General features: G+C 44.7%; 1 protein-coding gene across 2 annotated transcripts; it reads right to left on the bottom strand.

Moving 5' to 3' along the window:
* Positions 1–20,516: 20,516 nt before the first annotated feature.
* ZBTB43 (zinc finger and BTB domain containing 43) lies at positions 20,517–43,651 on the bottom strand. 2 transcript variants are annotated; one of them, XM_080819617.1, is made up of 3 exons: positions 43,538–43,651; positions 39,446–39,569; positions 20,517–23,438 (listed from the first exon to the last, which is right to left on the bottom strand). In XM_080819617.1, the coding sequence occupies exon 3, from the start codon at positions 23,413–23,415 to the stop codon at positions 22,012–22,014; it is 1,404 nt and encodes a 467-aa protein (XP_080675743.1). In that variant the 5' UTR covers positions 23,416–23,438; positions 39,446–39,569; positions 43,538–43,651; the 3' UTR covers positions 20,517–22,011. The 2 variants fall into 2 exon arrangements, with proteins under 2 accessions (XP_080675743.1, XP_080675744.1); XM_080819618.1 differs by lacking the exon at positions 39,446–39,569.
* Between the last annotated feature and the right edge of the window lie 28,438 nt (positions 43,652–72,089).

The following is a 72,089-nucleotide window of genomic DNA, read 5'->3' as shown; positions in this document are numbered from 1 at the left end:
TATGACCTTGGGAAGATTACCTCCTCTCTGAAGCGGGAGGTAAAAATTCCGGACTTGCGGTTGTAAAACCCCTGTCGCAGAGCAGGCCTCAAAAAATGTGCGTTTCCAAATACTTGGAGACACCCCAATGTTGACACTCGGCTGCGAGTGCGAGCTTGGCCAGCATTTTCCTTTCTGCTTTAGGCGAATTTAATCCCCTTTGAACGGGTTTATCCCCTTTGCATTTTGGTGGATTCCTCCGTAGTAGTGGCAGAGGTTCATTTTCCCTTTTCTGACTTTGTAATAAAAATAAAGCCGGAATCAAGATACCAGCTCTTCTTCAAGACACAAAGCTGATTCTTCCTGATGCTACTTCATCCTTTGCAAGCAGGAACTCTTTCTCTGGGATCTATCAAAGAGTCATCTTCCAATAACAACAGCTGCCCTTTGTGCAGGGCGCTGTGCAGACACTAGAGACATGACTCCGTTTAATACTCAAACCCCCCCCCCCCAACTTGGCCCCGGGGTAGCCATCAATTACTATCTCCATTTTTTCCAGGAGGGAACTGAGGCTCAGAGAGGTTAAGTGACCTATCTAAAGTCACACAGCTAAATGGCAGACTTGGGATGAGCTCCCTATCTCTCTGACTCCAGACAGGAACTTCTTAGGGCAACAGAATATTCCAAACACAGAATTTTAGATAACCAGTTTCTAATTGCAGGCACCTGGGCAGACAGTGTCACTCTTTAATTACTATTCCTCTTGAGCTATTTCCTTGAGATCTGTCCCCAAGAGTGAGATCAGTGAACCCAAGGGCACAGGAATGCATCTTCTTGTCACGCCAGATTTCCTCAGGACCACTAGGCTGACTCATAAGCGCACACGAGTGACTTCCTGTTTCCCTTCAGAGCAGCTGTGGGCCTCATCATTTTAACTGATTGTTGCTAAATTTGTTGGTAAGAATTGGGGTCTTCTTGGCTGTATTACAGTTTTGCATGTCTTTAAGGACTATAAAGACTAACATGTTCCTCAGTGTTTCACCTTTTTGTCATGTGTCTCAAAGTTACTGGCCATCTGTCCATTGGACACTGGGTATTTCCGTCGCAGATGTATTTTTATTCCCCCACCTACTTGGGCCACTGAACTCATGTATTTTTCCAGTCCCTTACTTTTATTTCTGTCATCTGGCTGATTATGGGTCATAATCTTTACTAATTTATTTTAGTTAGAAAATCGTTGCTTCTCCACAATTGTTTTCCCATAATCTTGGTATAATTTTCAAAATGATTTTTTAGCCCATTTGAAATCAAAAAGAGGCTAGAGGGTGATGTATGGGCCTCATTTTTTAATTCATTCCACAGTTATCCAGCCTTGCCAGCAGTGTTTATGAAATGATCAAAGGCACGTCTCATCAAAGTCTGGGCTTAACCTTCAATCCAGTCAAGGAGTGGTTTTGCCATTGGAGGGGGTCAGCATTTGTGACAGTGACAGCTGGTTTTGGCTAGTATCTGTATTCCTCTGCTTGTCTGACGCACGTGGCTAAAACACCTCCCAGGCTGCCCTCCGTGTCACGTGTCAGTGGAGATAGTGTGTGAAGTGCTTGTAAGTGAATTCCATTCCCTCTCTTTCTCCCTCTCCTTTCCTAGGACAGATGCCACTGAATCTCCAGTTCTCACCTATTTCAGATTCCTGAGCACTGATAGCCGGGTTATCTGATCCCAGCCTCTCCCTCTTCTGGTTGCCACAAGGAGACCCTTTCTGCCAGAAGTCATGCTATGCTACGAGGCTCTGGCCCACTTAAAAATCCCCAGAGGGGCGCCTGGGTGGCTCAGTGGGTTAAAGCCTCTGCCTTCGGCTCAGGTCGTGATCCCGGGGTCCTGGGAGTCGGAGTCGGGCTCTCTGCTCGGCGGGGGGCCTGCTTCCTCCTCTCTCTCTGCCTGCCTCTCTGCCGACTTGTGATCTCTGTCTGTCAAATAAACAAATAAAATCTTAAAAAAAAAAAAAAAATCCCCAGAGTTTGGTGGTGCCTGGCTGGCTCAGTCAGTGGAACTTGCAACTCTTGATTTTTGGGTTGTGAGTTTGAGCCCCACGCTGGGTGTAGAGATTACTTAAAAATAAAATCTTTAAAAACAAAATTAATAAATACAACATAAAATCCCCAGAGTTTGGCAAAATCCGTCTGTGTTGGCACCTGTTAGCGTCCTCACAGGACACACAAGAGTCTGAGTATCCCTTAAACAAAAGTTGTATGAACTGTTAGGGGTTTCCTCATTTTCGCTCCCCTCACCGGGACATGGGTACGCCTCTTTCACCCGCCTCACTACCTAAGTAGTTCTCAGCCAGCAGGGGGCGTCTGTCTCTCCAAATAGTTCCAAGATGCCCACTGACTTCTAGAATATCCCAGAGGGTCAGGGTTCCTTCCACCTGACCACCTCTGCAAGGTAGTGTCAGTGTTCCACCGGGCCAGGAAGAGCCCTGCTCCTTGGAGACCCCTCTCGTCCCCCCTGCCTGTGTGGCAAGGGCCAGGTAGTTGGTTCACGCCTCCGAACCTCTCTTCATCTGTTCGTTGGTGGTTGGACCATGGGATGTGAGTCGTAGTCTCCCTTCCCACTGTCAAGACTGGGCAGCAGAGTGCTGTGGCTAAGCAGGGAGGCAGATCCGGGTCTCCGTTCCCGCTCAGCCACAGAGCACCACGATCTGATCCAGGGGCAAGGCACTCACCCCACTGAGCGCTGGCCTCTGCATCTGCGTGCGGGGCAATGGTACCTACCTCCATGGGTAAATAAGAGAATGAATGATACAGTGCTTCCAGCATGGCACGCCCAAGAATTGTTCTCGGTCAGCAAGAAAGCAAGGGAGAAAGTCTGGCTGTGAGAGTCCTTGCCCATTTCCATGAGACTTTTCTCACTTCCTGGAGAGATGATTGCTGCCTCCTCTCCTCCTGTCTCACCAGATGGGCCTGCCTTCCTGTGGACCTGAGCCCTGCGAGCCCTGCTGACACCCACTGGGCACAGGTGCTGCCGCTGGAGTCCTTTCTTGCTGTCCTTTTCTTCCTGCTCTCACGGTTTCCTGCTGAGTCTCCAACCCTGCCCCTTTAATTGCCTCTGCTGGCACTCTGTACTTCTCCTTTGTAGTAACCACAATGGTAACTAATTAATGACCTGTACAATTATGAGTTTAATATCTGTGTCCCCCACCACTAGCCTATAAACTCCACGAGGGTGAGACCTTGTCTGACTTCTTTCCTGCTGTTTCTCCAGTTCTTGGTACTCCGTTAAGTATCTGTTGCATTAATGGGTAACTATTGGTTATCTGTTTTTGTTTCTAAATCTGTGTTCCTTGAGGCCAGGGGCTATTTCACTGATCCATTTCCTCTGCATCCTTCGGAGAACCTGGTGCTGAATGAGCCGTAACAAATATTTGCTGAGACAAAGAATGAACGAATAAATGAATGAAGAGTGAACCCCTCATTCTCCTCCCCTTTTACCTGCAACACACCTTACAACCAAGTCTCCCCATCTGTGTAAATAGTCCTGACCAGCCCCTCCTTTGCAGCTCTCCCGGACCCATGAGGAGGACGGGTGAGAAAGACCTTCCACATTTGTAGGGAATTCTCATCTGAAAAATAAAGTTTTTGGGAAATCTGCGTGGGTGTTCTCGGCCCTACTTCCTGTGGGGGACACACCTATATGGTCCAAAGAGAGGGTACTCAAGAGAGGGTAATAAACACATACAGAACCACCTTTGGCCCAGAGCATTTGCCTCCCACTTACCACCAAAGCCATTAACTGCCAAATTTCATACCCACGCTCATATATACTGTGGTGGGCAGTGTTGGAGTCTGGTTAAGAAATGGGGGAGTCTTTTTTTTTTAAGTAAGTTCTAGAGCCAAGGTGGGGCTTGAACTCATGACCTGCGCTCGAGTCGCGTGCTCTCCTGGCTGAGCCAGCCAAGCACCCCAAGAATGGGGGAGTCTTTTAGAGTCGCTTTGGGTGAATTGCTTAATCTTTTTGACTTTTTGCTTTTTCTCATTTCTCTGAAAATGATGCCTAATATTACTGAATTTCCTCTTTTAAGCAAGGATGCGTTCTCGTTCACGTTTAGACATTCTTGGAATCAGAAGACATCTTACAATCCATGAGCATATTTAATGGGGTTGTGTTGTTTTGTTTTGGTCCCAAACACAGATCAATAAATCCAGAGTCTATCTCAGAATCAGTGGCATTCTGGAGAGCTCTGTCTCTCAAGACACAGCCCTGTTGTAACTCGCACATGTCTGACTAAAGTCAGTAAAGTGGAGACACCTGATCTAGCCTGGTTTAAAAGGTGACTTTGTGCTCTCGGTGTTATAAACCAGGCACAAACCCGCTGGGCACGCCTTGGATTTCAGTGAACGGAGCAAAGCACACGTGAAGAGCATTCACGCTGCCACATGTGTTTCATGTAAAGCCGACATCCTGTCCATCAAACACGAGACTAGAAACATTGCTTGCCATCGCTCAGAAGTCAGAGGGCTTTGCGGGATGACTTTGATGGCCAAGACTCTTTAAAAAGATACCTGGGGAGGCGGAACCTTTCCTGCCTAAGTAAATTTCCCTAGAGCAAATAGTTCCATTGACCTTAGACATGACTTCAGTGCTTTCCTGAGTCGAGAGCTATTTAAAAATAAAAGTCATGGCATCTGATTGTTTGAAGGCCTCACTAACGATTTCAAATATGAGGATCTGGAGAGGGGCTGTGTCTTTCATCTCTTGCTCTCTTTTTTCCTTCTGCTAGTCCTTTAGTCCTTTCCTCCTTACAATAGAATCAGAATGAAGGAGAGCCCTTTGGGAACAGAGTCCCCAGTCTGTGGGTCTGTGGGATGGTCCCAGGCATTGTGGAGGGAGGACAGTCCGTCTTTCTTTTCCTTTTAATCAACTTTAATGAGGAATGATGAGGATTGGCCAATGTAGACATTCGTTAACTGCCAGCCCGACCTTTGCTTTTTTAAGGCTTTTGCTGAGCGTGAGCAAGGTGCTCAGCCTCTGGTTTTTGATCCCACCTCCTAGAGCCCCTGTGAATCCTGGCCTTGCTTGTCCAACTGCAGAAATCAGTGGCGGAGGGAGTCCCAACAGGAGAGGTGAGATCACCATGCCCGCAGCAGAGCAGCTGGACAGTCAAGGCTTACAATGCCTGCGAGACCCTGGCATGATATCACTGTAACATATTTATTCATTCAACAAATATTTATTGAGCGCTGAGTGCCAAATATGGCTCTAGGTGCTGGGGGTATAGCAGTGGACAGGGGGAAGAAATCCCCACCTCTCAGGAAATGGCCAGGGAGAGAGAGGCATAAACTAACAAAATGTATGAAGTGTTAGATGGGGAGAAGGGCGATGGAAGAAACAAACAGGGAAGGGAAAAGCGGAGAAGACCCTACATCACTCAGTGAGAGAGTCTGGTACTAGTTTGAAGTTCTCAGCCCCTATGTCAAACAAGAAGATTCTCCCCACTGCAGGGTGAGCAGGGGCCCATGGCACCATCACCTGCCTTCCTGTACTTGATCTTCTGATCTTCTCGATCTTCTCCCTGCTGACATTGAGCTGGGGTTTGCCTGAACCCTGTGCACCTGCCCTGCTCTGATCAGTCCTCTTCTGCTGCGCCCCTCCAGGATCACTAGCTCCTATGTACCCTCTGTCCCCAAGTCTCGGCTCTGTCCATCCCTGTCCATCCCCCGAACTGGGCTGACTTTGTCTGCACATTCAGTGCTTCTTTCATCATGTTTCCAAAATTGGTCCCATGGAAAAAAACAAAAAACAAAAACCCCCAAAACAAAAAAACCCCATGAACCCTGGGCAAGGGTAATCAGACTCTACGAACCTCGGTTTTCTCATGGTGATAGTACCTGCCCTGGATGGTGATGAGAACCCCAAGAAATGAGGAAACGTGGTTCTCAGAGCCTCATACTTGGTGGGTGCTGACTCAGTAGGAGCTGTAACGTATGAGGGACTGAACCAATGGCAGCAGTGCAAGGGGGAACCCCGCACGGAGATGCGCCCTGGCTTTGTCTCCCCCACACCTCCTCCTCATCTCCCCTCCCTTCCCCCCACTGGACACTGTCATTCTCGGCTCCCCTTTCATCATGTAGCTTAGCTCCTTGGAATCTTTGCCTCTGGCCACTTAAAGAGAAAAACTCTTCAACTCATCTGCTCCCTCCCTCCCTCCCACTCTCATGCCCCCAAGAACAGTCTCTGTTCAAAGGGGATGATGCCTTTCTTGTCAGTCAAGACTCCAGAAGTTGGTGCTATCCTGGCCCTTTCTTTATTCCTGATGACCTGGTTTGTAAGACATCTTTCTCCTCTCTGAAAAGAAGTAGCCTTTCAGAACGCCCAGCAACCTTGGCGTTCACGGCCGGACTAGTCAGTGGGTTAAATTTGTCCAGGGTACTCCCTCGCCCACAGAGATTCTCAACATTTCTGCCCTGATCCTTCTCCTGGCTGGACCCAAGGCCCCTGCGCTGTTTCCCAATGTGGAAGCCGGGCTTAGCTGACAATTTAAACTGCAACACTTCCTATTTTTTTTTTTTTTAACCTGTTCTCGGTACTCACAGACACTCAAATAAGTGAGTAACCTCTGCCCATTCTCTTCTTCTTTTAAGCTTCTCGTTTTTTCCCCTTGGAATCCCAGAGTTTCGATAAAGTTGGGACGTGCTCCTCTGCTTTGGATTCTTAGGCAGGCCTTGTAGGCCTGATGTCTTGTTAGGTAGGGGTGGCTCCACTTCTGGTCAAGCAATAAATTAAGGACACAGCGCCTGTGGTTAAAACTCACTGAACGAGGGGAAAGGGCAAGCTCTCTGAACTTGTCTCCTCACCTGTAAAAGGGGGAGAATGAGTGTTCTGGCCCCAAAGGCTTGTTGGCAGCAGTACAATGAGATCACGATCGTGACGCTCGTAACAAAGTGCCTTGTGTGTGATAAACACCCAAAACCCAGTAGCTCACGTGTCCGTACTGGGGTTTGTTGGGATGCATCTTATTTTCCTGCCGAGGCTTCTCTACTCCATCTGGCTACCTGGGAGCTATCACACTGAGCCGCGAGCATCCGCTGCCTCCTCTGCTGGGCATAAGCAGCTTCACGACAGAGACTTGTCTTGCTCTCTTGCAATTCTTAGAAGTCCCCAGCGTTTCCTGTTGTCGGGGGCTTCCTGTGACTCCAGCGCAGGGACCCTGTCTTGTTTCTCACTGTAGTTCCTGCGCCTAGCACCAAGCTGAGCCCGAGGCAAGTGCTCAATAAATGTTTTAAAACAAGGAGCCAAGTTAGGACAAAAAGAGGTCGGGCTCCAGCTGGCTCCCACTAGGGTGAGATGGCTCCGAACCAGAAAGCACAGATTCTCAGAGCCCTCCTGAGTGGGCAGCGGTCCAGCCGCCCTGCCTGGAGGCAGACCGCCCCCTGCTGTGCGGGCTCTCCAGAGTCCTCATTCCAGCCTCCTCTTGGGACAGCTGCTCACCCTGCCTTTCTGCAGAAAGCTGAAAAACAGGCAATTTACCTCTGAGAAGTGAGCAGCAGCCATACCCCAGGTGCTAAGAGTGGTGGGTAGCTGATGCTTCTCCCTCTCCCTTTTGAAAGGAGGGTCCCTGGTCCCCTACAACAACCAATGATGTGTTCTAGAAACCCATCCACGGGACAACCAACCACTTCAATAAATTGCATGGAGCTTGGGGCACCTGGGTGGCTCAGTGGGTTAAAGCCTCTGCCTTCGGCTCAGGTCATGATCTCAGGGTCCTGGGATGGAGCCCCACATTGGGCTCTCTGCTCAGCGGGGAGCCTGCTTCCTCCTCTCTCTCTGCCTACTTGTGATCTCTGTCTGTCAAATAAATAAATAAAATCTTAAAAAAAAAAATTGCGTGGAGCTCTTCTTTAAGTTTTGCTACTGCCTCAACCTCTAGGTCTCTCTCCCGGTTTAGGAGGAAGGCCCTCATGAATTCTCAGCCACACTCCAAAGCCAGCCTGACCATGGCCCCCTAAACTGGGAGACCCAGAAACTCAGGAGGAAAAGTTGGAGGCAAAAGGGCAAATAGGGCCCCTTCTTTGCCCAACAGAGTTCAAGCCATATTGCTGACCCAGGAATCTCTCCAAATACCCATCATCTCCCTTGTCTGTGTCACATTCCTCTAGCTGGGAACGCGGTTTCTAGCAGATGAAGGTTATGTGTGACACACACATAGCTGAAACGCTCACTCATACTGAAACGGTCTGCTGCAGACTATGGGACTCTGATGGAGTCTGAGCTGCAATTTTCAGAGCAAATGAATGGAGTATGGAGAACTATAATCACACACAACCACATGGACAGAGCTCAGAAACACAACACCGGGCTAAAGAAACCACTAGCGTATGTACTATATGACCCCATTTATATAAAGCTCAAAAACAGGCAAAAAAATGGGGCTACTGCTAGGTCAGGATAGGTTACTCCGGAAAGAGGAATGAAGGGAATTTTGAGCCCCGGGTGTTTTGATTGGGTTACTGGCAACATGGGTACATTCATTTGGTGAAAATTCACTGAGCCATGCATTATGATCTGTGCTCCTTTATGCTCGCTCATACTTCAGTTACACAAAAAAAAGTGCATGTGGCCAGCAGGAAATCCTGAGGTCCAGGACGGAATCACACAATGATAATGCAAATAATTTGTGTAAATTTTTGTAAGTTTAAACTAGTCACGGAACCATGAAAAGACTATCATGCCCAGCCCAGCTCGTTTATGTCCGCAGGGGTCACTGAAATCTACCAGGAGAAGATGCTCCTTTCCTGGCGCAGGAGGGGAACTCATCCGGAGTCTTCCTTGATCACTGTCTGCACGCATTCTGTATCACGACCCCTAATGGGGGCCAGGGGTCAGGAGCTGCTAGAAGGCACAGCTATTGTCTGGAGAAAACATGTAACAGTTTCGTCTGGAGCTGACAGGGTCTGTCTGGGGAGGGGCTCCCATGCAGACTGAGACCGCCCGTGCACCGCGCAGAATCCCCCCAGTGCCGCTCAGATCACAGGACAAGGTGCCTCCCAGGCATTCTATGGAAGAGCACGTTGACTTTCATCCTGCTTGAGGCAGTGGGGGGGGGGTGACTTTGCTGCTGAAAGCAGCAGTTTGTGACTCTGATAAGATTACTCAAAGGACAAGGAAGAAACTGTGTGTTTAAAATGAGCCAAGCTAGTCATTTTTCTAAGTTCAAAAAGCAAATACAGCTGAATTATCGTCAGCCTCCATTTGCAGAGGGTGGAGGGATTGGGAGGCGCAGAAGCAGCTCGGCTGGGTGTGACTGTTGTACTTGACCGGGTTTGAGACCTGTGCTCGGCTCCTGATTCCAGGCACCAGGCTGTTGGCAGCTGCTCTGGAGCTGGTGGAGGTGCAGCAGGGTCCTGTCAGTGAGTCAGTACACTTCAGTCCGGAAGAGGGGAGCAACTGGACTGTGATAAAGCCGACCTTCAACACCCAGTCATTTCTGCAGTGGTTCTGGGCTTGCGGGTGGCTGCTTATAGAAAAAGCTGCATTTGCTAGGTGACTGGGGTTACAAGAGGGAATACAATCAGCGATGGTACAGTGTCATATATTTTCAGCTCTCACCAGAACAGGAACTGATGTCTTTTTTTCTGAGTATTTGGTCTCCCCAGTCTCTTACCTTGCTACTGTCCTATTCAAGCCTTCCTAAAGACACAGGAGACCGTTCTGACTTCACCTGCACAAGCTCGTTGGGAGCCAGGCCCTAGGCTGTAAGGAACATAGAAATGGCATGGACACAGGTACAAGGTGTTTATACCTGCTGGTCCTCGCAGAGCTTAGCAAGGTGCGTACAAATGATGCCTGCGTGAGTGACACAACTGGGCACAGACTGAACTGGGTAGGACTGAACTTCTTAGAGGAGGTGGCCTTCGAAATGGGCTCTATTCTGGGCAGGAGGAAAGGGAGCATTAATAATGCTCGTGGTTACAGGGAAGTTGAGGGCAAGTTTAAGGAAAATGGGATTTGGCTGGAGAGAACAGGTAGGTTGGAGGAACAGTGGAAACAAACCAGAAAGGAAGTCTAAGCCACGGTCTGGAGAGTTGAGGCCTACTTTGGTGGGAGTTGAGGGTTTTAGAACAGCTTGGGGACAAGATGGAAGACTGAGGCTGACAGGTGTGTGTAGGTTGAGGTGGAGTGAGGAGACCAGGCTGGTCCAACAACCTAGGTGAGAGATAAATAGGACAGGGGTGGTGATGGCTACCTTCCAGTCATTAAAGAACTGGATGTAACTGAGTGTGTGTGGGGATAGATTGAGATTCCCCTCATGACCTCTGCAGAGAGGACCCTGAGTGCTCCCCATTCTTAAGGACATTTCTCAATTACATTAAAGAAATTTGGCTGGCATGTATGACTGGAGGGTACATGATCAGTGCGGAGGCAAAAGTCCTGTGGAAGAAAACCAAGTTCAGAAGGAACCTCCATGGTTCTTGTTCGGATAGCCCCATCTAGGTTAACAATAGCCCTAGGCTACAAGTATAGCTTGCCCCATTCCATCCCTGACACTGAACTTGGCCTACCTGAGCTTGTGGTGGCTCCTCCCTCCAGGCACTTATTCCACACCCAGGAGACCACAATGGCAAGCCTATTATCTATCACTCAGCCCACATAGGGAATGCAGCACAAACACCATGTTCTAGGTCATTTCTCATTCCATTGGGTTAATGTTCCTGACAGCTCTGATCATTGCCTATGAAATCAAATTCACACTCCTTAGCCTGGGATTACGGCCCCTCATGACCTTGGGCACCAACATGGTATAACTGCCACGATCTTGGGCTCCAGAGTCTGATGACCTAGTCTAGAATTGCTGGGCTGTAGTAAAGATCTAAGGAGGTAGTACATGTAGAGAACATAGCACAGAGCCCGGCATACAATCAGTGTGCTGTAGTTGACATCCATTACCATAGGAACAACTTGACTGCCCAAGCTACCTTTCACACTTCACCTCCGTGCCATTCTTCATACTTTCCCCTCTGGGTGGGTTGGCCTCTTCCTCACTCCCATTCACAGCTCAGCAGATCAGAATCCCACCCATCTCTGCTCAGGGGCTGCTGGCACTAGGAAGGCTTCCCGCATGCCCCTGGTCATTCTGCCCCCCATGAGTCTGTTAGTGACACCAGTCTTATCTGCCTCTAGAATGGGAACTCTAGAACAGGGATTTTTTCTGTTTTATTTATTGCTCTATGTCCAACACCTAGTAGTATCTTTTTTTATTTAAAGTATGATTCTGGGGGCGCCTGGGTGGCTCAGTGGGTTGGGCCGCTGCCTTCGGCTCAGGTCATGATCTCAGGGTCCTGGGATCGAGTCCCGCATCGGACTCTCTGCTCAGCAGAGAGCCTGCTCCCCTCTCCCTCTCTCTGCCTGCTTCTCTGCCTACTTGTGATCTCTGTCTGTTAAATAAATAAATAAAATCTTTAAAAAAAAATAAATAAAGTATGACTCTGTCTACTAGACAATGTACTCTTGAAAGACTTGTTACTGGTTTATTCCATAGCTTCCATATTGTTCTTGTGAATTCAGTTGTGATGACCTATGGTGGGCAAATTATGAGAAAAGGATTCTGCTCAAAAGGGGGGAATAGGAAAATCCTGGGAGGCAGAAATCAGAGTCAATTGGGGAAGTTTTACTCCCTTTCTCCCTTGAGATGACAGGGAGGAGTTAACTGGAAACCCAGAAAAGCAGGTGAAATTGAGGGTAGCTATACAGCTATTATAGGAAATGGTTGTAACTTGGGTTTTGGCCCGTACATTAATTAAGTTCAGTAGCTCACCCCATATCCACAGCGGAGAGTGACCCGGTTAGGTTTCTTTGACAACTGTTCTCTTGAAGTTGATGGTTAAATCTTACGGACATGTCTGGATTCATAAGGTTTCGTCGATTATGTGACATAGACTACAAAGGACCTATTCTGATACGTCCATTTCTTTGTCTCCTGGAGTGCTTTTCACAACATCTGAAGACAAGAAAATCAGCTTCTGAAGGCCCAGGCCAGGGCCAAAGATGGTGGCCCATCAATATTTGGTAAATAAATGAGTGAGTGAACCAAAGAATAGACCCTGGAAGGATATAAAGGTCCTTTTGAGATCCCCCACACATTCGTACTGATGCCATTCAACTATGCTTTTTAAAGAATAAATATAAGGGCACCTGGGTGGCTCAGTTGGTTTAGTATCCGACCCTTGATTTCAGTTCAGGTCATGATCTCAGGGTCCTGAGATCGAACCCCACGCATATCAGGCTCCACGCTCAGTGTGGAGTCTGCTTGTCCTCTCCCTCTGCTCCTCCCTACTGCTCTCTCTTTTTTTTTTTTTTAAATTTTATTTTATTTTATTTTTTTAAAGATTTTATTTATTTATTTGACAGGCAAAGATCACAAACAGGCAGAGAGGCGGGCAGAGAGAGAGGAGGAAGCAGGCTCCCTGTTGAGCAGAGAGCCCGACGTGGGGCTCGATCCCAGGACCCTGAGATCATGACCTGAGCTGAAGGCAGAGGCTTTAACCCACTGAGCCACCCAGGCGCCCCCTCCCTACTGCTCTCTTGAGCTCTAAAATAAAATCTTTAAAAAAAGATTCTCTCTCCCTCTCCCTCTGCTGCTCCCTGCCCCTCCCCACTCCCACTCTAAAAAGAATGAAAGAAAAAATATAAATGCATTTAAGTATTACTGAAGTCATAGTAGTGTTCAAATTTTGAATTTTTCTTGATCAACTGTTATTGTGTGTGTTGGGGGGTTCTGCAAAATTTTCTAATATTCAGAAACGATCCTTCTACTTGAAAAGATTAGAGGCATTTGGCCTAAGATGCTTTTGAAAACACTTCTAGCAGAACTCTTTGACACCTTCTTGGCAGAGCTTCTGGCGAGAGTCACAAGCTCACTGCTGCCCTTTCTACTTTCAGATGGCCAGAAAAGTCTCACGCCATGCTCCCTTGGAGCCAATTCACCCGAAACAAACTGTCTTTATTGCATATAATCCCCTCGGTTGCCTAGCCCAGATTCTGTGTTTCCTGACTGTAACATTCTACTGTTCCTTAAAGCTCAGATCAGCACAATCAGAATTTGAATATTGTCCAAAAGCAACTTTTGGTACTTAATCAATTGCCACAAATTTTAGTATTAGATGAAGCACCAAATAAAATGTAACCATCTGTTTCAGATTGTGCCAAAATTTCACTGAAAATATGCCCTCTTCTAGAACAAGCTTCTCAGCAGAAATTAACAACAACAAAAATTAGTCACTTTTTCTTCACTCTGGGGCTGGTATATTTAACAAGGAGTGTGATGATTCAGTTTATTCTGCTTCCAAAGCAAGTTGTCAACTCTAAGTTCCTGACATTCTGGTTTGAGCCAGACACTGACTGTTCTCTACCAGAAATCATTGTTTGGTAAGTCCCAGTGTCCTCTTCTGCCCGACTCTACTGAAATAAACCTGTGTCCGGTATTATAGTTCAGTGGCTGCTCAGATATAAAATCTTTCCTTCGGGTTAGAAAAGAGGATCTGTACTTATCTCAGAATTCTCAGCTAACAGGCAATTTGGGGGACACTAAGGTGGCATTTATTGGAAGAGGGCACCGCAGGATTGCTGGGCGCCCGTGCTTCCTAAGAAAGGTCTCTGATGGAGCACAAAGTCCATGGCTGTAACTGGTGGATAAAGACTGACCAGTGACTCTGCATTGATAATTATCTTTTAAATTCAGCAGTATCTCTCGACCGTGCCAGGAACAGGACTGTGCCAGGAATAGCCACTCGGAGACAATTAAGACATAGTTCCTGTTTCTGAGGAGCTCATTGTTTAGCAGGGGACACGAGTGCGTGTAAAGGATGGATAGTACATAAGAAACCACAATACAGTGACAAACGCCGCAGCAGAACCAAGTTCAAAGGGACACGGAATCACTGAGTGGTGTGAACAATTTGCGGGGGTGCTCAGGGAAGGCACCACAGAGATGAGTTTTGCAGAACCTGGAAAAATCAAGTTTTCTGGGAGGACAAAGGTTAGGGAATCGTGGATGGAAAAAAGAAGGATGAGTATTCAAGGCAGGGAAAATCATCCATGCGAGGATGAAGAGAAGCCCGGGGAGAGCAGTCAGAGCCCAAATGGGGCTCGGCAGATAAGAATGGACAAGTAGGCTACTGTTAGACTGGGCCTCGGGTGCCAAGCTGAGTGAAGATGCCAGCGGGTGGATCATGGGAGGCGACAGGAATAGGTCTGCGTAGGAAGGGGGAGAGTTTGGGGGCAGACAAATGGCAGGAGACTGTTATGAGTGGAGACTGTCGTGAAGGAGTGGCTGTCCTGGAGGCTGATAAGAACAGGGTGGGGCAACTTGAGAGATAAGCAGGTGCTACCAGTGGTGAAACCCAAAATCTCCTGGAGATTAACACCAGAGCAGTGGTCAGGGAGCCCAGAGAAGCCCTTAGCCTTCAGAACCCTTCTCTAGATTATTTCTGTTCAAAATTAACACCTGGGGCTCTAGCCAGCAGAGTGGGATTTCCTCTGGATGATCGGAAATGAACCCTTGGGCAGGCAGTCATCAGCTAAGAAAGAGCACATTTAAGCTCAGTGGAGCCCAGGGCTGTAGGGCGGCCTGGGTTTGAATCCTGGCTCTGCTGTCAGCACCCTGATAGACGGGGATGGCAACAGCACCTACCTTGCAGGGTTGGTGTCAGAGTGAAGAGCGGATCCATGGAAAGTGCTTAGAACAGTGTGGAACGCAGTGGGCTCTGGGCAAATGAGAGCTCTATGGAGCGTGGAGTTGGTCGGCTTGACCACGTGAAATGAAAGTTGCTCTGGTCAGAGGGGAGTGGGGGTGGGGTCATGCTCCTTTCCCCTGTCCATTCCGTGGACTGAGCCTTGACAGAACTTTTCTACCAGCTTGGAAAGAACTGGACTCTCTCCATTCCTGGGGTTAATTTCTACCTGTACTTGCCGAGCCCAAGATACTCAGGTAGGGCTAGCTTCTGCTGCCAGACCGGGCACATTCTCTGCAGAGTGTCTGTTTCTCCAAAGACAGCAAAGTGAGAAAGCCTGAGGGGTGCTGGGAGAGTGACCCCCCACCTAAGGGCACTGGAAGGATAATCCAGCCCAGGTGCATGCTCCCCAGCATCAGAAGCCGTGCCCAGTGTCCTGCCAGTGGAGAGGGACAATTCACCGAGACTCTCTGAATGTCACCCTCGGACACAGACAGCCCGCTGTCCCGGGAGTGGGGTTTAGAAAGAGGTTTCCTTCAGGGGGAAAAAACCCACCTGTCCAACGGAATAGGAAGTGGTCATTCTTTCCTGCCACATGGAGTGGCCTGGAATAAGATTCTACCTCAACGGGACTGTTAGGAGGGATAAATGAGTTCATACGAGTTAAATACTTAGCACATATGAAGTGTGCAATGAATCTTCGCTTAGAACTATTATTTTTAGGCTGTAATCCCAATTCTTCTCACACCCATTAAAGTAGGTATGGTATTCAGTGGCTTGAGTGGACGTTCAGTGCCCAGTAAATACACAGAACCGCAATAACAACAAAAATATGTATCTCCAAGAAGATTCTCTGTATCTTTATAGTTTGAGAAGATAAACCATACTTCTCACATTATGAGACGCTAAATAAAGTAAAAATGTATTCTTTTTAGTTTGGTTCAAGGTCACTGCTGTCATTTTAAAGCCTACAGTTCCGACACAGCCAGACCCTGCAGGAATCCGAGCAGCATTTGCTGATTTGGCATCCGCCCATCACGGAGTGGAGGGTCACGCAGATGAGGGTCTTTTCAGAGAACCCTAACAAGTGAGATTTTATCACAGCATTGCCGACCCCCAAATTAAAAAGACAGGAGCAGTTCCAGAAGCACTCCTTGGCTTCCATTAATAAAGGTTAGCTGTTACATTAGGCAGACCAGTATACTCTGGGGAGTAACTAGTATCTTATTAAGTTATAAATACATTTAATGGCTTCAGTACTGGTTTCTTATTTTGGAATGAGGAAGAAAAAAATAGAACTCATAGTCATTAGAGTCTAAGCATAATGCCACTATTTTTTATAACGTATATTTACCTACAATACTGTTTATGAACTACCTTGTTTTTCTAGTGTCCACATACTCTCTCGAAGGGACACTGTGACTCTTCTGTAACTGTAGCAGGCCACAAGAAAGTGGTAGATTATAAAAGCACATTACTTGGTTTTGATTCAAACCAGTCAGACCAGTTCAGAGTTAAGACTGAGCCTTCCTTCCCCACTCTCAGTCCCCTTCTGGTTTCTCATTAAGGGGAGGGAAAAAAAAAAAAAAAAAAAAAAAAGCTGTCCCTGCCCGTCTCCAGTCACTGATCTCTGAACAAGAGGGCTGACCGAGTTTTCTTACAAAGAACGTAAGATAGAGATGGAAGGGCACAGTGAGACTTTCTGCACGGAGGAAGATCATATTTAAAATCATTTACCGAATCATATATGACTGTTACATCAAGCTGAAGCTTACCTCATCTCCTGTGGCTGACCTGCTAGCGGGTCCATTGACTGTGGGCAAGTTCTAGAGCTGTGTACCCTCCAAGATGCCCGGGCATGGAGACTGTCTCGGGGAACACGCCGGTGGTTTGGTGGGAAGCGGTCCCTGAATTGACTCTGAGGAAATCTAAATAAACTGCACAGGTGTTACATGCTCCATCTGGGTTATACCCCTCACATCCCACCCCCCTTCTGTTCCCAAATACGAACGAGCCACTTCCATCTTTTGCTTTCTCCTGATAAGGAACACAGCGCTTCTCATCTTCACACCCCAGAGGTCTCCGCCCCTGCGGGAGCCGTGTGAGGAAGCCTGCTCCCCAGGTGGGCTGGGGCTGCCGGTAGCCCGGGGCCCCAGCGGGGGTCAGGGGGGTCACCATGCCGCAGGGCCTGAGCTGTCTGCCCTTGGTCAGCCCCGACAGGCCCCACCGCGGAAAGGGCTAGAAATGGTTCTTCTGGACTTCTTCCCACACAGAGAATGGCTGAGCTAGCTGAGGCAATCTGCAGTTGGCTTTAAAATCAGCAATGGGGAGGGGAAAAGAAACCTCACAACAAACAGTGGTAACAGAAGGTTTGTGTGGGAAGACGGTTAAGTTTGGTCTAAAACAAGCAGTGTCTCTGGTAATGAGCTGTTGTTAGGAAATACGTGGGCCCCCTCAGTGCCTGCAGCACTTTTAAAGAGCACGGTTGCTGTTTCTTTAGGGTTTTTTCGGCCGGTGGGGGGGGGGGGATGAGTGCGGGAAGGCACAGTGAGGTGAGGGAGAGACCCCACTAGAGCACGGGGCATTACAGAGCAGTGAAAAGAAGCATCTCCGAGGGTCACAGCCGTGAACCCAGCTCCGCCGTGCAGCCATGTTCCGCCGTAACAGGTGCACCTCCTCTCAGGCACAACAGGCTCCTGTGCGGAGCGAGGGCACCTACAGAGTCGGCCGGGGTCCTGGTGTGAAACGGAGAGAGCACACTCCGCTGCGGTGCCCACCTTTCACACAGGGGCTGTTTATAAAGGGCGTGGGCAGGGTTAGGGAACGTCTGTGAGGACAGTGCAGCTCTCCAGGGCTGGCCGGAGAGGACAAGGAGAGGGTGTGGTCACCGAACCCTCCAGCTGTCTGACAGGAGCTGTGGCCTCAGGCAGAGCCCGGCCACCCGTCAACCCACACCTGGCAGGAAGGAGCCAGGGGAGGGAATTCGCCAACCTCTCCTCTAATCCACCAGGCTCCTTCCAGATTATCTCTGGGGTACCCTGACCAGAAGGCAGGGCAGGTCTGCAGAGGCCAACGTCCAGAGCAAAGCACAGCATGAGGGGATCTGAGGAGTCAACACAATACCTAGCACGCCTAGACCCTGGATGGAGCTGGCGGGGGGTTAAAATGGGATAATCATCATAAGTTCCTGACAGGCAAATGCTCACTCACTACTCATTTGGTCAGAATATCCATTTGGCATTTACTTATCAAAAGGCTACAATGTAACCTTTATTTTCAGGGGGCAAAAGCAGGATGAAAACAAAGACATGCGGTCATATAACCAGAGTGAAAAACAAAACTTTTACAAAGTTGACGGATAACATTTATTAAAACATGTCATACAAAAGGGCATGGTCTCTTCTATAAGAAGAAAATATTAAACAGTAACATTCAATTAAGTAAAACCATGCTGTACACTGAAGACAGCAATATATAAAGACAAAACTATTCAACTTTTGCAACACAGGCATAACATTTCACAAAATATCAATAAGATATGCACCTAATGATAATCTGTTTATCATCAAATGGTTTTGTGGCCTAAGAGTCACCTGACTTGCATAAATAATGTAATTTTCTGGAAGAAACATTGGGAACCTCATAAAAGGAAAGAAGGCAGCAGCAACTGACATTATGACACAGGCTTCAAGCAACATTTAAAAAAAAAAAAAAAAGGTCACATTTGCAAAATGTGTTCCAGCATCTTCCCATTGGGCACTATCAGTAGAGATCAGAAATAAGAAACATGTACCTTTAAATATATAAGTAGCAAAGAAAAAACCCAAACAAACAGACCCTGGTTTTACTCAACAAAGTTAGTGACCCATGAAAGCAATTAAATCACAACATTAGTGTGGCAGACGGGGTTGGGGAAGGGGGCAAATATGCTGCATGGTTTCCAGCGTCCCTAAATGAGACCTTCACAAAGACAAACACCTGTGGAGCGCCCCCCACCCTCACGCAGCGGGCTGCAGCAAATCCCCCTCCCCGGGACAAACCAGGCCGCTTCTGCTCTGCCCCCATGTCACTTCGGCAGCAGTATGGGGATGGACCTGCCTCGTGCCTCCACACGAAGAGGTCACCGAGACCAAGCAGCTCTCCCAAACAGCCAGAAGCCAGCGCCGGGTCAGTTTAGCTCAGCAAACGGCCACTAGAATGGAGAAAACCCTTTTGGGCAGACTCTTTGAAAGTCGTGGCCTGCAGAAGGGATTTGAGGAAGGTGAGATCTAGAAATCAGAATCAACAGGCTGGGGCTCGGGAGAGCCTGAGGGTAACCCTCAACACACGCGAGGAAAGGCTACACCAGTCCTTCCTTAGACAGTGATCCCTACTTGACCAAGTGGATTGCTGTAACGTGTAGATCTAAAATTAAAGGCATGGTATAAATACTCATATTAAATACCATTGGTGGTGCCTTGAAGCCCTTTCCCACTGGGATTGGAGAAGAACCACAGTTAAGACTCAAAGTAGGGGACAAATACTTGGTTGTAGGCCATTAACACGATCCCTGAAAGACTGTTTGGAAAATGTTACCCACAACTATCCAAACTCATTTGGAAGGATAAAGATTTTCTAAAGCTGTACTGAGGCTATGGAGAGAGACTATCCAACCCAGAGTGGGCAGGAGAAAAAAGGTAGTAATCCAGTACGATCTCCTAATCCTATAAAGCAAAGTTTATAAAAATTCACTTTCACTATCCAAACTAAGGCAATCTCTTTCCCCCACCTCTCTGAACATGGCCAGCATTTCAGATGCCCAACCACCTTGCAGGGTCTGGCTGACCCAATTAGCAACCCGAATTTTAAAGGAAACCCCAACTACCATAAACAACTTAAAACAGCAGATGTGAGGAACTTACACTTTAAATTCTATACTTAGCTGATGTACATCTAAGGATTTCAATAAAAGACACCTTTCTTCACAACACATGAGATAAGTCCCAGCACAACTGTCTACTTCCCAAATTGTCACCCAAGGGCTGCCCACCACTCCTGGCTGAACGAGAGTTCTTCAACATTACTCGTAACAAAGGTGCTGTGCTAATTTCAGCATAACCGAAGAACCATGATTTTTCTGGAATATTTTTATTTTACCTCTCAGACTCTTCTCCCAAAATGTCCCAATGCTCATTTGAATACAATCTTTAAGGGAAACAGCACACCAAACCTTCCAAATCATTAGAAAATGATTTGCTAACACCATGGGAGAGGGTGATCAGCTTTTGGCAGAACAAAATGGCTTCACTGTCTTGGTACTGAAATCAGTAGGAATAAAAAACCAATTTCTTCTCACACATAATGGCTAGGATCATCCCTAAAACCCACTGGCTTCTAACACGAAAAAAAAAAAAAAAGAGAAGGAGCAATTGAACTCTTCTTGCAGTCACCTCTACACACATCTGTCAGGTATGCAGAGAAAGGACTGTAACCGTGAAGTTTTGACACAAAGAGAATATTAATGTGGCAAACAACCAAGAGGTAATATCTAGTTTCTACGTTAAAAAAATCAATATATATATATTTATAATAAAGTTTTAAATACAAAGTGCTTTTTATATATCGAGAATGATACAGTGTTAATGAACAGATCCCTGTTTTGTAATGTTGATTACAAGAGTTAACTGGTAAATAAGTACTTTCTTTCCCCTTTCCAGACAACGTTCGACAAGTCAATGCCTTTGTGGTTGGTGCTTGAGGACGGGAGGCCATTGCCAGCAACGTGTATCACATTAGAGCAAAGCCAAACTTTTAAAACAAAATTTCACCTCAAATCCAGGAAAAGTTATTTTTATTTTAAGGAAAAAAGTTTCCACTTAGAAGTAAAAGACCAGTAATTTGTGGAAAAGCTGACATAATAGTAGCACCCTGTCCTGCCCTGGTGAGGCCTTCAGGTACCTGATGCAGCCTGAAAGCATCCTGAATGGAGGCTTCCTTTTTAACCTAAAACATCTGCCCAAGCTGCAGAAAAGGTTCAAGAACAGCGGCTTTTCTTGCTGGCTTCTGGTGCGTACAGCTCTGTGGACTTGTAAATTTATGCAGCTTTACCTAGAATTTGGGAACATGAATCTGGAGACTACCTTCTAAAATTCGGATTCCTTCTTTCCCCCTTTGAAAACACCTTCCGGCACTCCTAAAGAATGGCAGCACTGGCTCAGTGTGCCCCTCCAAGACTACCTCCCCCACCAGTGTATTTTCAAGACTCCTCTTGCTTGTTTTGCTCTGCCGCTCAAAAGTCTGCTACTCAGCAACTCTCGCTGACAGCTGGGAGTGTCACTGTAGCCCTCCATAAACTTCCACACACAGGGAACTCTCAGCCATGACTTCTGGCTCATTCCCACTAACTGTGGTCACTAACTGACCTCCTCAGGAAGCATCATAACCTGAGAGAGAAATGGCTCAGCAGCCAATGGTACCACGGTCAGAGTCAAAGCAGGCTAGACGCCTACTAGCCGCAGAGCAGATCCCACTGTGTGGATGCTATAATTAAACAGGATTTGGGACAGCAAACCAATTAGAAATACCTATCTCTGGCACCCTAGAGAATTACAATTAGATACAATTGTCCAAACTAAATGTTAGTACTAAAATACAAAACTTTGCCTTATCAAGAGTCTGGAACACATTGTGAGAGTGGCATCTTAACAGAAATTGAAGCTTGTACCGTACGTTGTTTCATACTTAGAACGTCACCCTCTTAGCATCTCCATAGTTAAAATACCCTTTAGAGAGAATAAAACCAGAGAAGAGGGCTCTGTTAACCACTTTTGCATCCTAGGAATCACATTATTTGTAGCTTTTACATTAAGTAGCATTTCATTCAGTGAGGCAGCTACCAAAACAAATCCACATTACCTAAGTTATCTATGGTGAGAGCTAAATAAAATTCCAACATGACCTTGTAATAAGTGATCAAAATCGGCTGCCACCTGAAACAGAACTGGTAGGCTGGAGTCCAGTTCCAAGCGCAGGTGTCTCTATCACCAAGTCCACCTGCCTCAATCACAACAACGGGCCTGAAGTTTTACCTCGCCAGCTGGGAGGTGGGTTAACTTCTCCCCGTTACCCACTCCAGGCCTGGACAGGAACATACAAATTTGAGGAATTAGATTTTTAAATTGGCCTACTTAGAGCTGGTCTTTCAGAAATATCTTCCATTTTTTTTTAAGCTTCTCTCATAATAGCAAGTAGCACGCATCATCTGTGCCCAGATTTGCATAATTACCATAGTTTATTTTTGTGCCTGCCACTCAAGGGCCAGATCCTATTTTTAGTTAGCCTCAGTCGTATTCTGCTCAGCCTTTGCAGCTTCGTAGGACTTGGTACAAGAAGTCACATGCCTGTGGAAACTGTCCCTCCACATAAATCTCTTTGCACAGATATTACACTCATACGGCTTGATGCCTGTATGAATTTTCATGTGGCCCACGAGATGATGCTTCATTTTGAATTTCTTACCACAGACACCACAGCCATAAGGCCGAAGACCGAGGTGCATGCTCATGTGTCGATCTCTCTGACTCTTGTGAGTGAAACTTTTCCCACACTGACAAGGATACAGCTTGTCGGTGGCTGAGAATCCTAAATGGGAAGCTTCTTCTTTAATCCCTGTTACCATTTCGATATTCTCACTGTAGCCTGACGCGAGGGCAGCCTCCTGTCTGTGCCCAATGAGATTCCCATCCGACCTCTCTCCGGAAAACTCTTCCATGGAAGAGCCATAGAAATCCACCTGCTCGTCGTAGTTGCTTTCATCAGCCTGCTCGTCAAACTCCGTTTCCACTTTTTTCTCCCCGATGTGAAAGTCTTCCTCTACTCCCGAAGGCTGGACCGAGTGCTCCGTCTGCATGGTATTGATGGACTCAGTGACCTGGTGCTCGTCGTAGGTTGCGTGCACATCCATGCCCTCACATGCCTGTTCAAAGCGCTCGGGCTTCACGTGGATCCAGCGTTTGTGAGCCATTATGCTGGGCTTGCTGTACATGGGCCGGGTGTAGTGGAACTCGGCACTGTCGCTGGCCCCCTCCTCCCCATCCTGGCTCGCCATTTCCGTGCTCAGCCGGTCATGCTCTGTGGACGAGTTGCTGGGAAGGTATTCCTGCTCAGTGAGCTGAGATGACAGCTCGTCTTTGGTGCTCTCCTCTTCATTCTCTCCATCCCTCAGTTCCTGGGCTTTGGGGAAATCAGCATGGCCCCCAGAGCCCAGCTCAAAACTCTCTACCAGGCCATTATAACTACTACTACTTGGGGACTGGTGGTCACTGCCATGATTTAGCTTCTGACAGAGGACTGTAGGGTTTCCCTCTAAAACCTCAGTGCATTTGTCTACCACATGCCACATCTGGAGGAAGCTTGCTGCTGTTAAGTAACTAACAATTTCTGGAGCAGGCATGACTAGACGTCCCGTATAACTAGATAAGAGAATGTTCTCGAATACTCTTGGGTTCATCACATCAGGTAAAACAATTCTCCTGCTGTTTTTCAGGAGTACCTGGTCACAAAAGTAGGGTGAACTGGCAGCAAGAACAGCTTTGTGTGCCCGGAAAATGTGGCCTTGGACAACAATGGAAACATCACATAATTGTCCTTGCTGGCGCTGCTGGTTCAGTTTCTGCAGAATTGTGCTGGAAAAATCAGGAAATTCTACTCGAAAAGAGTTTGTTCCAGGCTCCATTTCATCACAAATCTTGTTCGGTGCTACAAGAGAAAGAAAAATTAGTACTAATTCTAGCCCAAAGAGGAACTTACTGATCACTAAGAAAACTAAGACAAGTTCCATAGTTTCACCCAGTCCCCTTGCCTGTGGGCACCAGTGGGAGGAGCATTCATCCCCCAGAGCAAGGCTTGCAGGTGTGCGTATGCCAAAAACAGGAACCACCCACCACCTTCATGGTAATAACTCTCAATTTTGCCTTTGTCTGTGAATGAGAGAAGAGAATCCACAGGGATGTGATCTGTAAGCTATACAAATCTCCTAAATAAAACAGAGTAAATACTTCTACTCCAAACGAACATGGCACCTATCCAAAGGACAGAATTTTTAAGAGACCTCAGATGCAATCCACATTTGCCACACTGGGGTAAGGAAGTGAGGATGGAATTGTGAGAAGGAAAACCTATGTAACTTCTGAGACAAGAATGAACTCAGCAACTGTAAGGAACAGCAGGGCCATTAGGCTACACGCCAGCGTAGGAGTGAGGGGAGAAGGGGGTCAAGTGGCCAGGAGAATCTTTGCCTTTGGTCCTTCAGCACCACAGGGCAAACTCACCGAAGCCCCAAACAGTGTTTCTCTGGCGGCCATCAGAATTTGAGCCCTTTAGGAGCTTCTGATGTGAAGCAGAATGAAGTGGGAAGGCAAGGTATTCCTTCTTTCTGGTGGTCTCCAAGTTGTTTATAGACCAAAGAGCATTGTAAATATTGTCCCTGTTACTGAATGAACTCAATCCAAAGATAAAGCTAAAACAAAGAATAAAGGATAGCCTGTGCTGTTACTGTAAATATATTTTGTGGGGTAGTCAAGCATTAGAGAAAATTTCAAACAGCAACAATCAATAAGATAAACTTTGTTGGAGATCCTGTTCACACACCATAATTCCACAGTAAATTAAAATAAACCAGTAAACCCAAGAGATTTATTGGCGCTGTCACCTGGTTCCAATACTATACCCAAACACTGTAAAATGCCAGATTTTCTAAGTATGAGATTAAAAACAAAACAAACAAAACCCCCCCAAAGATTGAAAGTCATCTTTGAGAGATAGGGAGAAAGACCAAGAAAAGGAACTAATGTTTCTTGAGTAATTACTATATAGCAGGGGCTATACACCTTTTTTTTCCACTTAATCTTTATGACTCTGCAAATGTGGAGACTGATATTCTCAAGTTCAGCTACTTCAAGTAACTTTCCCAAGGTTAAAATAAGAGCTAATTTTTATGAAATTGGGATTTGATTGTAGGTCTCTATGACTTCAAAGCCTATGCTATTTTCCCTATAACATCATTCTGCCTCTTCTAGGAAGATGCCAAAATACCATGTTACTCATTATTAATTTTTAGCGGTAACACAGTGTTTTTAGAAAGAAATATTAATTTATGGCTACACCTCTTAAAACATTTCATGATAATTTAAAGCAAAAATAGACCAGGAAATAAACTATTCAGGTATTTGTAATTTCAAAAGAAGTTAAGTAGTACGTAAACGTAAGACTTAGAAAGTGTGGAAATTCTGAGAACTGCATCTAGGTATACAGATTCTCTGCTAGATCACATCACTGTAGAATTTGGATTTTAGCTATTTAAAAAAAAGGGGGGGATAATATACACATGTAAAGGCATTTACAGAAACTTGTTTAATAAAACAAACAAACAAAATTCTTCACCATTTGTTCCTATTCTCCCTCCCAAAGAAAATCACCATTAACAAACTCATGTATTTCCAGAAATTTTCATATGCATGTATCAGAATCAATCATATATATCCTTTAAAAATCCTTACGCAAATGGGTTCATTACCTACATTTTATTCTGCATTTAGCTTTTGTCGCTTAATAGATCTTGGGAGAACTTCTGGCATGGTATAGACTCTGTCTCCTCTAATTCATGTTGACACCTATTCTCTCAATGTGATAGCATTTGGAGGAGGGTTTTTAGGTGGTGATGAGGTCACATGGGCAGAGTCCTCATGAATGGAATTACTGCTCTTATAACAGAGACACAGGGGCACCTGTCTGGCTCAGTTGGTAGGAGCATGTGACTCAGTCTCAGCGTAGAATTGAGTTTAAGCCCCACACTGACCGTAGAGTTAAATAAAAACATTAAAAAATTAAAAGAGACACAGAGACTACTTTGCCCTTTTGGCCATGTGAAGACACATGGAAAAGATGAGTTAGCTATAGCTATAGCTAACTAGCTATAGCTAGAGTGGGTCCTCTCTACGCACAGAATCTGCAAGTGCTTTGACCCTGGACTTCTTAGCCTCCAGAATTCTGAGAAATAAATTTCTGTTGTTTATAAGCCAACCAGTCTATGGTATTTTGTTACAGTAGCCCAAATGAACTAATGTACTATATTAGCACAGAAAGAACTCATTCAGTTCTGTTTAATGACTATATAGCTCCTGCTATATGGACATATCCTAATTTAAGCAGCTCTCTTCTTATAGAATTTCAATTGTCTGGGCTTTTGAAATTAAGAGCAATGCTATTATAATATATACAATATAATTATACATCTGTGCATAACTATCTTAGCATATCTTTGGAAACATCTATAAGGTAATCTCTACCAATGGAACTGCTGGGTCAAAGGGCTGCGGATTTGACATTCTGATATATATTACGAAGCCACTTTCCAGAAAGGTTGTACCAAGACACACTCCTACCAACAAGGAACAACAAGGTCTACTCCTCCACACTCTTAACAACACCAGATATTATCAAACCAAGGAAAAAAAAGTTTCCAAATCTCCTAAGTGAATAAACCATGATTCATTGTTGTTTTGATCAACATTTCTTTAATTATGAATGAGAATGATATTCTTTGTTCATGTTTACTGGTCATTTGTTTTTCCTATAAATTATCAGTCATATCGTTTGCTCAAATAAATTGGGCAATTAATCTTACTGATTTGTAGTTTTTTGTAAATGAAATTTGTAACTTTGAAATGTATACAAATTACCCAATCTTTGCTTTTATGGCTCCAGGGTTTTGTATTAGACATAGAAAGGCATTCCCAACTCCAAGATTATTTTTAAAAAGTAAAAAGCATTCATTTTTTCCCCTGGTGCCATTTTTTAGAAAAAGCATTTAAATGTTTAATATATGAAGAGTTTGTTTCAGCATAAGGAGTAAGGTTAGGATTCCAGCCCTTTTCCCTCCAAAATGTCTAGCCTATTTTCCCAACACTACTACTGAATACTAATCTTTTCCTCAAGATTTCAAGTATCTTTTGTGGAATCTTAAGTGACTGAGAACAAGACTTTTAAAAACAATTCTACAAAAATAAAGGCCATTAAGTGATAGTAAAGGAAGTGGTGAATAGGAGGCTCCGGGGATCAGTCCCTCCACCAACACAACCAGTAAGCTGCTGAATAATCAGAATCAACTATTTCAGAACTCTGGAATCTGATCAGACACTTGTAGCAACCAAGACAATGCTGGCTGAAGGGAGAGGCTGTTGAACATCACCAAGAGAGCTGTATGCGCAAACCAACTATAAACCCCATTCCTCACCCCTGCGCCAGTCTGTGGGACAGTGGCCCACATTCCCGAAGTGGCTGGCTCATACCAGGGAGGACAAGGATTACATCTTTCAAAAGCTGGGGGTTTGCATTCTGGCCAGTATGGTGGATCCACATAGCTCTGCTTCGGCCCGCTCAAGCAGCAGTGTCCTCCCCAGCAGCATCGATCATAAACTTTTTTCTGACTGTAAGATTTTTTTTTTTAATTTTTTAAAAAAGATTTTTATTTATTTGACAGACAGAGATCACAAGTAGGCAGAGAGGCAGGCAGAGAGAGAGGAAGGGAAGCAGGCTCCCTGCTGAGCAGAGGGCCCGATGCAGGGCTCAATCCCAGGACCCTGGGATCATAACTTGAGCCAAAAGCAGAGGCTTTAACCCACTGAGCCACCCAGGTGCCCCTCAACCGTAAGATTTCTGAAAAGACAAACACACTCCCTGCCCATCCATCCCCAGGGCCTGAGTCCAAGTATTTAGGGAAGTCTGTCAGGTCACAGGCTGACCACATAATAAAGCAACAGAACTTCAGCGACTACATGCAATAAGAGATGTAGACTTTGCAAAATCATTTGGAAAACTGTCATGCAAACAAACTACTTCAGCCCTCAACAAGTAACAAAAGAAATCCCACAGGATAGGAAGAATCTGATTTCAAGAGTTAACCATACTAGAATACATAAAACGTTCAAGCTCTCAACCAAAAACTACGAAGTATACAAAGAAAAAGGAAAACAGGTGCATTCACAAGAAAAAGAATAGTAGAAACTATCCCTGAGGAATTTCAGACATTGGAATTACTAGCTTAAGTTGTTAAATCATCTGCCTTGTATGTGCTCAAATTGCTTAAAAAAAAAAAAAAAGACAAACCCCCAAACCCCACTATGGACAAAAAAAACTAAAGGAAACCAGGAGAAAAATGTCAGTAAGGAGACAGAAATGATAAAAACGAACCAAACAAATTCTGGAGCCAAGAATAATAGCTGTGTTGTGGGCTGCATTATATCCCTTCAAAACTCATGTTGAAGCCCTGACTCCCCAAGTACTCTAGAACGTGATTGCTATGAGGTGTTGAGTTGTTGTTAGGGAGGGCCCTAACCCACTCTGACTAGTATTATTTTAAGGAATGAAATTTGGACACACAGAGAAACATGTGAGGCGCACACAATGTGAAGATACGGTAAAAAGATGGCCATCTGCAAGCCGAGAATAAAGGCCTCAGGAGAAATCAAATCTACCAATACCATGATCTTGGTCATTTAGCCTCTGGAATTGTGAAAAAACAAATTCCCGTTATTTAAGCCATCCAGTTTGTTGTGTTTTGTTTGAAAGACACAGGAAACAAATACAAGTTGAAATAAAAAATTTACGAGAGGAGTTCAATGGCAAATTTAAATAGACAAAAGGAAAAAAAATCAGCAAACTCAAGGACAAAGCAATTGCAACTCACCAGCCAGAGAGAGAGAAAGAAAAATGAAGAGAAATGAGCACAATCTGAGGTACCTGTGGGACACCATCAAATGTACCAACATGCACACCACGGGGGTCTCCAAAGAAAGAAAAGGTAGAAACAGTATTAAAAGAAATATTGGTAGAAACCTTCCCCTTGTAAAAGACAAACTCATACACCCAAGAAGCTCAAAAAACTCCCAAGTAGAGTAAGGGGGTCTCCAAAGAAAGAAAAGGTAGAAACAGTATTAAAAGAAATATTGGTAGAAACCTTCCCCTTATAAAAGACAAACTCATACATCCAAGAAGCTCAAAAAACTCCCAAGTAGAGTAAAATTAAAGAGATTCACATTAGACACACCAGAAGTTAAATATCAGGAAGTCGAAGACAAGGGACTTGAGAGCAGCAAGAAAGAAGTGCCTCATCACATAAAAAAGGATCTTTAGTTAGATTTACAGCTAATTTTTCATCAAAGACCATCAGGGTCAGAAGGCAGAGGTATGACATTAAAAGCGGTAGAAGAAAAAACTGTCAACTTTTAATTTTCTATCTGGCAAAACTATCCTTTCTTGAATAAAGGAGAAATTAAGACAGTCCCAGATAAACAAAAGCTAAGGGCATTCATTACCCGTAGACCTCCTCTACCAGAAATGATAAAAAGGGATCCATCAGGCTGCTATAAAAGAACACCAGGTAGTAATTCCAAGGCACATGAAGGAATAGAGACCACTGATAAAGATTAGCAATGTAAACATAAAAGCTGTTGTTATTCTTTTGACTTTTAACTCCCTTTTTCCTGTATGCTTTAAAAGACAAATGCATAAAATACTTGTAAATCTATATCAATAGACAACATATGAAAATGTAATCCATGACAATAACATGAAGGGGGAGGGACAGATATGTAAGGAACAGAGAGTGTACTACTGAAACTAAGTTTGGGGGGTGCCTGGAAGGCTCAGTTGGTTAAGCATCCAACTTTGATTTCGGCTCAGGTCATGATCTTAGGGTGCTGGGCGTGCTTAAGAGTCTCTCTCTTCCTCTCCACATTTTCCCACCCCCACTCAAGTGGACATGTGTGCTCTCTCTTTAAAAAAAAAAAAAAAGGAACTAAGTTTGAATTAGTCAAACTAAGTTGCTGCTAAGTTTAAGAGGTTAAATGTAAACCTTAATGTAATTACTAAGAATATACATGGAAAGGAAAGAAGAGAATCAAAATGGCATACCAAAAGAAGAGTAAATAAATGTTTTTATTTTATTTTTTACATATATATATGCATATATATATATACATTTTTAAGATTTCATTTATTTACTTGACAGAGAAAGATACAGTGAGGGAGGGAACACAAGCAGGGGGAGTGGGAGAGGGAGAAGCAGGCTTCCCACGGAGCAGGGGAGCCTGATGTGGGGCTTGCTCCCAGGCCCCTGGGATCATGACCTGAGCCGAAGGGAGACGCTTAATGACTGAGCCACCCAGGCACCCCTTTTTATCGGTTTTTAAAAGGTAGTAATGGAGGAATTGTGGAACAAAAAACATACAAGATATATAGAAAACAGCTAAATGGTAGAAGTAAATCCTTCCTTATCAGTATCTAAATGTAAATGGATTACACTCCCCCATTAAAAGTTGGAGATTGGCAGAATGGATTAAAAAACATATGATTTATTTATATCTTGTCTATAAGAGACATGTAAAATGAGAGAAAAGACATTCCATGCAAAGAGTAACCAAAAAAGAGGTGGAGTGGCTATATTATTATCAGACAATATAGACTTCAGTCAAAAAGGTTACAAGAACAAAGGACATTATATACTGATAAAAGGTTCAATCTATCAAGATGATATAACAACCATAAACATATATGTATCCAACAAGAGAAATATATATGGGACAAAATATATGAAGCAAAAAATGGACAAAACTGAATACAGAAATTGACCAATCTACAACAGGTGGTGACTCCAATTCCTTTCAGTAATAGAAAAAACCAGACTTAGGATCTATAAGGAAATAGAGGACTTAACATCACTACAAATCAATGACACCTAAAAGAATACAGAATATAAAAAGTAATAAAGCTCTGATACATGCTACAATATAAACATGGAAAACATGCCAAATCATGCTAAACATTAACTTAAAGAAGCCAGACACAAAAGGACACATTTGTATAATTCCACTTATGAGAAATATCTAGAATGGGCAAATTCAGAGACAAAAAAGTAGATTAGAGGTTATCATGGGTTCAGGGGAATTAGAAATGGGAGTTATTACTTAATGGTTTCTGTTTGGTGTGATGAAAAAAATTGGGGGATTAGAAAGTGGTGCTGCTTGCATAACATTATGAGTGTAATTAATGCCACTTGAAAATGGTTAAAATGGTAAACTGAGTGATATATGTATTTTTTAACCACACATTAAAAAAAAAAACCTGGGAGAAAAAAAATCACATAACTTTATTTTCAACTATGTTAAGGTGGTAATGGTCCTTAAAATGTAAAAGTATCTGACTTCTGGGGTGCCTGGCTGGCTCAGCTGGTGGAGCATGTGAATGTGACTCCTGATCTTGGGGTTGTGAGTTCGAGCCCCATGCTGGGTGTAGAGGTTAAAAATAAAATACTTTAGAAAAATATAAATAAAATACAAGCATCTGACCTCTACCCCTTAACTTTGGGTGAGTGTGGTATTTCTACACATTCCCTGATCTTACTAACATGCAAAGCCTGAACCTCTCCTTCGGGTTTTCCTGTTATATAAACCTATTTATAAACTCACAAGCAGTTGTTATCTATATTAATAGTATAGCTGTTGTTTCAATTAAAAAAAAAAAAAAACTTTGACAGAAGTAATTAACTCACTGCAATAAACACTTAAATAAGTACACCACCATAAACTACCATATGCAAAGTACATGGGGAATTTCTAAAATGATCAAGGAATCTCACTGTCCAGAGTTTATAATCTGGTAGGGGAGATTAAGAAAAATGCATACAACCGTGTTATTCAAGGAAAAGCCTGATAAAAGCACCACAAGAGAATTATAAACTCAAGAGAAATTCAGAGGAGGGGACCTGGTATATCCTACAATCATATGTCCTTTCACAATAAATTTCAGTATCACCAGAGTAAGATGGAAGACTTGAAAACAGTATATAATTCTTCCCATCTACCATATCCTAACCAAAATAATCTAGGAAAAATGAAAAAATTGGCCTTAGTCCTGGAAACTAGTGACCAGAGTTATCTGGTTAAACTTTAATTAAGGACAGAGTTGAGTTGGGGCCAGACTGAAAAGACACATTACTCCCGCACCTCCACCTACTACGTCAGACAATCCTGGTATAGTAGCAGCAATCCTGAGAGAAGAACACTAATGCCTGTTCATTCGAAGGTCCATCCATGGCTAAAACTGCAGAGTGGACTATGGGACAGGTCCTGCAGATTAGCAACATTCATAGCTGGCTATACTGGAATACCAAAGGTTGCACAGTACCTCAGTAGAAATTTTTTTAAAAAGTTGACGTGAGAGAGTGGGGCTCAGGAGTAGCCCCAGGAAGGAGGTAGAGACATTTGCCAGCTGGGCCAAGACATGTTGAGTGTCTTGCCTTCAGCTTGGGTTGTGATCTCAGGGTCCTGGGATCCAGCCCCGTGTCTGGCTCTCTGCTCAGTAAGGAGGTCTGCTTCTCCTCCTCACTTTCCCTCTGTGCGTGTGCTCTCTCAAACAAATAAAATCTTAAACAAACAATTTCCCTAACACAGAAGAAAGTGCACAGAGCTCAAGCTCTCCTAAGAGTACCTAAGACCTAGCCTCTAGCCCAGCCATTCAAGTTAACCCCTGGTGTCAGGATGATTCAGCCTGTCTTCCAACTAAAGAGCTAAGAGATGATTCTAACAGCATTCGTGTATATGGTAAAACAAACAAACAAACAAACAAAACACAAACAACCCACCCACAATGGTGGAAATTTTTCAGACCCAAGCAGAATGTTTCCCATTAAAGAATTAAAAACTAACTGGTCAGGGTGCCTGGGTGGCTCAGTGGGTTATGCCTCTGCCTTCAGCTCAGGTCATGATCTCAGGGTCCTGGGATGGAGGCCAGCTTCAGGCTCCCTGCTTGGCGGGAAGCCTGCCTCATTGCCTACTTGTGATCTCTCTCTCTCTGTCAAATAAATAAATAAAATCCTAAACAAACAAACAAACAAACAAAATACCTGATTGGTTTCATTCTGTAAGTACATGGGGTCTGTAAATACATTCTACAATAACAAAAAAGAAAACAGTAATGGATAAACAAAGGGCACAGTTTTGTTGTTTTTTAAAGCAAGCTCTATGCCCAATGTGGGCTTGAATTTAAGACTCCAAGATCAAGAGTCACTAGCCATATTGACTGAGCCAGACTGGCACCCCTAAAGAGCACAGCTTAGATAGCATTTTTATTTTTATTTATTTAGTTTTTATTTTTAGTAGGCCCCATGCCCAGTGTGGACCCCAATGTGGAGCCTGAATTTACAACCCTGAGATCAAGACCTGAGCTGAGACCAAGAATCAGACGCTTAACCAACTGAGCCACTGAGGTGCCCCTCTAGATAGCATTTAATTTTTATTTTTTTAAAAGATTTTATTTATTTGACAGAAAGAGCAAGAGAGCACATGCACACATGCGTGCACACATACATACACGCAGGGGGATAGGCAGAGGGAGAATCAGACTCCCTGCTGATCCTGGAATCATGACCTGAGTGGAAGGCAGACACGTAACCGACTGAACCACCCAGATGCCCCTAGACAGCATTTTCAAAATGTTGTTTCCAGGGGCGCCTGGGTGGCTCAGTGGGTTAAAGCCTCTGCCTTCAGCTCAGGTCACGATCCCAGGGTCCTGGGATCGAGCCCCACATCGGTTTCTCTGCTTGGTGGGAAGCCTGCTTCCCCCCCTCTCTCTGCCTGCCTCTCTGCCTACTTGTGATCTCTGTCTGTGAAATAAATAAATAAAATCTTAAAAAAAAATTGTTTCCACAAACTTATGAAAACATGGTATTTATTAAAAAAAAAAAAAAAGAGCCGATGACTTGAAGATGCAGAGAAACTAATAACAGAGCAGAAATGTAAACAGGCAATTAGGTGCAGAACCACAACAATAGAAAATGGAATCAGTGATGTGGAAGGCACTCTAGGGGAACTTCTACCAGAATGCAGGAGGAGAATAAAATTATGAAAACAGCAAGAAAGAAGAGAATAGAACAGGAGAAAAGGGAATAGAGATCCAATGTATGGCTAGTTAGTGTCCTTGAGACAAAGAATTGAATAGAGTAGAAGGAGCAATCAAATAAAATATTTAACAAAAGAAAATTTCTGAGTGGAAAATCTTGAGTATTCAGAAGTCTTGCTTCAGTAGTGGGGGCAAATTAGCCCCAAATATAATGTAGCTCTGGTCCTGTTAAACAGATTTTGAAAATAAGCCTCAAAGGGATCAAACTATTTAGAATATCTACATAGTACAGAAATATCCAGAGCCCAAGAAAGTAAAATTCATGCCTACCACCTAATGAAAAATCACTAGACGTGCAAAGCAGCAGGAAAATATAAACCATAATAAAGAAAGAAAAAAATGTGATCAACAGAAACAGACCTAGTAATGACAAATTTATATAACAGGTAGAAAATTCTGTATTCTGTATGTTTAAGAAAATATAGCTTTCCTGTATTTAAACAGGGAAGCTATTAAAAACAAACAAACAAAAAAACCACACACCCCCAAATCGAATTTCTACGGATTAAACACAAATAAGCAGGGGTGCTTGGGTGGCTCAGTAGTTAAGTGTCTGCCTTTGGCTCAGGTGAAGATCCCAGGGTTCTGGGACTGAACCCCACATCAGGCTCCCTGCTTGGCGGGAAGCCTGCTTCTCCCTCCCCCCCTGCTTGTGTTCCCTCTCTCGCTGCCTCTGTCAAATAAATAAATAAATTCTTTAAAAAACAAAACACAGATAAGCAAACACTGAGGAATAACAACACTGCAGAAAAAAGATCAGTGAACCTGAAAACACAGCAAGAGAAACAACCTAAAATAAAATGGGGGGGATGGAGAGGACCAAAAAAAAAAAAAAACGGAGAGGGGAAGGGGAAACAAAGTATTAGTGAACCCTGAGACAACTTTAAGGCACCTAATTGGAGTCCCTGAAGGAGAAGAGGTGGAGGGTAAATTTACTTAAAGAAATAATAGTCAAAATCTTTCCAAATTTCATGAATACAACAAACACACACATCAACAAATTCCAAGCACAGGAAGCATAAAGAAAATTTCCCCAAGCTATACCATAATCAAATCACTTCAAACCAGTAATAAGAAACTCTTAAGGGGCACCTGGGTGGCTCAGTGGGTTAAGGCCTCTGCCTTCGGCTCAGGTCATGATCTCGGGGTCCTGGGATCGAGCCCCGCATCGGGCTCTCTGCTCGGTGGGGAGCCTGCTTCCTCCCCACCCCTCGCTGCCTGCTTGTGATCTCTCTCTCTCTCTGTCAAATAAATAAATAAAATCTTTAAAAAAAAAAAAAAAAGAAACTCTTAAAAGCAGCCAGAGGGGAAGAAGACCCATTCTGTACAGAGAACCAAGGAAAAGAAAGGCTGCAAACTTCCTATCAGAAACAATGTCAGTCAGGAGACAGTAGACAATGCAAGACAGTCGTCTTCGAAGTACTAAAAGTAAAAACCTGTCAACCTATATTCTATACCCAATCAAAATAGCTTTCAAAATAAAGGCAAAATACTTGTTCAGATAGAGAAAAGATAGTGGAATTCATCATCAAAAAGGTCAAAAGTCAAAAGAATGGGTTTATGAAAACAGCAGTAAGCCAGGCAACGTTGTTAATATCAAAGTAAGAGTCAATGTAAAAAGTATCAAATGGGACAAGAGCTTATTGTTCTTATTTTTTTTTTCCAAGTTTATTGTTAGTTGATGAATTCCATAATTCACAATGAGGGTTATCTTGCAAACTGTGTGTAAATGTAATATAGTCTTCAGGAAACGAGAGTGACAGAAACATAACTGTAGTAAGAAATATAATTTTCCCTCTTTTAATTCTTAAATCAGGTAGGCAAAGGATAACTGGGATGTAGAAACTTAGACAGGTATCACTGGTAATGCTAATTTAAATGAAACATACAACCTCTACAGTCTACAAATAACACATCTTTTAAAATTTTTTTAGGACATTTACCAAGAAATAAAAAAGAGAGAAAAAAGTGGGTACACACACCAGAGCATATCTGATTACATGTGATTACATATTGTAATAAATCAAGAAATATTAAAGAAAAAATCTTAAAACCCCCACCCAATAAATTAAACAAAATTCTTAATTCTAAAACAATAAAGAAACTAAAACTGGCGTGTCAAATTCACAAAATTAGGAATAAAAAATGGACTATAACAACATTATAGAAACCTTAAGACAGAAGACAATTCCACACTAAGAAATTTCAAAATCTCATGGATAAAAAGTTTTACAGAGAAGTATAAATTATCAGAACTGACCTGAGAAGAAAAAAGTCTGAACAGATTACTGTGTAGAAATTCTGAAATAGTTCAAATGATTTCCAAAGCACACCAGGCCTAGAATAATTTATGGGAAAATTTTGTAAAGCAAATTAATTCCTATGCTGTATAAACTGTTTCAGAGGGGAAAGAGGAGCAAGGGAATAACGGTGGGAGAAAACTTATTACTTTTATTTAAACTCTAGTATCTAAATTAGATATGAAAAAACTATAAGCCCACCTCACTTATTAACAAAGAAAAATTATAAATCATATGGCATTCTGGTTTGCTTTCTTTAATCTCTTGGGGGTCAAGTGCACTGTGAGTATGGCACATTGAAGAAACTGAATTCTTGCTCCCATCCCACTGAGGGCAAGGTCCTCACCTATGATAAAAATACCACCAGAAAGCCAGCTTGCAAACTCTCTCTGAGCTCTTCATTCAAGATCACTCCTATGCTTCACGTGGGAAGGATTGCTGGGATTACCCTGCTAAAGGCGCCGTCTTAACTTTAAATGTGGGCACTGGGGGCAGCACTGAAAACTTCTCAGTGATATGCAGATTGAAAGACAATCTGCTGATGCACTTAAAAGCAGGAGTAAATCAGAAGTACAGGCTTAATTATAAGATTTCAGCAAGGGCACCTGGGTGGCTTAGTCAGTTAAGTATCTGCCTTTGGCTCCGTTTATTACCCCGGAGTCCAGGGATGGAACCCCATGTAGAGCTCCCTGCTCCACGGGGAGTCTGCTTCTCCCTCTGCCCCTCACCCAGCTCTTGCTCACTCTCTCTCTCTCAAATAAATGATTAAAATCTTAAAAGAAAAGATTTCAGCAAATATAATCAAGGTTTGAGGCAATGAAAGTAACAGTGAGTATGGAGAACAGAGAGGTAGAACTGGTAGGAGTGACTGAATTGCTCAGCAGGAAGATGCAAGGGGTAGTGCAAGACACAAACAATCCCATCCAGGGAGTGGAAAGGTGACCTCCAACATGGGAGAAAATATATGCAAATCACATAATTGTTAAGTGATCTGTATCCAGGATATATGAAGAAATCTTAAAATTTAATAGTAGACAACTGAAAAATGGGCAAAGGATTTGCACAGACCTTTCTCTAAAGAAGATATACAAATGAGCACACAAAAAAATGCTCAGTATCATTATTCACTAGGAAAAGGCAAATTCAAACCACAATGAGAGATAACCATTCAGATGGCTATGATAAATAAAACAGACAAAAGCAATTATTGACATAGATGTGGAAGGATCAGAACCATTATATATTGCTCGTGCGAATATAAAGTGGTGCAGCCACTTTGGAAAACAGTTTGGCAACCCTTCAGTGAGTTAAACACAGAGCTACCATGTAACTCAACAATTCTACTCATAGGTCTATACCCAAGAGGACTGAAAACATATGATATGATATCCACACAAATATCCACAATAGCAATATCCATCATGGCCAAAAAGTGGAAATAACCCAAAGGTCCTCATCTGACGACTGAATAAATAGAAGGTGGTATATCCATACAATGAACAGTATTCCTTTTTATTATGGATTATGTAAGTATTCTTTTTTTTTTTTTAAGATTTTATTTATTTATTTGACAGAGATCACAAGTAGGCAGAGAAGCAGGCCAGGGGGTGGGAGCGGGAAGGAGGCTCCCTGCTGAGCAGAGAGCCCGATACAGGGCTTGATCCCAGGACCCTGGGATCATGACCTGAGCCGAAGGCAGAGGCTTTAACCCACTGAGCCACCCAGGTGCCCCTATGTAAGTATTCTTATATTATGCCATTCTTTTGGCAATAAAAAAGAATGAAGTGCTGACAGATGTGATAACATGGCTGAACCTTGAAAACATGATGCTAAGTGAAAGAAGTTAGATACAAAAGGCCACAATTTGTATGATTCCATTTATAAGAAATGTCCAGAATAGAAAGATTTATAGACAAAAAGTGAATCAGTGGCTGCCAGAAACTATGGGGAAAGGAAAGGGTAGTGACTGACTGCCAACTGGGGTTTTCGGGGGTGGGGGGGAATGAAAATCCTCAAATTAGATTGTGGTGATGGCTATCTGAATATACTAACCCACTAAATATACTAAAAAAATTGTAATTGCACATGAATTATACCTTAACAAAGCAGTTTGAAAAATAAAGTAATGCAAGGTAAACTAGTTACTGACTACAAAGTTTCCAAACTGGGTAACTAGGAAAAATCTAATTATAGAGATAACAACAGCATCTATTATTCATTAAATGTATGCATTGTACCAAAATCTGTACAAAAGCACTGTATATATTTTATCTTAGTCCTCAAAATAACCCACTGGAGAGGTATTTTTTATTCCTATTGTATAGAATATGAAACAGACAAAGAGGTACACCACCTGCTTAAGCTCATATAACTAGTGGGTGGCGAAGTTGGGTTCAAAACACTTGCTCAGGCCCAATATAGCCTGATGATAGTATGAAAGGTAAAGGTGAATACTATTTTCACAAATAAATGGAAATAATCTATAATATACAACACATTCCTAAACTCCAGAGCAAATTATTTACAATCCTCAGACTTAATGACGTACTAGCAATTTTATTTATCTTGCACATAGTTAAGTTTTAAAACAACGACAACAATAACCCAATAGTAACCCAACCTATCCCCACTCCCTCCCTCCATAGTTCACGGAGGCTCTCTGGGTTTTTTAAAAGCAGGGAAAAACGGGGAAATATTGAAGAATCACCGAGCTCTAGATGATCTTCAAGATCTCTTCCAACTTTGATGAGTTTAACAGTAGCCTGTATTAATTATACAGCTAAAGAATAGTATGTCAAGTTTTATACATTATTTAAACACAACTACAAGTCTGAAAAACACAGACAGCAATCTAATAGGGAAGCAGACCCATCAGTCCTGAAGCCCTCCAGAGATTTCTTAATCAGATCAGAGGGTAATTTGCATGCTTACTGTAGGGAGCACATTTAAATACAGTAAATACCACTTCAGTAAATCTAAAGACTGGCACAAATGTATAAAAATACCAATACCCCATGCCTACCAAAATTCTTTGTATTAGCCAAATGCTTTACAGTTCACAAGACAAGACTAGGGAAACCTGGGCTCTTGTAATATCCCTGAATCCTCATACTAATTTAAAAAATGAGTAAACTGAAGCTCAGGAAGGTTAAAAGACCTGTCCCACATCATATATCTCAGAAGGGGTAGGTCAGGATTCAAAACAGTTTAATTTAAATCTATTATTTTTCTAAGTTAAAAAAAGTCACTCAGCGGAGAAGTTTCTGTGAAGTTAAATAATGTAAAGCAGTGACTGGTCTTAAAATACACAAGAGCTCCTCCCCAGAATAGAAGTATAAGAAACTCTGGTCTAGAGCAATTAAATACAACTACATCATTATTTTTGCTGAAAAGAAACTATTTTAGTAAAAAATTTTAAAAACCTGTCTTTTTAGTAAGTTCATAGCTTACCTAATGCAAAGCTGTATTCCTGGGAAAAAGCCCTTTATGCCATGGCCATCAGAAAGCAGTAAGGATGAATGAGGAAGAGAAACCCATTTTTCAGTTTTGCTTCAAATTAAAATCTCACTGACTTCTGAAAGAAAAAAATCATGTTGAAAATGTAAAAGAGATGCTGGTGACATTTACCGTGTCTGTGTGCCTTCCTAATAAATACTACAGGTGTGTGAGCAGCAGAAGGAAAACTAATCAACACTGGTATTTTTGGTTATATTAACTTCAATTCTGTACCTTCTTTGCTTCTGTGTTGTATTTTTTAGTTTATTTATTCTTCTAAAAGATTTTTATTTATTTATTTGACACAGACAAAGCACAAGCAGGGGGAGCAGCAGGCAGAGGGAGAGGGAGAAGCAGGCTCCCTGTTGAGCAAGAAGCCCAGCGTGGGACTTGATCCCAGGACAGGACCATGGCTAGGCCCAAGGCAGATAGATGCCTAACCTACTGAGCCACCTAGGCAACCCCGTGTTGTATTTTTTTTTTATTTCTAATTAAAAGATTTTATTTATTTATTTGACAGAGATCACAAGTAGACAGAGGCAGGCAGAGAGATTGGGGGGGGGCGGCGCTGCATCAGAAGCAGGCTCCCTGCTGAGCAGAGAGAGCCTGATGTGGGGCTCAATCCCAACACCCTGAGATCATGACCTGAGCTGAAGGCAGAGACTTAACCCACTGAGCCACCGCGCCCCCCTGTTTTGTATTTTTAATTTAATTTTGAAAAAATCTTAGATTCACACAAAAGTTACCAAAAAACGCCAAAGGTTCTGTACACCCCTCAACCCCTCACCCAGTTTTAATAACATCTTACATCACCATGGCACATTGGTTAAAAATAGAAAACCAACACTGATCGATGTCTATGTAAGTTTACAGAATTAAACTATCTTTTGGAAAAGTCGTTTCAGTCTCCAGACCATGCCAATCAGCATCCCTACAAATTCTACTTGGAAGACTTCGGGTAAAGAACTTGGTAAAACCTGTTTTAGCATTAAAAAAAAAAAAAAAGCTACCTACTTGATAAGGCTTGATTCTTGTCTCCCTTTAATTTTAAGCCACTGCTGAATGTTTTACTTAAAACTCAGGGCAAACATTCCATTGTGGTAAACTCTGAGATTCAAAAGCGAAGGTATTGTTCTAACCACTAACTCCCCACTTATCAGTCATCCTGCCATTACAGTACAGTATAGCTAAGGAAATGGTTTTAAATGCCCTCTCATATTCATTAGTATTTGGGGTAAGAATCTCAACACAAGGAAGGCAGAAGGCAGAAACAGCATTCAGTTTCAGGAAAATGATTAGCTACAGAAGACCAACAAAATAAAGGAAAATTTTTGTTCTCAACACGTCACAAATAAGACAAAAATCCTTCTATTGCAACTGTACATATAAATAAGGTAAAAAGGAAAAGTTCATGAAAATGATACACAGTATATTTAACTGATTTTAAGGGGCATATTTCAAAATTTCTGCAATTAGGATGTGATGGCCATGTGGAAATTTTAATGTTTGTCACTGCCTGAGACAAAGATAGAGCATTTCTGAGAGCCTCATCAGTATTTCTGAACACACAAAGGACACTGTAGGAAACTAAGGACCGAACTCTGAACTGAAAAGTATTTGACGGTAGGAATGTTAAAAGTTTGTAACAAACACTTTAACCAATTTATTTCACTTCTTTTTCTTTTTTATTTAGGCTTTAGAATGATGTCATTTAAAAATATCTAAATAAGTCTAAAAATGTTTTCTCAATAAGAATTTTATAAGCCTAGGGTGCCTGGGTGGCTCAGTCAGTTAAGCAGCTGCCTTCAGCTCAAGGTCATCATCTCAGGGTGGTGGGACAGAGCCTAGAATTGGAGTCCCTGCTCAGTGGGGAACCTGCTTCTCCCTCTTCCTCTGGCCCTCCCCTGCTTGTGCTCTCTCTCAAATAAATAAAATCTTTAAAAAATAATTTTTTGAGAAGCCTAAATGATTAAAAAGCACATGTCATAGCTTAATTGGCAGTGTTTTCTCCTTCTTTGGTGGTAGAGAAAACAATCTATGGTATTTAGGATTCAATACAGCAGTAATTCAGCTTGATAAACTACAACACCCGCAACCTGAGAGCTTCAGAGAACATAACACAAAGGCCTCCCCCATCAGAAAACACACAGGAAATGACACATAAGTTTGCATTATCATAATAACAGGGTTATTTTTCCAACCCTAAGAGCTTTTTTCATGTAAAAAGTAAAATCTCCCTCAAATTTCCCATGGGTATGCAGCAGATTTCCGCATTATATCCAAGGAACACGGAGGGAGAAGAGCTAGGGCAGGAATCTCCCACAAGTAGAAAACTTGAGGGAAGATTTTAACAAACTTTTTTTTTTTTTTTTAAACCAAACTCCTTTCTAAGAACATTAGCTGTGATGAGAGCAGGCATCAACAAACAGTACGTTCAACTAAATATTCTAACATCCAAAAATAAATTTTTAAAATCACATTTCCGAAGAGCTGATTAATTCCAAGCTTCTCCAATAAGCAGTTTTTTCCTGTACTGTGGTAAAATATACTTAACATAAAATTTACCATTTTAAAGTGTACAATTAGTGGCATTAAGCACATTCACAATGTTGTGCAACCATCACCACTACCCATTTCCAGAACTTTTTCATCATCCCGAACTAAACCTCTGTATCCGTTAAACAATAACGCTCCATCCCCTACTCTGCCAGCCCCTGGTAATCTATATTCTACTGTCTCTGAATTTTCCTATTTTAGATACCTCACATAAATGGACCCATAAGATAACTGTTCTTTTGTGTCTGGCTTACTTCTTCAGTGAGTATTTTAGTAAAGCAAAGAATGAAATCCCAAATTATGAGGTTTCTTAATAATTTAGCTGCACAGTGACACAATCTCTTAACTAAGCAAACAGGCTTCCCAGAAATCTTCCTGTTCCATGAGCCCCAAGGGGCACAGAATCTTAGACTGACCCTTCCTTTGCCTGTAGACAGGCCTAGTTAAGCAGCTGGAACTCAAGGAGCTGGCTCCTGAGAGCCCTGGAGGCTATCCTGGGGTAAGTGTATGGAGCAAAGGGAAGTAAGGAGCTGTGCAGGCTTAAAAACCATGGGTAAGAAAAGGCGTGATTTATCAAGCTACTTTGGCCTTGAGATGGTCTCCGGTTTGCCTGCTAGAAGGAGCTCCTGCACCCGGACACTTAGGTTGGGTGACACCTGTCAGAGTTGAGGCCAGACTGCAGTCTAGTGGCTGAGAATGTCACCAGTGCAGGAAGCTTCACGGGGTCATGAGTCACTGCATGGCTCAGAGGTCCGGGCAAGCCTGCCCTGCCCCGCCCAGACAAACCCGGTTAGGAGACCACAAACAAGACACAAAACTGGCAGAAACACAGATGGCCAAAGCGCAGGGCTGACAGGCAGGCGGTGAATGAAAGTAAAGACTGAGAAGGAAACAAAGGGTCAAGAAACACAAGCAAAGTAGAGAGAGAAACAAAAACAAGGTCCAGATGGAGATGCGCTCAAGAGAGAGAAACCGGAGAGAAATACAAAGTTGACAGGGTCAGAGTTGAGAGGCAGAAAGGGCAGGTGACAACAGGTGACAGAGACCGCAATAGACGTGAGACACGACTTAGAAGTAAACAGAGGCAGATACCAGCAAAGTCCGGGTGCAGCCCTTCTCCGGGCCTTGGCTCGAACCCGAGGCCGCCACGCCGCACCCACACGACGCCCCCGAAAGGCCGGCGGACGTACCGGGGCGGGATCTCTAAGCGCTCTGGCCCGCCGAGGTCCGCCGCCACGGGGTGACCTTGGGCGAGACGCTGCCTCGGGGGCCCTGGGGTCGCGGTTCGCGTACCGGGCTGGCTGGAAACCACAGGAGTCGGACCGGGCTGCCCGGACTCCAACCGCCAGAGCACGGCTGAAGCATCCCGGTCTGCGGAACGGGCCTGCCGGGCCAGCGGCGCGCGCGCGCCGGGACCTGCAGAGAAGCCCTTAAACCTCTCCGGCTTCCCTCCCTGCCATCTCGCTACCTGTTGTCCCGACTCCGCAGTACCTGCTAACGGCTCCGCGCTCACATAACCCGGTCGCCGGACACTTTCCGCCACCGGCGTCAGGCCCGTTCAAGCCGTCGCCGCCGCGACCGCCTCAGCCTGCGCCTCCCGCCCCCGGAAACGCTTCCCGGTTCCGCCCCCGAAACGCCAGTGCTTCCGGGGGTGCGTCAGAGAGAAAGCTGTGTGCGCATGCGGGACTCGGTTTCGGGGCGGGGCGGCCAGAGAGCGCGCGGAGGCAGCCAGCTACTACGCAGTGTAACCTGGCGCAGGTCAATTAGCTTTAAGGGCTGTTAGTGAGGCCACTGCTGGGAATTAGGGAGCTAATACGAAGTCCTAACCCCGTTTCAAACTTTATCTCTTTCTTGCTGCGTAGCAGAGATCGTGTCAAATCCGTTTTTGCCTCCACAGTGCCTTTGGCACCTAGTGGATACTCAGTCAATGTACAACGAAAGAAACAGTTTCCTCTGTGTGGCAGGCGCTGTGCTGGGTCCCCATTTTGTTCAGGTACTAGTGGAGATTCTTTGATCTCAGGGGAGGTAGATCTTCACTGCTGCTAGAAGGAATGACTCATAATTAGTCCAAGCTATTCATGGTAATCTCATTAGCCAGTGGTTACACAAGGCAGTCAGGTGACCAACGTTTGTGTGTGTGTGGGTGGGTGGGTGGGTGTGGGTGTGGGTTTAGCAAAGTCCACTCGGACTTTAGTTGAGTATCCTCAAGTGCTTTGTCATTTTTATTTGATACCTGCTTCTAAGCAGACCTGAAGGTTGGAAGTTCAGTCCCAATCATGTACTTATGATGTGACAAGCAAATGCTAAAGCGGGCAAAATGGAAAGACTGAAAGAGCCTAGGTCTCATATGACATTAAGCTACGGTGCTAGCTTGCTTCTGGATATTTTGTTGCATGAGCCTAATACATTTCTACTTGGACTTTATTTCTAGCAATATTGTAGATAATATTTTAGACTCTTCAAATATAACAGCAACAAAATATGTTAAAATGCTAGGAGAAATATTGAAAGCACCCTTTTCAATACATAGATAAGCTTGTGAGAAAGTCAGGAAAATCATCTGAGACCAGGAAGAAAGCAAAAACACAAGCCTAGGAAGTTAGATAGTGTTGATTTTCAGAAGTTAGGCAGAGATACAGTCTGCATTGTTCTGATAGGTTAGCGTGTGTGTTATACCGATAAGTATTTTGAAAATCATCTCTGGAGGTAGGTAAACAGTGATGATACTGCTAGCTGTAGGGGCACTTACCGAGGTCCAGGCAAGATGAGAGCTAAATTGGAAGATCAGGTTGGACCCAAAAAGGGGATATATCTTTAGGGGAAGGATAAACTAGAAGAAAAAAAAAAATCTGTCCAGCCGAGCTAGGCAGCAAAGAAAGTTGTCTCTCTCTGCCTTGGCTCTAGGTGGAGAGGCAGTGCATTTTACCTCTAACAGATGCATGGTTAAAGTCTGACCATCACATGGCCACAATGTTTGCATGGTCCAAAAGCCCACAAGCAGAACATTTCAATTTAAAATGGGTCTGAGTTGATAGTACCTCTGGTACTTGGCTGAAACAAACACATGTCCTATCTGGAAGAACTCACTGTCAACCCAGGTCTCAAAGAATTCCCACAGATAGGCTTCCAAATCAATATGATCTCACAATCAAGAACCACAAAACCCATAAGGAAATAAGCAGAGAAGTGAAGCAGCAGAAGCAGATCTGTTTTCTTCTTTAGAAAGATTTTATTTATTTATTTTAGAGTGAGAGAGCAAGCACAAATAGGAAGGAGCAGAAGGAGAGGGGTGGGAAATAACCTCCAGCAGATTCTGCTCTGAGCACACAGCCTGGCGTGGGGATTGATTCCCACCACCCTGAGATCAGGACCTGAGCCGAGACTAAGAGTCAGACGCTTAACTGACTGCGCCACCCAGGTGCCCCAAGATCTGTCTTAAACGACTAGCTCATTGGAAGGTTTAAGCACCAAATTAGATATAGATGAAGAGAAATTAGTGCACTAAAAGATAGATTTGAAGAAAATAATCCGAACACCATCCCAGAGACAAAGAAATGGAAAAGAGTGAGGAGGTTCATCATAGGCTTGTCAATTATGTTAGGAGATTATAAAGTGAATGTGAGCAAGGCAATTGTCAAATAATGATTGAGAATTTTCCAGAATTGATGAAAGATAAGAATCCTCGAGAAACGCACTGAATTACCAGGTATGATAAAGAAATAGAAAACCTAGATCTATTCTGGTGAAACTGCAGAACACCAAAGCACAAGAGATAAATTTTTTATTTTATTTTATTTTTTTTTAATTTTTATTTAATTATTTTGACAGGCAGAGATCACAAGTAGGAAGAGAGGCAGGCAGAGAGAGAGAGGGAGAAGCAGGCTCCCCACCGAGCAGAGATCCCGATGCGGGGCTCGATCCCAAGACCCTGAGATCATGACCCGAGCCGAAGGCAGAGGCCTTAACCCACTGAGCCACCCAGGCGCCCCGAGATAAATTTTTTAAAAGATTTGTTTATTTTGAGAGAGAAAGAGAGAGAGGGAGAGAGAACACATGACTGTGGGGGGAGAGGCAGACGGAGGTACTTTCCAGTAGATCACAATCTGAGCGAGGAGCCCAATAAGGGGTTTAATCTCACGACCCTGAGATCATGACCTGAACGGAAACCAAGAGTTGGACACTCAACTGACTGAGCCATCCAGGCTCCCCAAAAGATGATTTTAAAAGCAGAGAGGAAAGTCAGATAATCTATAATGGAATAATGTGGTACCAGCTCCTGATTGCTCAATGGCACTAATGGGAGCCGTGATAATAATAGTAGCATGAAATAATATCATTAATGAAATAATCGCCTTAATTTAATGAAAGAAAATAGTTGTCTACCTAGAATTGTGTACATAGTCTTTCAAGAATGAAAACACGGTACTATTCAGATGAACAAAAAAGAAGAGTTTCAGGGTGCCTCAGTGTCCCAGTTGGTTAAGCGTCTGACTTCAACTCAGGTCATGATCCCAGGATCCTGAGATCAATTCCTGCATCAGGTTCCCTGCTCAGCAGGGAGCCTGCTTTTCCCTCTGCCCCGCCCCCTGCTTGTGTTCATTCTCTCTCTCAAAAATAAGTAAATAAATAAATAAATAAATAAATAAAATTTTAAATAAATAAATAAATAAATAAATTTTAATAAATAAATAAAAATTTTTAAAAAGTTAAAAAAAAAAACACCTAAGAGTTTCTACCAACAGAACTTAACTGAGGGAACTTCTAGAAGATATATTTCAAGAAGAAATAAAATTCCAGGCGGAAGATCTGAGTCACAATAAAGGTTGGTGAGCAAATAAAATAGCAAACATGAGTAAATATGAACAAATAACAGGACAAGAAACAAGAACAATTTATAATTTGTGGGATTCAGAAAGGCAAAACAGAAATAATGGAGTGATTGTATGTAAAGTATAAGAGGATACCCGAAGGTAATGGGTGTCTGGTAAGCCCGCCCTTGAACATGTATGAGTTATCTGTTGCATAACAAACAGCCACAAAACCTCAGAGGGATACAGCTATATTTGTTTATTACTCACACGTCTGGTGTCAGCTGGGCGTGGATTAGGAAGCTCTGCTGAGCTTGGCTGGACTTGCTTCTGTGTCTGGGCTCAGCTAATCTAGAATGGTCTTGGCTGGGGGCCTTTACTCTGCTCTATGTGTCTCACTCACCAGCCAGGCTGTCAGGGTGAGTTCTCATGGCAATGGCAGGGGCACAAAAGAGAGCAATGGAAATGTACAAGCACATTTTCAAGACTCTTCTTACATCTAATTAGCCAAAGCAAATCACATGACTCAGTCCAGGGTTATAGCAGGAGGAAGCTATGAAGGATCATGGCAGAGGGTTTGCATACTGGGAAAGCAAAGAGTTGGAGCCACTGGTTCAATTAATCCAAGGTCTTTGTGCTGTCCATAAAAATATTGATTAACATTAGACTTTAATTAAATATGAACATTAGAATTGGAGGGTCACCACTGAAAGAATAAAAATAGAGCTACTGACCAAACCAGTAAGAAAAATAACATTTTAAGAAAGACTTTATTTATTTATTTGAGAGAGAGAGTGCACACGAGTTGGGAGGAGGGGCAGAAGGAGAAGCCAACTCTCCACTGAGCAGGGAGCCCAACTTGGGGCTTAGTTCCAGGACCCTGGAATCATGACCTTAGCCAAAGGAAGATGCTTAACCAACTGAGCCACCATGGCACCTGAAAACCAATATTTTAAAAAAGAAGGCAAGCAAGAGAGGAAGAGAAGGGAGAAGGCAGAAACAAAAACATAAAACATGGAAAAATACAAAGCACAAAATAAAGTGGAAAAAGAAATTAAAAGCTGCACCTGGGCGGCTCAGTGGGTTAAAGCCTCTGCCTTCAGCTCCGGTCATGATCCCAGGGTCCTGGGATCAAGTCCTTCATCGGTCTCTCTGCTCAGCGGGGAGCCTGCTTCCCGCTCTCTCTCTGTCTGCCTCTCTGCCTACTTGTGATCTGTCTCTCTGTCAAATAAATACATAAAATCTTTTAAAAAAAATAAAATAGGGGCGCCTGGGTGGCTCAGTGGGTTAAAGCCTCTGACTTTGGCTCAGGTCATGATCCCAGGGTCCTGGGATCGAGCCCCACATCGGGCTCTCTGCTCAGCAGGGAGCCTGCTTCCCTTCCTCTCTCTCTGCCTGCATCTCTGCCTACTTGTGATCTCTGCCTATCAAATAAATAAATAAAATCTTAAAATAAAATAAAATGTATCAGCAGTCACAATAAATGCATTTTAAAAAGCCCTAAACCTTCTAGTTAAAAGAGATTCTAACACCAAGTTTTTTTTTTTTTTTTTAAGATTTTATTCTTTCATTTGAGATAGAGTGAAAGAGAGAGCATGAGCCAGGGGGCCAGGGGCAGAGGGAGAGGGAGAAGCAGGCTCCCTACTGAGCAGGGAGCCCGATGCGGGGCTTGACCCCAGGACCCTAGGATCATGACCTGAGCTGAAGGCAGACACCCAACTGACTGAGTCGCCCAGGTGCCCCCTAACACCAAGTTTTTTTTAAAAAAATATCAAGCTACCTCAGCCATAGCAACTTCTTACTAGACATGTCTCTGAAGGCAAGAGAAGCAAAAGCAAAAATGAACTATTGGGACTTCATCAAAATAAAACTTCTGCACAGTGAAGGAAGCAATCAACAAAACTAGAAGAGAAGACTTTTGCAAATGACATATCTGATAAAGGGTTAGTATCCAAAACCTATAAAGAACTTAACAAGCTCAACACCTCCCCCCCCAAATCCAGTTAAGAAATGGGCAGAAAACATGAACAGACATTTCTCCGAAGAAGACATCCAGACATCCAGATGGCCGACAGACACATGAAAAGATGCTCAACCTCACTCATCATCAGGGAAATACAAATCAAACCCAGGATGAGATACCACCTCATACCCGTCAGAGTGGCTAAAATTAACAGCACAGGAAAAAACAGGTGTTGACAAGGATGTGAAGAAAGGGGAACCCTCTTACACTGTTGGTGGGAATGCAAACTGGTGCAGCCATCCTAGAAAATGGTATGGAGTTTCCTCAAAAAGTTAAAAACAGAACTACTCTACAACCCAGCAATTGCACCACTAGGTGTTTACTGAAAGGATACAAAAATACTAATTTGAAGGGGTGCATGTACCCTGATGTTTATAGCAGCATTATCAACATTAGCCAAATTATGGAGAGAGCCCAAATGTCCATCGACTGATGAATGGATAAAGAAGATGTGGTATATATATTGAAATATTACCCAGCCATCAAAAAGTCCAGTCATCAAAAAGAATGAAACCTAGGCATTTGCAACAACATGGATGGGGCTAGAGTGTATTATGCTAAGCAAAATAAATCAGCCAGTAAAAGACAAATACCATCTGATTTCACTCATTTGTGGAATATTGGAAATAAAACAGATGAACATAGAGGAAGGGGAAAAAGAGAGAGAGAGAGAGAGAGAAGGAAGCAAACCACAAGAGACCCTTAACTATAGAGAACAAACCTGAGGGTTGATGGAGGGAGGTGGTAGGGGATGGGCTAAATGAGTGATGAATATTAAGGAGGGCACTTGTGATGAGCAATGAGTGTTGTATGTAAGTGATGAATCGCTAAATTCTACAGCTGAAACCAACTTTACCATGTATGTTATCTAACTAGAACTTAAACAAAAACTTGAAATAAAAAAATATGTAAACTGATTACATATAAGTGCAAAAGAAAATGTGTTGCTATGTAACATTATTGAAAAAACTTGATAAAGGAAAGCCATTAGAAATTATCCAGTTTCGGGTGCCTGGGTGGCTCAGGGGGTTAAAGTCTCTGCCTTCGGGTCAGGTCATGATCCCAGGGTCCTGGGATTGAGCCCCATATCCGGCTATTTGTTCTGCAGGGAGCCTGTTTCCCCCTCCTCTCTGCCTGCCTCTCTGCCTACTTGTGATCTCTCTCTCTCTCTTTCTCTCTCTCTATCTGTCAAATAAGTAAATAAAATCTTTTAAAAAATTATCCAGTCTCACTGTAGGTGAGGCATCTATAAATGAATGAGGAAAAGGTTTGCAAATGTCTGGAAGGATTCTGCTTGTTCCAAAAATGTCTTTAGTTCTGTGTTTCATTAAAACTTGAGATGGGAAATCATGGGGGGGAAACCCATCAAGGTACATACTGTTTGAAACAAAAAGATGGAAAATTTGAATTAAAAGAATGGTAGAAGAGATTTCATGCTGTTCGCTACTTTAACTTTGGACAAAATAGACAAAGTCAATGCCAAAAATAGTGTGATGGATTGTAGTATTGTTTTCAATAATTTACAGCCCATCCCTGTAAGAGGCCTGCGTTTCCCACTCCATGGACTTTAGGCTGAGTCATTGAAACATGAATGGTAGTAAAGTGTACACTCCTAAGTTGAACTTTATGAACCATGGTTCCCTCCCTCTGCCACAAGATGATATCCCAGATGCGGAGGTGGCTGTGGCCTGGGTCCCTGAATGAAGATACAGAATGAAGAATGGGTAGTGCTACACATGACCCGCAAAGGACAGAGACCCTGAGTGAGGAATTAACCCTTATTGTCGTGAGGCACTGACATTTTGCAGTCAGGTGTGGTCATGTAACTTTCTTTGACTCATGTCAAATGAAGAGTCTCATTTCCAGGTGGATAACTTTAAGAGCGAGTGTGTGATACATGCCACCATGCTATCTTGCAGCCTAACTTTGCAAAAGATGACTAATAAAATGAAGCTACTTTATAATGAAAAGACTTCAGCTTACCAGAAGTACATAATCATTCTAAATTGTATCCACACAGTGTTATAGCTCCAAAGGATAGTCTAGAGTAAAAATTGGTGGTAGTACAAAAAGGAATTGACAAATTCACCATCACAGTGGAGATTGTGAAATTCATTAGTGCTGTCTACCAAATATTTCTCCTGGATGTATGGTAAGCCCGCCTTTGTGGGGGATAGGACCATGCAACTTTCTTTGACCAGCAAGAAAAAGGAATCACTTCCCTTTTCCATCCAATTGCCATGGATCACTTCCAGGTGGGAGCTTTAAGAGCTGGGGCATGATTTCCTCTTTCCTCTTTCTCTCTGCCACAGAGACGATCAATGCTCCAGAAGGTGGCTGCCCCATCAAAATTAGTCCCAGAGTCCTGCAGTGCAACATGAAGCAGAGCCCCAGGCTGACCAGAGATAAAAACAGAGAGTCATAAAGAGATACGCCTTGAAAGCTGAAAGCTTCTGAGATTTCAAAGTTGGGTGTTTATTATTTTAGCAGAACCTATGTTCCCATGACTAGTGCAGATATATCTTCCCATTTTTATTGTTTTATTTCTTAACGATTTCATTTATTTATTTATTTGTCAGAGAGAAAGAGAGAGGGGGAGGGTACAACAGAAGGAGAACAGCAAGCAGAGCAGGCATAGGGAGAAGAAGGCTCCCTGTAGAGCAAGGAATCCGATTTGGGACTTGATCCCAGGTTCGTGGGATCATGACCTGAGCTGGAGGCAGACGCTTGACCGACTGAGCCACCCAGATGTCCCTACCTTTGCATTTTTAAATGAAGGTACACTTTATGGTTAAATTTACTCTTTTTTGGAATATGGCTCAATGATTAAAAAAATTTTGTTTTTTAATTTTAAGTAGGCTCCACGCCTAGCATAGGGCTAAAACTCACGACCCTGAGATCAAGAGTTGCACGCTCCACAGACTGAGCCAGGCAGGTGCCCCTCGTTTTATGAGTTTTGACAAATGCATACAGTCATAGAACTACCACCAAGATCAAGATGTGGAACAGTTCCAGCCGCTGGAGAAATTCCCTGGTGCCCCTTCGTAGCTGGCCCCTCGCCCCTAGCAAACACCGATCTGTTTTCTTTCCCTACAGTTTTGCCTGTTCCAGAATGGACTCATATATGATAGCATATGCAGCCTTTTGGGTCTGGCCTCCTTCACTTAGGGTGATGCATTTGAAATTAACCTTCAGGAGCGCTGCTGCGCCTTCAGCAGTGTACTCCTTTTTTTTGCTAAGTGATATTCCCCATAAGGGTGCACAGTATGCTGAGCGTCTCTCTTCCTTGTAGTAGTACCTTTTCACATTTATCTAGTAGCAAGAAAGTCATATTTTCAACATTTTGCCCCTAGAAGTCCTCCTCCAACTCTAAAAGTTGGTTAGACAAATTTGCCGCTACTCGCATTGTCATGCACAACCGTTTTTTTTTTTTTTTTAAGATTTTGTTTATTTATTTGGCAGAGATCACAAGTAGGCAGAGAGAGGCAGGCAGAGAGAGAGGGGGAAGCAGGCTCCCTGCAGAGCAGAGAGCCCGATGAGGGGCTTGATTCCAGGACCCTGAGATCACGACCTGAGCTGAAAGCAGAGGCTTAACCCACTGAGCCACCCAGGTGCCCCCCACACAACCATTCTATGAGCTATTTCTGTCTACTTAACACAGAGAAGCTGGTGCCTTCTCTTGGCCGCCCTACAATGGTTTCCCCACCACTTCCCAGCCCCCTGTAAATCGTTCCCTGCTGCTTATTCTTGGTCCCAAACCCCATGCCTCTGGGTTGAGGTTTATGTGGTGGCAACTTCCTTGCCCCCAGCCTCCAGCATGGATGACTGTATTGGTCTGCTATTATTGCAAAATCAATTCACCCCAAAACTCAGGGGCTTAAAACAACGATTATTTATTCTCACTCCTGTGTCGGCAGGTAAGCGGTGGGGTGGCTGATTGAAGCTGGGCTCCAGTGGACAAGTCATCTTCAAGCTGTGGGTCCCTCTGGGCTTGGCTCCTCATGACAGGTTGGGCTCAGGTCTGCCCATGTTTTCATTCTGCGCTCGGTCAAAGGGACAGGAGTGACCCAGGGGAAACTCTTCTCAGGAAGTCAAGTTGCACTGTGAGAGCACATTTCTCCTTTTTGCTTTTATCCTCTCCTTTCACATCCCACGGGCCACAGCGAGGCATGTGGCTGAGCCCACAGTCAAGGAGAAGAAAAGTCCACTCCCTTTCCAGCGAGGGGAGCTGCAGAGTCACCTGGTGAGAGGGTGAGGGAGGGGTGAAGAATTAGGGCCAAGCACTCAATATATCGCCATTTCTCTGTGTCCTAGGATGAGAAGAATTCGGAGGGGGGGGCATTCAGGAGAGGGTGAAGAACAAGAATGAAAGTCCAGAGAACCCAGCAGGATGGGGAGAGCCCTGGGGGATCTGCATTGTGGCCAGTGAGAAAGCTCCAATGCAGGAAGCATGAAAGTTCACTTAAGATAAAGGATATTTGACGGGCGCCTGGGTGGCTCAGTCATTAAGCGTCTGCCTTCACCTCAGGTCATGATCTCAGGGTCCTGGGATCAAGCCCCACATCGGGCTCCCTGCTTGGCGGGAAGCCTGCTGCTTCCTCTCCCACTCCCTCTGCTTGTGTTCCCCCTCTCACTGTGTGTCTCTCTCTCTCTGCCAAATAAATAAATAAAATCTTTAAAAAAAACCATAAATGATATTTGCTATGTGCATTTAAGGAGTTTTTGGCTTGGATGCTCAATGATGTTCACTCCCGTTCTCTGGCATCCTGATCTTTCAGGAAAGGCTGTGTGTGTGTGTGTGTGTGTGTGTGTGTGTGTGTGTACATCAAAGGAAGGGTCAAGTTCTTCGGGAGACAATGAGGTCCTGGGACAGAAATAGAATAAAATTCAGTGTACGCGGGCATTTCAGTCCAGGGGTTACTAGTAAGAGGTCTGCTCTGGCCACTTGGAGGCATCTTGGAGGCACCCCGAGCTCCCCACAGGAGAAGAGGTGTCTCTTTTCCCTCTGATCATATTTGTATTGAACGGGTCAGGAGGCTAGCTTAACTCTGGTTTGTAACTACAAAGATCAATTTCTAGTCCAAGGGAGTTTGAAACCACACCCCTGCCCTTCTGCCTGGGATTTTAACTCTTCCCTGCCCAGCATCCTCACTGGCCCCAAAGCATTCTATCCTAATCCTTCCCTCGATGGAGAAAAGTCTTCCTTTCCAGCTCTCTCCTGCCTCCCCTCCCTGTGGACCACCAACTCAGCTTCTCTGCCTTCCTGGCCTCGGCGACAGACACCTTGCCAGGCACACCTCTCCAGCTGTGGGTCGCCTGCCCTCATCCATGCTTGTTTCTCCATCCAGCTGATTTTTCAATACCTTCATTCATCAGCATAGTAGACAGAACAACAGCTCCCTAAAGATGTCTTTGTCCGAATCCTCGGAACCTGTGAATATGTTACCTTACATAGAAAAAAAGGACTTTGCCGGTGTGATTTAATGTTGAAGACCCAGGGGTGGGAAGATTACCCTGAATGACCTTGGGCGGACCTGATTTAATCCCACGAGTCCTTAAAAGTGAAAAGCCTCTCCTGCCTGGGTCTGAGATGAGGTGGAAGAAGACAAAGGAGAGATTTGCAGCATTAGGAGGGGGCTCAACCTGCTTTTGCTAGTTTTGAAGATGGGGGAAGGCAGCCACTAGCCAAGGAATGTGAGTGGCTTCCAGAAGCTAGAAATGGTCCTTGGCTGACAGCCAGCAAGGAAACTGTCAGTCCTATAACCTGTAAGTTATTGAATCCCACCAACAATCCAAGCGAGCAAGGAAATGGATTCTCACCTTGAACTTCTCTAGGAAGGGCAACATCCATGTCAGACTTTTGACCTGTATCCTCTCTCTACAAAATGGCCCTACAAAACTGTGAAATAATAAATTCGTGCTGTTTAAATGGTTAAATTTATAGTAATTTGTGGTGGCAGCAATAGGAAACCAGTACAATTAGTAAATGTTTTTTTAAAGGCTGCGATATTCCAGGCCCCTACCTAGCCTACAGGTTGTAGGGTGAATGAGATAGTGATAATACCTGGTCTCAGAGAGTTTGCTGTGCAGCAGGAAAAGACAGGTGAAAAGGCAGTTTCGGTCCAGCAAAAGAGCTGAGATCTGTGGGAGCAGAGAGGAGGCCGTCCCTAGGGCTTGGAGGCCGTGGACACAGTAGGGAATGGCAGGGATTGTGATAACCTGGAAAGCCCGTGACCTCTCCAAGGCCTGCCTTTTGTTGCCGTGACAACAACAGTCCAGTATTGCTAGTTCCTCCCATTTTTTCAAAAGTAGCAAAACAATCCCAGATTTTTAGGGGTGATCTCCTGATTTGTAAATGGTGGCTTTTTTTTTTTTTTTTTTTTTTTTTAAAGAAATCACGATGACATGAACCAGGTTAAGGATCAGTTGGCTGAACTTGGTCCTCGGAACACCAGTTTTCAATCTCTGTTCTCAGCACACGGTGTTCTGCCAAGCCCCTAGTTTTCCATGGTGAAACCACGGTGTGCAGACTCCGGGACACCCTCAGGGCCCTGGGGGTGGGGAGGAGGCCCGGGCTAGGCCACCTCCCCGCAAAAACCCCTCAGCGGTGGAGCCCACAGGCTCACGTCCCCACGCCTCCGCTCAGGAGCCTGCAGCCTTGTGGAGCCTGCCTGGTCCATCACATCTAATACGGGTGTCAGCAGAAAGTAAATTAAATCCGCTAGGCTATAATTTGTGGATGAAACATTTTGTGGCAGTAAGTAAACAGAGCATTATGTTTTAATCAGCTTTTTAAAATGTTGTTTAAAAAATCATTTTATTGTGCAGAAGCTGGTACCCTAAGAGCTATAATTCCTTAACTAACAGTATGCTAATGCCCTCCCCTCTAGTCTAGACGGTGTTACCAGTGCAGGCATTTGTCTCCGTGCTCTTAAATCTGTATATTTTTACAGTAGGATTGCCACACTGCCTCCCAGCTGCTCGCATGGGGAACCCCACCAGTGGGTTCTCTGGAGGGATTGCCTTTCACCCTGGCTTTGAAAGAGAAACAGAATGCTTGGTCTTTCTTTCATTGTACCTACTGATCTGTCTATCTGTCTATCTGTCTAACAACAAGCACTTGTATACCGCTAAGCATTTTGTAAATAATTAGCCCGATGAATTCTTTTACTAATCCCTTGAAGGAGGTGCTATTGTTACCTCTTTTTTATTTTTTAATTAATTAAAAAAAGATTTTATTTATTTGGCAGAGAGAGAGAGAGAGAGCACAAACAGGGGGAGCAGCAGAGGGAGAAGGAGAAGCAGGCTTCCCGCTGAGCAGGGAGCCCAATGCGGGACTCAATCTCACAACCTCTGGGATCATGACCTGAGCCAATGGCAGACACTTACTGATGTCCCCACGCAGGCACCCTTCCTTATCTCTTTTCAAAATATGAACAAATTGAGGCCCAGAGGGGTAAAGTCACTTGTTGGAGACCACACAGCTGGTAAGCGATGGAGAGGGGAGCCTGGCTCTCGAAACTGTGTTCTGAACTATTCTGCTGAGCTACCTCTGAAGCCCACAGGTCGTCCGTCTTTCTGCTGCTCCTGTCTCATCTCTTAGGTATTTATTTGTTCCTTTGTTTTGTAAACATTAAGTGTCTGCTGTATGCTAGGCTCTATTTTAAATGCGGGGGACCCCACATTGAGTTGTCCCAATGTGGTCCCTGCCAACGGGGGCCACTGTCCGGAAAGGAACACCGCTGAGCAGTCAAGCACCACCTTCCCTTGAGAATAAGGAAGGGCAGCCGGCCCTGAGACAGGCTATGAACACCTTTGTTAGAACAGAGGAAGGTGCCCATTGCTCCAGCCATTTTACTGCTGTCTGTGGGAGCGCGGTCACGTAAGGATGCCTGTCCATGACGGAATGGCAGTCAGAGGACAGACCTGCCCAACTCTGAGGACCTACGTGCTGGTAGATGAGATCTGAAGGCTGAGTACGGGTGAGTGGCTGAGAAGAGCATTGGGGGGCTCTGTGCTGGCTGGTTTAGCTAAGCTGGAACTGCATTTCTCAGAATGTCCTTCCCTGGGGACTCTGGGACAAGGCTGGCTCCACGAGAACTTTCTGGGAACTTGGGAGGGAGGAGATGAAGCCAGCAGCCCAGTTACCCAGGCACTTCTGTGGCTCCCGCAAGGATGTTGGCCACAGACTCAGAAAACCTGCTCGTCCACACCTGCAGTCTAAGGTCAAATCCCAGAGTGAAATCGTTTCTAGAAAAAAAATCACCCCTAGGGGAGCCTGGGTGGCTCAGTTGGTCAAGCATCTGCCTTGGGCTCAGGTTGTGTGCTTCTCCCTCTCCCTCTCTCCCTCCCCCACTCTCCCCCACTCAAGCTCTCTCTCTCTCTCTCTCAAATAAATAAATAAAATCTTTAAAAAACATCACTCCTAGAGCCTCTGCCTCTTTGAGCAAAGGGATCAATGGAAGGACTAGCAAGAGGTTAGAGCTGGAAGGATAGGCAAGTCTTAGAGGGTGAAAAGTCATGGGGGCCATTGGAGTTTTTTTTAATTGAGATATAATTTGCATACTATAAGCTTCATCTTTTTTTTTTTCTTAGCTTCATCCTTTTAAAGTGTACAATTCGGTTGTTTTCAGCACATTCATAGAGTTGTGCAACTACTACCAGTATCTCATTCCAGAACATTTTCATCAGCCCAAAAAGAAACCCCATATCATTAGCAATCACTCCCCATCCTTTCCTTCCTTGAGCCTCTGGAAACCACGAACCTACTTTCTGTCTCTTTGAATGTGCCTGTTCTAGACATTTCCTATAAATGGACTCATACACTTTGTGGCCTTTCGTGTCAGGTTTCTTTCACTTAGCATCAGGCTTTCAAGCTTCATCCAAATTGTCACATACGTTGGTACTTCTACTTGCATGTCATCCATGCCCAAGGGCCATGCTAATCTTCTCTGTATTTTTCCAATATTAGTATATGTGCGTTGAAGCAAGCATTGTTAGTATTTTTTAAAAACCGCTGAATATTATCTCATTGTATGGACACACCACATTTTGTTGATCCATTCATCTGTTAGTGGACACTTGGCTACCTCTTGGCTACTATGAATAACGCTGCTGTGAACGCTGGCATGTACAAGTTTTGTGTGGACACCATATGTTTTCAGATCTCTTGACTATGCACCTAGAAGCAAAATTGCTCGGTCATATGGTAACTCTATGTTTAGTTTTTGGATGAATTGCCAAACGTTTCTGCAACGGCTGCACCATTTCACTTCTCCACCAGCGAAACAAAAGAGTTCCAATCCCTCCACATCCTTGCCAACACTTGTTTTTGTCTTTTTTATTGTAGCCCGCCTAGTGGGTGTAATCTGTGGTTTTGATTTACATTTCCTTGGTGACTAATGATTTTGAATATCTTGTCATGGGCATATTGTGCCTTCGTATACGTCTCTGGAGAAATGTCTATTTGGATCCTTTGGCCATTTTAATTTATTTTTTATTATTTTTTTAAAGATTTTTTTCTTTTCTTTTCTTTTTTTTTATTTGACAGACAGACAGAGATCACGAGTAGGCAGAGAGGCAGGCAGAGAGAGGGAGGAGGAAGCAGCTCCTGGCTGAGCAGAGGGCCCGATGTGGGGTTCGATCCCAGGACCCTGAGACCATGACCTGAGCTGAAGGCAGAGGCTTTAACCCACTGAGCCATCCAGGCGCCCCTCCTTTGGCCATTTTTAAATAGATTTATTTGCATTTTGTTGTTGATTTGTAATAATTCTAATATTCTGGATACTATATCCTTATCATTTACTTGATTTACAAATATTTTCACTTTCCTGATGGTGTCCTCTTTAATTTTGATGAAGTTTAATTTATGTTCTTTTGGTTGCTTGGCTGAGGCACCATTGTCTAATCCAAGGCCATGAAGATTTATACCTACATTTTCTCCAAAAGTTTTTGTTCTTTTGAGGTCTTAGATCAATTTTCAGTTAGTTTTTGTATCTGGTGTGAGGTTGGGGTACAAATTAATGCTTTCGCATGTGGAATATCCAGTTGTCCCATCACCATTTGTTGAAGAGACTGAACCTTCTTCCCCTGTTGAATTGTTCTCACACCATTGTTGGAAATCAGTAGACCATAAATATGTACGTTTATGTCTGAACTCTCAATTCTAATCCACTGAACTATTTGTCTATCTGTATGCCAGTGGCTTAAAGGCTTAAGACAGAGGAGGGGTGTAGAAAGATGAGGAGGAGCCACTCATTTCCCGGTACATCTCTTGTTCCTGACTCCAGATCCTCTAGGCTCCGGTGACATTTCATTTTTTTAAAAGATGATATTTATTTATTTAGATAGTACAAGTGGGAGGAGGGCAGGGGGAGAGGGAGAGCGAGAATCTCAAGCAGACTCTGCACTGAGCTTGGAGCCCGATGTAGGTCTTGCTAAAAAGACCCTGAGATTACGAGCTGAGCCGAAATCAAGAGTCGGATGCTTAACTGACTGAGCCACCCAGGCACCCTGAGCCATCAAAGTGTCTGACAAGGGACTGATGTGATCCAATTCATGTCCTGAGATCATACTGGCTATTTGTGAAGGGTAGATTTTAGAAGGCAAGAGGCGAGGCAACAAAATCCTAGTGGAAGATCCTGGAAGGGAGCTTTTGCAGTGGCCCAGGGAAAGCTTGAGAGGTGCTTGAGGCAGCAATGACTATGGGATGAAGGAGAGGGCTTTTGAACTGTTTGGAGGTGGATAGGAGGGGCCTTCAAGAATGACTCTGGGGGTGAAGGCAGGAGGGTAATCTCGCTTTGACGTCCTCTCTCAGCCTGAATGTTTCCGTCTGTAGAGTGGGCACGCAGCAGTGAGACGACCAGTGCAAATCGTGTAGCTAGTGCTCAGCACAGTGAACACACAAAGGACAGGCTGCCGCAATGACCACATACATCCCATTGTCATGCTTGGATTGGGTCCCCAGAGCTCCAAGTCTGAGTCTTGTCTATCCCTTGACTCCGGAGAGTGAGGGCACGGACAATTCACAAGTCTAAATTTTGTTTTAGAAGTGTTCCCTGAGGCACCAGACCTGATTTTCCTTGATCCCTCTTTTCCCTCCCCTTGTGTAAAGCACGAATTTGGTTTCCCCCCCGGCCTCTGGGAGAGCTGCAGTTCAGCCTAGGGTCAGCAGATGGCGCCAGAAGCTAAGGGAAGGCTCCCCTCCTTCTGGCCCTCCCTGCAGTGCCCCCTCGGATCTCCTCTCTCTCCCCTTCTCCTGAGCCCTCTCCAGCTCCCAGGCTGCCTTTGCAGCAGGGGTGAGGGGCCTGAGGCCGAGCCCTCTGCAGGCTCCCGGGCACACAGACCCATTTTGGAGAAGTAGAAAGACCCCGCTGAGAGCCCTGAATGCTTCCTATACCCTGGAGACCTCCCCACCTCCACTCCTACCCTCTCAGGAAATCACTTTATAAATAGGACAGCATGGGTCCCGAGTGAGAGGGAGGTTTTCCTCAGAAGAGTCACTTCATCTGTGAACAAGGGAGCCATGAAACCTCTTAGAGCAGCCCCATGACCTCCCCGTCCATCCTGTGTAAAATATGAAATAAGAGTTTTAATTACCAAGCTTGGAAGCCAGCCGACATGTTTAATATTTAATGTCTCCAGTGCTGGTGCCCCAGGCGTACAGGCACTGACAGAATTGGGGTTTCCCTTGGGTTGGCTCCGAATGTGTTTGGAGAACAGCCAGGCTGCCTCCTTCCCCCACACCTGGGAGCCTCCTATAGCTCAGCCTGGGCCCAGGCCTGCCCTGGGCCTCCCACTCCCTGAGGGACCCGTGCCAAGGCAGCCGGGGGGTGGGGGGAGGAGGGGCGTTCCCCACCCTGAGGAGGACTCCAGAAGGCATCTAGTGCTGGACCCAGCCCCAGGTCCTGGCAGAGAACCAGAGTCAGTGAATTCAGGCAGCTGAGAAGATGGTAACAAGGAGAGACAGACAGACCCGAGTTTGAATTCTGCTTTCCCGCAAGTGGCTCAGCCTCTCTGAGAGTTACTTTCTCGGTATGATTCTTAAAGTGGAGAGTGTATTTCCTATGCTATGAATTGTTATTAATAACAGATGGCCATTTTTGAGACTTCTCGTGTGGTTGGAACCTGCTGGAACCCTAACATGTACCATGCCTTTGTCACTCAGGATGGCCCCCGTGAAATGGCTGAGTTGGGACTTGAGCCCAAGGCTCTCTGACTCCCGAGGCCATGACTCTCAAAGCTTATATGCAAAAGCACTTCAGAAATTTGGAGTAACGTGGGCTTGAAGGGGGACACTGCCAGCTAGTCATTTGTGGGTTGATTTGACAGTCTCAGTACGGGTGGAGTTTGTGGGATCATCTTGTCCCTGGCTCCTCACCTTGGTATGTCTTTGGGTTCACGCACCATCCCTTATTCAGCAGACGGTGACCAAGTTGGTGTCTAGTGCATGGAAGATAGCCGGCGACGGGCTGTGGGCACATCCAGTAGTTGGAGCTGCTTGCCTTAAAAGGTAGCAAAGTCGGTGGCAGAGAGGAGGACTCCTCCCTTCCCTCTGCAGCACCCCTGGGAGGATCAGGCAGGGTGGGAAAGGGGAGGGAGGCGGCAGTGAACTCCATGTTGTAGCCATCAGATGGGCACAGGAGAATGCAGGAACCCTTGTCCTAGCAGGCGTGTGAACTGGTGGGGTCACTGTGGAGAGCATATACCCCGCCTCCCCCCAACAATTCCACTTCTAGGGATGCCTGGGTGGCTCAGCCATTGGGCATCTGCCTTTGGCTCAGGTCATGGTCCCAGGGTCCTGGGATGGAGCCCCTCATGGGGCTCCCTGCTCAGCGGGAAGCCTGCTTCTCCCTCTCACACTTCCCTTGCTTGTGTTCCCTCTCTCGCTGTGTCTCTGTCAAATAAATAAATAAGAATCTTTAAAAAAAATTTTCACTTCTGAGCATTTACTCCTGAGCATCCCTCATACAGGTAGACAAAGAGACTTGCCCAACGATGTTCCTCGAAGCATCTGCTGGTAATAGTCAAGGGATAGAAGCAACTGAAATGTCTACTCATAAAGGGATAGATAAATCACAGGTGGCATATGCAAATGATGACCATCAGGCTGTAGTTCCATGGAATGAATTAGAATGACGTGTATTAACGCTGGCAGATCGTAAAAATGTAATGCAAAAAAAGATGTCTGGCAAATACTACTTGTATATGTTGCAATATATATTTTCATGCCACACACACCCACACATTGACAACATGAGAATGTCTGTGGGGAGATGGGGAAGGGAGGGGAGGCAGTTGGAGAAGGGAGATGAAAGAGACAAAAACAAAGCAAATAAATACATGAGAAGACCCATGTGTGGCCAATAATGACTGAGATGAACTGACTATATGAGCAATAGAATTCTGTGCCTCTGAGATCCAAAGCAAAAAAAAAAAAACAAAAAAAAAAACAAAACAAAGAATGACAGAAAAGGGGGCCAAGGACTTCTATAAGTCCTTTTTATAAGACCCTGAAATTGTTGGGTCGTTTGGTGATTTTCAAAACCAAGCCAATAAGCATGTCTTCCAACCTGAGAACTGGCTGGGTACCAGGTGCCTTCTAGGTGTGGTACGTGACTACCTCACTTTATCCTCAAAGCCACTCCTTGAGCTATTGCCATGCCCATCTCACAATAGGGCTCAGAGTAGTGCCGAGTACCATCAGTCTGCAACGTAAACCCACCCCCCCACCCCTTCAACCCCCCCCCCCCACCGCTGTCCTGTCTCCCCTCCTAAAGGATTGTAATCCAGGATCCCTGTGGGGTTCAGAAAATACACTTCTTCAGGATGGCCTGAAGGTGGCGCTGTTGCAGTTGGTGCGGGCAGGGGAGCGGTTTGCGCCTGTGAGGCAGGGGTGGGAGGACATTCAAAGGATGACGGAGGGCCCTTCTGGGCTTTAGTGAGGCCCTGATCACCAGCATCCAGGGCAATACAAAGCAGGGAAGAAGGCAGGGGCATAGATCGCCTGCTAGGAGAGCCTTGTCCCAGCCGGGAAACCCACCTTCCATTCTTCCCCCCTCCCAGCGGGAGGAGCGAGACCACACCCCCTCCAGGTTTTGTAAAGACCTGGGTGGGCTCTGTGGAGAGTGTTCAGGGTTAGGCTTCCAGGACTTCGCAGATAAACCTTGATCAGACTGCTGAAGGAAGGGTCCTCTTGTCCTCCACCTTCTTTTAATGGTGACCTTTAGGGCCTTAGGCCAGATGCCACCTCCGCTCATGAGTTGACTGTGGGGGGTGGGGTTGGGGGGTGAGGCTTGGGCCTCAGGCTCAGAGAGTGAGGGCACTGCAAGGCAGGCTAAGGGCTATCCCCGGCCCCCAGGTCATTCCACTCTCCTGGTCCTCAGACGCTTTCGCATCAGTGAGGCCCAGGTGCTTGGCAACCATGATGGTGGGGGAGAGGGATAGGAGAGGTAGGGGAGAGAGAAACAGAAGCCCCGGTGCCTGCTTATTTGACAAAAACTCACTTAGGGGAGAAGGGGGCATCCTTAGAAGGATATAGGAATCTTTTATGGGATCAGACGGTGTACAGCTGGACTGAGCTCATGGAAAATCTGGAACCAGGGCAGAAACATGTACTTTCTTTCTTTCTTTCTTTCTTTTTTTTTTTTTTTAAGATTTTATTTATTTATTTGACAGACAGAGATTACAGGGAGGCAGAGAGGCAGGCAGAGAGAGAGAGGGGGAAGCAGGCTCCCTGCTGAGCAGAGAGACCGATGTGGGGCTCGATCCCAGGACCGTGGGATCATGACCTGAGCCGAAGGCAGAGGCATAACCCACTGAGCCACCCAGGCGCCCCGAAACATGTACTTTCATTTCTTCTTCCCTCTGCTTCTCCCTTTGCAGACCATTTTTCTCTGTCCGATTCTGCACATGGCAAATGGCCACCCCAGCCTGGAGGGACGCCTCCTGCTGTTCTGTCTGCATCACCTTGCTGACCAGTGTCCTAGGGTCCCAGTTCCATATCCCCAAGACAGGCCCTCATTGCCCAGCTTGGTCAGCATTCACATCTGGCCAGAGAGGAGTCCTGTGTGGCATAAACGTAACCCCCTTCATGGGTGGCCACGAGAAGAATCACCAGAGTTTGGGGAAGGGATCCCAGGGCTTTTCAGGGGGAACATAGCCTGGCAAACAGTAGGTGGTTACTAAGTAGTTGTTGAATGAATAAATAGACGGATGGCTGAATAAATGATTGAAATGTATTTCTCGGACCCCTGCCTGGGGCTGCCACCATCCTTGATGAAAGAGCCGGGGGTGGTCCCCTTTGTGACCAACATGGTATAATTGTAGAGGCAGGAACCTGTCTCTCTTAATTATATCAAGATGCAACTGGGTCCCGACAAGTTCTCCTCACCAACACACTGTTTTTCCAGCTGTTTTTCTTCTCCCAAAAAAGCTGGTCCCACCAGAGGAAGGTAAAGTCACCTGGCCCAGGGATACGTCTGCCTTGCAAGTAAGTAAGTGGATGGAGGCGGGGGGTCCTGCAGCCCTCCTGTAGCAAAGTCTGAGACATGGTCCCGGCGTGCAGGTAGTTTATCTGGGATGTGAACCCAGGAGGCAGGGGTGACGGGGCAGGGAAAGGGAGGCAGTGGCAATGTAAGGGTGGGTTACTGAGCTTGCTGCTCTCTGTACCTGGGGTTGACTCCTCCACGCCCCTGTGAAGTGTACAGAACGCCTCTGGGAATTATCTCCCTGCGGAATGGGGGTAGAGCTTGGATCTATTGGCTCCTGCCTCCCCTGGGGGGAGGATGTCCTCAGGGGCACTAATTCCCTACATTTCCAGGTGGGTGACACTCAAATGCAGGTGAGCACACAGCCATGGCACTGGAGGAGGGAAAGCCACGTGGAATGCACTTGAAGTGGGACTGTCAGCAACTTGGGAGCTGGAGCTTGTGTGGAACTGTCCACCGCAGCTGCAGCTGAAACCGGAGGTGAGCCGCCTGGATGGAGAGCAGGGCCCTGGATTCCCTGAAATGTGCCCTCTGCACTGCGGTGTTCCCCTCCACTGCAGGATCAGGAGCTGCTATGGCTGCCCTTCCCTTCTGGAACCCATGTCTCCTCTGAGCTTCAGTTCTGTAAACACGATTGACGCTCTGACATCACACGTGCCTCAAATGTAAAGAAGCCCAAACTGAATCATGACCTTTAGGTCAAACCAGTTTCTCTTCCTAATTGTCCAACCCAGCATCCATCCAAGTGGACAACCTAATACTCACCCTTGGCTTCTTCATGGCTGCCACTCTCCATGTCTCACTGGTCACCAAATCTTGTGGATTCCATCCACCTGCTCCCCCACTTTCTCCCAACCAACCCTCCCTCCCTCCCTCCCTCTCTCGCTTCCTACCTTCCTTCCCTATCAAACTAGCACAGACTAAAAGAACAAGACTGAAGACTGTCCATTTGGAGGACAGCGTGGTCTCATACTTTGGCGACAAGAAGGCATATTGATACTCTTTTCGCAAGACAGTGTAGCAGAATCCATCAGTAGTCACAAATGTTCTTATCTTTTATTTATTTTTTTAAAGAATTTATTTGTTTATTTGACAGAGAGAGATCACAAGTAGGCAGAGAGGCAGGCAGAGAGAGAGAGGAGGAAGCAGGCTCCCCACCGAGCAGAGAGCCCGATGCGGGACTCGATCCCAGGACCCCGAGATCATGACCTGAGCCGAAGGCAGAGGCTCAACCCACTGAGCCACCCAGGTGCCCCACAAATGTTCTTATCTTTTAATCTCCCTTTCCTTATTCTAAGAATCTGTCCTGAGAAAATAGTCTTATATGCAGAAAAAGCTTTCTGCACAAAGATATTCATGACAATTTTGTTTATACCAGTGAAAAACAAAAGCAACCAACAACGACGAAAAACTAGATAACACCTAAACGCTAATGCTAGAGTGATGCTGAATTGCACTATTGTGTCTCTCTCCAGCTGGGGTACCCTTCAGTGTTGCTGCTTTCTGGGTGTCTGCCCTGTGCCATCTTCTCTTCTCATGCTACACACTCTGGATGGCCTGGTCACCACCTACTTGACCAGTCCCAAATCTTTCCTTCTTGCCCAGACAGCTCTCTTGAACTTCTCATCTGTATGTCCAACAGCCAATTAGACATTGCACTCGAATAACCCAAAGCCACTTTGACCACAAGAGTCCATAACTAAATTTCACGTCGCCTAAGCCCCCTGCAACCAGGCGTCTGACCTCAGTGGACAGCACCACCATTTTGCTGGATATGTGGGCTAGACGTATGGATGTCCACCCTTCTTCCCTCTTTCTACAACTAACTCATCACCCGGTGCTGTTGATTCTGCTTTCTATGTTATTCTCAAGAACATGCATTTTTGTCTCCATCCCACTGCCATTAGCTGAGTTCAGACCATTTCTTGCCATCACGAACAGCCTCTTATCTGCTCTCCCCGCTTCCGTCTTGCTTCCTCTCATCCCTCTCCTGTTCTGGAGCTAGAGTGGACTTTCGAAACCACAAATCTGATTATGTCCTGAGTACACGGCTGCAGGGCCTCACTTCTGAGGCCACTAACATGGGATTTTGCAGTTACTGGTGGGGTTTTCAAGAGCAGCAGGGGTGTTGTTTCATGAGCAGAAGGGGAGTAACTAGGACAGTTATTCCTAGTTCTGCTTCAAAACAGCAGAGTCTTCCGGTGGGGTGAGCTAGCTCTACTGGGAGGCACTAGCCCATGGCAATGTCTGCAAGAGTCCTCTCATTCATTCACAGACATTTCATGAGCACCTACTATGTGTTAGGCCATGCATGCTGAATGGGTCAACGCGGGTGGCATCACCCCCTCCCAGGGGTGAAAATCCTATTCTTAGAGCATGCAAAATATTTAGCTATTACAATGTTTTGTGGCCCTCCAAAACTCCAGCCTAGTCAACAATATCTTATCCTTTAGTATTTAATTTCTCTCATCGGGGAGAATTTAAATTAAATTAAATTTTTCTTCCTAGAGGAGAAACAGGGTGGGGGGGAAAGGTTGAGAAACACCATGGTGGGCTTTGGGGATGCAGTAGCTATGGAGTCAGACACGGTCCCTCACTGTGCAGAGCTTTACACACTAGCAGGGAAGACATACATTAAATTATAATACAATGACTAAGTGAAGAAAGCCAGACTTAAAAGGCTGCATACACTCTAGATTCCATTTACCTGGCATTTTGTGAAAAGCAAAACTGTAGTTGCAGAAATGAGATACACGGTTCTAGGAACTTGGGTGTGGGGGGCTCACCCTAGGGGGCAAGAGAGAACTTTCTGGGGCACTAGAAACATTCAACATCCTGACAGAGGTTCCGGTTCCACAACTGGAGGTTTATGGAAACTCATAGATCGGTACACCAGAAAAGGGTAAATTTTACAAATATACAAGTTATAGCTCCATAAGGCAGCCTTAAAATTATCATACAGTAAAATGTGTTTAGCCCTGTGGTGAGCTGGCACAGAATTAGCAATGCCGGAAGCGATCGGCAGGCCCCCAACCTGGTTGGATCATGAGGGACTTCCTGGAGGAGGCAGTGTTGAGCTGAGTTCTGAAGGGTCAGTGAACACGTATGGGGAGAAGGCAGGGTGGCAAGAGCAGCTCCATGGCACACCTCTAGGGGGTGTCATTACACAGGATCATTGTGCTCCTGGGTCTTGTAAAGCAGTAGCCTGGCAGAGCAGCCTGGAGAGAGGGAACAGTGTGCATGGACACTGGGGCAGGACGGCACATGATGTCCTCCAGGGCGTGGACGGAGGCCAGTGGGCCAGGAGTCCAGAGGATAAGGAAAGGAGTAGCTGGTGGCGGGCTGCTGGTGTGGGCAGTGGTCAGATCATGCAGAGCCTTGTTGGTCCTGCGGGAGATTCTGGGAAGGGAGTAACTTGACTAGCTTCACCTTTGCTAAAGGTCACTGCTGCAGGGTGGTGAATGTTGGCATGTAGCAAAGTGCCTGGAAAGAGGCGACAGATGACAATTCTTTCAACCTGGGTGGTGGTGATGGAGGTGGACAGAAGTGGACAGATTCTTGATATATTTAGGAGATAAAATCAGCTGGACTTGGTGGTCAGTTGGATGTGTGGGATGGGAGAGAGCAGAGGGGCAGGGGATCCCTAGCTTCTGACTTGTCCAACTGGGAATACGATGGCATCTTTCTGAACTACAGAACCCTCGGAGAGGGACCAGGTTAGTGCGGGGAGATCCTGTGTCCAGTTTTTTCAGGTTGGAGTTGGGAGTGTCTGTGAAGATCAGTGATGTCAGAGCAGAGTGATGTCAGAGCAGAGGAATCTTTCGGGACATCCAGGCACTTAATGCTACTTGTCTGAAAGCTGTTCTTTCTCCAGCCAGGGGTGAATTCCTGAACCCCAGCCATGTCTAGTGGGATCAGGGATGAGCATTGGTCTGGGGAGAGCTGAATCAGCAACTTGAGTTTGAAATGGGAGAGATGGAGGGAGAGGAGATGGGTGTGGGACGGTGCTGGTGGAGGGGCTCGCGGGGAGGGCCACCTGTCACTGCTGACATTCCTTGCACAGCCCTGCTTCGTGCCCAGTCTGAGGTCTGGTTGTCTACTTTTGACCTGGATGCCATCAGATAATCTAACTTTGCAACTCCTAAAGCCTTGACAAAACGCCACAGATACCTGGGCATTTTACTGCTGTGCCCCTCCTTCCCTCCCTCCCCATTCCTTCCTTCCTTCCTTCCCTCTTTTTCTTTCTCTTTCTTTCCTTCTTTCTTTCTTTCCTTCCCTTCTTCCTTCCTCCTTCTCTCTCTCTCTCCTTCTTTCTAAGATTTTATTTATTTGAGAGAGAGGGAGTGAGAGAGTGAGCAGGGGGAGGAGCAGAGGGATAGAGACAAGCAGACTCCGTGCTGAGCGGGGAGCCCAATGAGGGGCTCCATCCCATGAACCTAAGATCATGACCTGATCCAAAATCAAGAGTCCAATGTTTAACTGACTGAGCCACCCAGGTGCCCCTTTTTTCTTTCTCTCTCTCTCTCTTTTTTTTTTTTTTAGCTCTGTTGGTATTTGCCAAAATTTTTATCAGTATTTAATTTAATTTAATTTAATTTTTTAAAGATTTTATTCATCCATTTGTGACACAGAGAGAGAGAGAGCACAAGCTGGAAGGAGGATCAGAGGGAGAGGGAGAAGCAGACTCCCCACTGAGCAGGGAGCCCAACTCGGGGCTCCATCTCAGGACCTTGAGATCATGACCCAAGCCGAAGGTAGACGCTCAACCGACTGAGTCATCCAGGCACCCCTCTATCAGATTTTATTTATTTATTTGTTTGTTTGTTTTAAAGATTTTATTTATTTATTTATTTGACAGAGAGAGAGACAGCAAGAGAGAGAACACAAGCAGGGGGAGTGGAAGAGGGAGAAGCAGGCTTCCCGCTGAGTAGGGAGCTCGATGTGGGGCTCGATCCCAAGGACCCTGGGATCACAACCCGGGTCAAAGGCAGACACTTAATGACTGAGCCACCCAGGCGCCCCTCTATCATTATTTTAAATTAGTTTATTTTTATAGTATTTAAACTAGCTTTGTAAGGCAAGTCTCCCCCCCCCGCCCCGCCATCATACCCTTTTACTTCCCAAATTTCTTGATCATCCTGTGCAGTTACTCTGTTACACGATCTACAGAATCAGTTTAAGATGAAAATGCCCCGTGGAGATTTTATTGAAATCACATCAAATTTATAGATTACTCGAGGGAAGATTGACAATTTTGCAATACAACCCAAGACCAGGATCCTTTTCTCCATCGATTCAAGTTTTTTTTTTTTTTTTTAATGCCCTTCATTCTACTTCAGCATATATCTTTGCACATGTTTTGTTAAGTGTATTCTTTTTTCCCCTGGTGTTTTCTAACTTGTTATTGCTGGTGTAGGGGACAGACATCGATCCTAGTATATTTATCACCCCGCTGTTATCCTCTTTATTCAATGGTCTAATTAGTTCCTGTGGTTTTCCTGCTTGTCTCTATTACCTTCTCGGGGTGGATGAACACATCTTTTACAAATAATAATTTTGCCTCTGCTTGCCAAGATGTATGCCCCTCCTTTCCTTTTGTTATCTTGTTCTCTTGGCTGGAAACTTCCAAATGAAGGCAAGAATCAGCTATGACAGCAGGTACCCTTGACATCTTGCTACCCTGAGTCAGAAGACTCTAATGTGATGTTTCCAAAACTGACATTAGCAAGATGTGGATAGTTTTATTTATTTCTTTTTAAAAAATATTTTATTTATTTATTTGACAGACAGAGATCACAAGCAGGCAGAGGCAGGCAGAGAGAGAGGGAGAAGCAGGCTCCCTGCTGAGCAGAGAGCTGGATGTGGGGTTCGATCCCAGGACCCTGGGATCATGACCTGGGCTGAAGGCAGAGGCTTAACCCACTGAACCACCCAGGCGACCCAACGCTGGTAGTTTTATTGAGAAAAGAAGTGTTCCAGGCCCAAATGACTTTAGTATATGATAAGTTAAACAGAGATAAATTTGTTTCTTTAATTCTACAATAATCAGAATACGTGATGCTAAAATGCCTGGTGGATGTCCAAGACTAAGTAATGCATCTTCCACTGCCTTGACCATCGACATTTTCTTCCTCCTCCTTCTGTTTAACATCTGGAACAGTGTTCTAACAGCTTAGTGTTGGAACAGCTGCTCTAAGATTTCACCAGTAAGTATGATGTTTGCTGTGATTTCTGGGAAAGGAATTCTGGGGGGAGTGAACAAATAGTTTTTTTTTTAAATTAACTTATTTATTTTAATAAACATATAATGTATTTTTATCCCCAGGGGTACAGGTCTGTGAATCGCCAGGTTTACACATTTCACAGCACTCATCATAGCACATACCCTCCCCAATGTCCATATCCCCACCACCCTCTCCCGTCCCCTCTCCCCCCAACAACCTTCAGTCTGTTTTTTTGAGATTGAGTCTTTTGTGGTTTGTCTCCCTCCCAATCCCATCTTTTCATTTTTTTCTTTTCCTACCTCCCCCCAACCCCCCCACATTGCATCTCCACTTCCTCATATCAAAGAGATCATATGATAGTTGTCTTTCTCCAACTGACTTATTTCGCTAAGCATAATACCCTCTAGTTCCATCCACGTCGTCACAAATGGCAAGATTTCATGTCTTTTGATGGCTGCATAGTATTCCATTGTGTATATATACCACATCTTCTTTATCCATTCATCTGTTGATGGACATCTAGGTTCTTTCCATATTTTGGCTATTGTGGGCATTGCTGCTATAAATATTCGGGTGCACGTGCCCCTTTGGAACACCACATTTGTATCTTTAGGATCTATACCCAGTAGCGCAATCACTGGGTCATAGGGTAGCTCTATTTTCAGTTTTTTGAGGAACCTCCACACTGTTTTCCAGAGTCGTTGCACCAGCTTGCATGAACAAATAGTTTTTATCACGGTAAGAAAATTATCTTCAATTTCTGGTTTACTCAGTTTTCTTTAAAAAATAGAAGTGGAAGTTGAATTTGATCACATGATTTTCAGTTATCTGAGAAGGTGGTCATATAATTTTCTGCCCTTAAATTTGTATAGTGAAAGTTCACCACAATGCATTAAGTGTGTTTCAGGGTATCCCATGGGTGGGAGGGGTGCCTGAGTGGCTTAGTCATTAAGCATCTGCCTTTGGCTCAGGTCGTGATCCCGGGGTCCTGGGATCGAGCCCCACAATGGGCTCCCTGCTCGGCAGGAAGCCTGCTTCTCCCTCTCCCACTCCCTCTGCTTGTATTCCCTCTCTCACTGTCAAATAAATAAATAAAATATTTAAAAAAAAAAAGATATCCAATGGGGGTAACTAACGGCAGGTTCGCATGATGGCAGGATGAACAGGATGAAATGGAGCGGCCAGCAGGCTGGGGGCTGAAGCATCAGACATGTTTCTGCTCTAGCTTAGCTGACTGCCCCCTGGTATTTGTTCCTGCTGTGACTTAAATATCCACGGGGATAGTTCTGAGTTCTGGATGGTGAAGGCTTTGAGGTGAAGAGCAACAATTCTACGAATCCCCTGATTATTTGATACTTTGTAAAACCAAATACCGGAAGAGTACTGGGAACGCAGGGAAGGACCCTCTGCCTCCCTCCTCCTTGTGTTTCTTGCTTTGCCCCCTTTTTCTCCATTCCTCCTCCCACTCAGAAATGAAGACATTTAGTTGACCCCTGGTTG

This window comes from Martes martes (assembly GCF_963455335.1).
Source record: "Martes martes genome assembly, chromosome: 12".
In the NCBI taxonomy this organism is placed as follows: domain Eukaryota; kingdom Metazoa; phylum Chordata; class Mammalia; order Carnivora; family Mustelidae; genus Martes; species Martes martes.
Note: the sequence above shows the minus strand (reverse complement) of the source record. Positions and strands in the feature narration are given on the sequence as shown.

Excerpts from the sequence above, each read along its gene's own strand:
- ZBTB43 (XM_080819617.1), bottom strand. The coding sequence starts at position 23,415 with ATGGAGCCTGGAACAAACTCTTTTCGAGTAGAATTTCCTGATTTTTCC.